This window comes from Trifolium pratense, linkage group LG5 (assembly GCF_020283565.1).
Source record: "Trifolium pratense cultivar HEN17-A07 linkage group LG5, ARS_RC_1.1, whole genome shotgun sequence".
NCBI lineage: Eukaryota > Viridiplantae > Streptophyta > Magnoliopsida > Fabales > Fabaceae > Trifolium > Trifolium pratense.
Window position 1 is genome coordinate 10,191,220 of NC_060063.1, and position 71,763 is coordinate 10,262,982.

Below are 71,763 nucleotides of genomic sequence, written 5' to 3' on the forward strand. Positions count from 1 at the left end.
AGGTTGCAGCAACCATATGGTTGGCAACAAGAATTGGCTCTATGAATTTGATGAAAATTATAGGGACACTGTGAAACTTGGAGATGATTCAAAGATGAATGTTGTAGGCAAGGGAAATATCAAGCTAAGAATCAATGGTAGGGTACATGTTATAACTGAAGTGTACTATATTCCAGGCCTAAAGACCAACCTTCTAAGCATTGGTCAAATTCAACAGAAGAATGTCACAATCATCTTCAAGAATGATACCTGCAAGATCTTTCATGATGACAAGGGTTTGCTGTTCACCTCACAGATGTCAGGTAACAGGATGTACACTTTGACTGCTACAGTTATCTCACCCAAATGCTTAACAGTTTCAAAAGAGGATTGGTCACAGTTATGGCATGATAGATATGCACATTTGAGTGTTAAAGGCTTAAATGTGCTAGCTAAAAAGAATATGGTAGATGGATTACCAGTATTGAAAGAAATTGAGTACAAGTGTGAAGATTGCTTGACTGGCAAGCAACACAGAGAAGTCATTCCTAAGCAAGCTGTGTGGAGGGAAAATGAGAGGTTGGAGCTGGTACACTCTGACATATGTGGTCCCATAAACCCTACAAGCAATGGAGGCAACAGGTACTTCATTACTTTCACAGATGATTTCTCAAGGAAGACTTGGATTTATTTTTTGAAAGAAAAGTCTAGTGCATTAGATACTTTCAAAACGTTTAAGGTGCTAGTTGAAAAAGAATCAGGTTGTGCTATCCAATGTCTGAGAACTGATAGAGGTGGTGAATATGTCTCCACTGCTTTCAATGATTTTTGTAGCAATCAAGGCATCAAAAGACAATTAACTGCTGCTTACACTCCACAGCAAAATGGAGTTTCTGAAAGAAAAAATAGAACATTGATGAATATGGTTAGAAGCATGCTAGCTGGTAAGAAAGTGCCTAAAGTGTTTTGGCCTGAAGCTGTGAAATGGGCTACTTATGTCATGAATAGAAGCCCTACCCTATCTGTTAAAAACATGACTCCTCAGGAAGCTTGGAGTGGGAAGAAGCCTAATGTGCAGCACTTTAGGGTTTTTGGGTGCTTGGCATTTGTTCATGTACCAGACAGTCAGAGGATTAAGCTGGATAACCAGAGTGTTAAATGCATACATCTTGGAATAAGTGATGAATCCAAGGCCTACAAATTGTATGATCCAGAGAAAAAGAAAATTCTAGTCAGCAGAGATGTAATTTTTGAAGAAAAGAAAGGGTGGGATTGGAACAAATTAGAAGACAAGAGACATAGTGAGTTTGTTGATGAGCCTGAAGAAGAGAATAGTGAATCAGTCAATGATTTAGACAACAATGTAGAAGATGGTGGAAGTGATTCAGATGCAAGTCTCCCTTCAAACCCTATTCAAACTCCAAATGACTCTGAAGATGATGATCTTGATGTGCAAGCCTCAACTTCATTAGGTCCAAGAAATAGAAGACCACCAGTTAGTCACAATGACTATGTATCTGGTAGTGAGTTAGATAATGATGATCTGCACAACTTGGCTACTTATACACAAGCTGAAGATCCAAAGACATATGCAGAAGCTGAGAAACAAGGTGTATGGAGAAATGCAATGGATCAGGAGATGGAGTCCATTAAAAGTAATAACACTTGGGAATTGACAACCCTACCTGCAGGATCCAATGCAATTGGAGTCAAATGGATTTTCAAGACTAAGTACAATGAAAAGGGTGAAATTGAGAAGCATAAAGCTAGACTGGTTGCTAAGGGATATACTCAGAAGCATGGAATAGATTACAATGAGGTTTTTGCTCCTGTAGCTAGATGGGATACTATAAGAACAATCCTTGCTCTTGCTGCAAAAGAGAGCTGGAATGTGTTTCAATTGGATGTAAAAAGTGCTTTTTTACATGGTGACTTAGCTGAAGACATCTATGTTGAGCAACCTCTTGGATATCAGATGGGAAATAAGAATAGTGTGTATAAATTGAAGAAGGCCCTCTATGGTTTGAAACAGGCTCCAAGAGCATGGTACAGCAAAATTGAAGGGTACTTCAATGATGAGAAGTTTGAAAAATGTCCTCATGAACATACTTTATTTGTGAAGTGTGATAGAACTGGTAAGATTCTGATTGTTAGCTTATATGTGGATGATTTGATATGCACTGGAAATGACTTGCACATGATACAAGCATTCAAAGAATCTATGAAAAAGAGGTTTGCAATGACTGACTTAGGAAAAATGAAGTACTTTCTTGGAGTGGAAGTTATTCAATCTAAGAAAGGAATATTCATAAATCAGCACAAATATGCAGTTGAGATATTGAAGAGGTTTGGCATGGAACATTGTAATGAGGTTTGCAGCCCTATAGTGCCTGGATCCAAGCTTGTCAAAAATGAAAATGAAAGTGCTGCAGATGCTAGAGAATACAAGCAGATGGTGGGTAGCTTGATGTATCTGCTAGCTACCAAGCCTGACTTAGCTTTCTCTGTGTGCTTGGTTGCTAGATTTATGGATAGACCTACTGAGCTTCATGTCACAGCTGTTAAAAGAATAATGAGGTATTTGAAGGGTACTCTTGCTGATGGAATAATGTACAGTCATAACTCAGATGAAGCCAAATTGGTTGGATGGTCTGACTCTGATTATGCTGGAGATTTAGATGATAGGAAGAGTACTTCTGGATATGTGTTCATGATTGGAACTGGTGCAGTCTCTTGGTCTTCAAAGAAGCAGCCCATTGTAACTTTGTCCACCACTGAGGCTGAGTATGTTGCAGCTTCACTATGTGCTTGCCAAGGATTATGGTTAAGAAATGTCATGAGTCATTTGAAGGTTGAACAAAGAGAAGTAACTGTTGTCTACTGTGATAATAGTTCATCCATAAAGTTGTCCAAGAATCCAATTATGCATGGTAGATGCAAACATATTGATGTTAGATTTCACTTCTTGAGGAATCTTGCAAAGGAAGGCACAATTGAGCTCAAGCACTGTCCATCTCAGGAGCAGCTTGCTGATATAATGACAAAACCATTGAAGATTGATGCATTCTACAAATTGAAGGCTGGTTTAGGGATGAAGAATGCAGTGAAATGATAGTGTGAAGTGTGCTTGTGGATTGGTCAGGTTGTCTGTGTAGCCTGCAGCAGTTGGCTGTGTGCTTGACTGGCCTAACCAGCTTGCAGGCCTGCCTGTTGGCCTAGGCGCGCGCGCAGTTTTCTTGTTTTGGCTTGCTAGTGTGTTTGCCTTAGCTTGGCATAGCAATTTCTTCTAGTTTTGTATAGTTTGCTGTTTGTTTTTGTAATTATAGGGTTATACAATTAGGGGAGGATATGTTGGATATTGTATATTGGGCCTAGAATTATGCAAGCCCAATATCAAGTGTTTGTACTTTAAGCCCAATGCTTGTATATGGCACATTGCCTATATAAAGTATGTGTGGTGATCATTAGTAATCAATGAGAAAGATCCCTTAATCATAACAAAATATTTTTGCATGTTACAGAATACTTCTAAGGAAGGATTCAATGTTATAATTAAGTTGTAAAATACTTTCTTTTCTACCATTTTGGCTCAATGGAATCTTTTTCTATTTTGGTTTTTCTATTTGAATTGATATAGGATTTATGTTATTAAATGTAAATTTCTATTTTTAGATACCTTAACATGTGCCCTTGGTGCACATGTTAACATGACCCTAATAATAATAATAATACTCTGTTTTGTTTTTCTCTCTTTTGTAACAAAATAATAATAATAATAATAATAATAATAATAAGGGTTAAATATGCAAAAGGTCTCTGCACTTACGAGTCATTTGAGTTTTAATCCCTGCATTTTAAAAACATTGCATTTTGCCACTGCACTTTCATTTTACTTTAAAAATGGTACCCAGGCTTTTTTTTTTTTGTTGAAATGACACATTTTTTTCTGATCTGTCATTGTTGACTGGACTTTAGAGTTGATGACTCCTTGTATTTTGCAGTGAATCGATCAAAATACCCTTAAATAAGTAATTTTTTAAAAGTAAAATAAAATTGACACATCATAAAAAAATGTGTCACTTCAACAAAAAAAAAGGATTCGGGGACCATTTTTAAAGTAAAATGAAAGTGTAGTGGCAAAATGAAAGAATTTTAAAATACAAGGACTAAAACTCAAATGACTTGTAAGTACATGAACCTTTTGCATATTTAAGCCTAATAATAATAGTAATTTACACTAATAATAATAATTCTATATCATAATATTTTTCCAACAGAGCATACCCAATTAGAGCTGTCAAAATGGGCGGCCCGGCCAATTTCGGGCCGGCCCGGTCGGGCTTCGGGCTTCGTCGGGCCGGGATAAAAAGCCAGGATAAAAAACGGGCTACCAAAATTAGTGCCCGAGCCCGGCCCGGTACGGGTAGTCGGGCTTTCGGGCCGGCCCGGTTTATTTTTTAATTTTTTTTTTTACTTCTAGTGCTCAAACTCAACCATATAAATAACATTAATCATTCTCGCGCGTCCTATTTTTTACTCATCCGCTATATATATATATAATAATTCTCGCGTGCCGTATTTTTACTCATCCCCTATCTACGAGTTTCTCGCGCGCCCTATTATTACTCATCCACTACCTACGATCTTCTCGCGCGTCATATTTTTACTCATCCGCTACCTACAACTTTCTCGCGCGCCCTATTTTTACTCATCCGCTACGTACGAGTTTCTCGCGTGCCCTATTTTTATTCATCCACTACGTACGAGTTTCTCGCGCGCCCTATTTTTACTCATCCACTACCTACGAGTTTCTCGCACCCTATTTTTACGCATCCGCTACTTACGAGTTTCTCGTGCGTCATATTTTTACTCATCCGCTACCTACGACTTTCTCGCGCGCCCTATTTTTACTCATCCGCTACGTACGAGTTTTTCGCGCGCCCTATTTTTATTCATCCACTACGTACGTGTTTCTCGTATGTCCTATTTTTACTCATCCGCTACCTACGAGATTCTTGGGTGCCATATTTTTACTCATCTGCTACTTAAGTAGCGGACGATGTTTTATAATTTATATTACAAACTAATTTAAAATCATCCAAAACAAATTATTTATATTTATATTTTATTTTTTTAATTTTAATTTTTTCGGGCTTGCGGGCCGCCCGCGGCCCATTCGGGCTAGCCCATATTTTAATCGGGCTTTATCGGGTCGGGCTAAAAAGCCCGGAAATAATTCGGGCTAGGATTTTCAAGGCCCGAGCCCGGGAAAAAATCGGGCTTGGCGGGCCGGCCCATTCGAGCTAGCCCATTTTGACAGCTCTATACCCAATCCAAGAGTTCCAGTTTTATACCTCTCGTTTCCTCGCAATTTTAAATAAAATTTCATAATCCAAATGATGGCGCAGATCTATTCATAACTGTCTAGATTTAACAAACATTATTTTGTAACAGCTGCAATCACAACCATTACATAAAAGCAAAAGCGATTAAAGTTCTAAAGTGTGACGGATGATAAATTTTAGGGCAAAATTAAACTACAAGTCCTTTATCTTATTTTTTTGTAACATTTTGGTCATTTATCTTATTTTTGTAACAATTTGATCCTTTATCTTTTTTTTTGTAACACTTTGGTCCTTATCTTATTTATTTATAAAAAATAAAGGATCAAAGTGTTACAAATAAAAAAAGATAAAGGACCAAACTGTTACAAAAAAAGGGACTAAAGTGTCACAAATAAAAAAAAATAAAGGACTAAAGTGTTACAAATAAAAGATAAAGGACCAAAATGTTACAAAAAAAAAAAGATAAAGGACCAAAGTGTTACAAAAAAATAAGATAAAGGACTTGTAGTGTAATTTTGCCTAAATTTTAGTGTGAGGTAAACTTTTTCTCTAATGTGTGAGCTACAACACAAAGACCCGGTCAATTTTGTAGTTCGCTGTTGATATTTTAAGTGTGACTTGAGTCTCAATTCGATAGAAAAATAGATATGTTAAACATTTTATAATTGAGAGATCCATAAATTTAATGTCTTAATAATATGGAAAAATCTATACAATATAAAACTACATGTAGCTAGCTAGGATATATTAAACATATCTATAATTTACATTTCTATCTTTTTCCTACTAGTTAATTAAGAATTCCTTTTCTTGGCTGAAATAGGGACATACAAAAATAAGAAGAACTTATAATATCCAACCAAAGTGGATATACAAGAAATTTGAACAAAACTATAGGAAGTAATGCAAAAACAGAAATAAAATATGGAACCCAAATCAAACCATGACAATATGTTATAAAAAATGAAACACTAAAAGCTATCATCATGCTTGTAATGGAGATGATTTGTGCAATCAATCCACATAGCAACTTTGAAGGAAGTGATTTGAAATAAGCATACTCTGCATAACTTGAGATGATAATAGATAAGAAAATTAGTATCGAAATTGCGGATGATATCATTGCAGTTGCATTCGATACCGCAAATATAAGAAATGCTTGTTTTTGTAAATAATTTGGTGTTCCTGTATTTTTGTTGTAGCCACCAGGTATGTTAAATGTTGATGTAAATACTCCAGTTGAAATGAGTGTTGAAATAAGAATGCAATAATTTGTTGTGCTTTCAATCCAAGATTCTGCTTTTGTTAATAGCTCTTTATGCTCCTCAGTAAATATATCATCAGGAGTTTTGCCATTGCAATTTTTCTTCTTTGTTTCTAATGGTGACATTAACTTTTTCACTTCCTGTAATGTCAAATTATAATGAAAAGTTTAGTAACAATAATTACTGATGACATGCATGTCACTTTTTTATTTTTGACATAAATCGGGTATACTCTGCGAGCAACTACAAAGACTAATCCCTAATATACTTAGATATTGCGACCAAAGAAATCATAACCACAACAAAATTTAAAATTTTAATTTAGATAAAATAAATAATCGAACAAACACATATAAATTTGGTTTGATTCCCAAAAAGTAAGTACATACTTGACAAAATAGTACTAGACAAACTTAATGCATTAGATAAATTTTGTCTCCCATAATGTTTGGTGGAAAAAAAATTATTTTAGTATTTTAGACAACTTTTATGGAAGAAAAAATGTTGTCTTGGCAGTCTTGTGGTTTAGTGAAGCACAAAATTTTTACTTAGTCCATTGATTTCCAATTTATCCGGTAATTTGAGGAACAATTTTAAAATCAAACACTGTATTGTCCTGTCTAATCCCTTAATTTTTTTAGCGGATCAAACATACCCATAGATCTGAAATTCAAAGAAGCAAAATAAAAAATAAATATATACATAAAAATATTTGACGATACGTTGAAATTTTAGATCGAAGGCATGTCCGATGTTTTGACACATTGCAGTGTCCACCATCAAACATGTTACTACTTTCAATTATTTCTATTAATATCTTAAATTATTACTAGTGTCTACATGTCATTATCAGTCAGTATTGTGTTTGATGTTCGTATATTTTTCAGCGCTTCAAAAGATATTATAAGACATATGTATGGTATAAAGTTGTAGGAAATGTACCTCAAACCATAGTATTTCATGTGTCATTTGAAGAGCTGCTCCTGAAATTAATTTAAGCTGACAATGAGGTGCTAATTTAGCAGCATAATGTAATATATTATTTTCTTCATCATCTTCAAGTGCTACAATTGAATCTTTGAAGGAGCCTAATTCATGTATTAGACTAAATATGCTTGAATGACAATGTTGAACAGCAATGTGAAATATGCTTCTTTTTTTGTCATCAACTTCTCTTATTAAATCAGGCTCAGACCTCAAAAGCTCAGCCACAAAGTGAAAATTTCCAATTTCTGTAGCATCAAATGTTATTTTTGATGGTTGATTTATAATTGTCCTATGTGTTTCTGTACATCCATGATTGAGAAGTATGTTCCAAAGACAACCAACAAGTTGGAGAAATAATGGACTTATCTCCATGCCTACACAAAGATATTCTACGTTAATTAGATATGTAAAGATTAAAAGATATTGTACTTGGTATCAAATAATAATTAAATTTTATTTATTTCGTACCTCGCACAATATCAACTTTTAAAAAGGAATACGAAAGAAAATATCTTATTAGATCAAACATATTTAACCCCTTAGAAGAATTCAAATTGGTCAATGGTTAGAGTAGAAATGCGGCTGATTTCGACTATTTGAAGGTTCTGTTTGAATATTAAAAATGGATCCTCATAAAAAATAAAAAATAATTATCATTATATATAACGTCAAAAAAGGACGTCCTAATCTAAGATTAAATTTGATGCAAAGATTTTTTTTTTAATGGCAAATCGTTATGTTAATATATTATAATATTATATTAGTTTTTCTCCTTGTCATGACTTGAATACCTCTAACTCCTTAATCTTTAATACAACTAGTTTAACTAGTTGAGTTACCCATCCGACCCCAATATTTGATGCAAAGATTAAAATGAGATAGAACTATATTTATGAGTATCGATAACTAATCTATTGATACTCATATGATATTTTATGAACATTAATAAATCTTTTTTTTTTAAGCAATGAACATTAATAATATATAACTATATTAATATAAGGAAAAACAATATACAACAATTATTTTAGGGTATCAAGATTAATCTATTACTACACATCTGATATTTTATGCGTATAAATAATATATAACTAATATTATATATGATGACGGATCGTCACACTTTCTAATCAATGCCTATTTTAGCAACATTAAATACATTTTAGTAGGTTTTAAGCAATAAATGTAAGAGAAATCTATTCATAAACATGATTACTTGTGTTGCAAGAAAACAGGTAAATTACAGGAAATTGCTGATTTTCACTACGCTGGGGGCGTAGCCCATCACGCGCTGCGTGATGGAGATCACAGAGAGCCAAGTTTTTCACCATGATCACGCGCGGCGTGATACCTACCACGCGCGGCGTGAAGCTTTGATCAGAATTGGATTGCTCTCTGAGTTGATCACGCGCGGCGTAGCACTGACCACGCGCGGCGTGAAGGAAGGAAGGATAACTGCGCCGGGGGCGTGGAGCTATCATGCGTGGCGGGAAGATTGCAGAGTTGAAGATCAGAGACCTCAGATTTGATCACGCGCCGCATAAGACCGTTACACGCGCGGCGTCGTTGAAGAAATTGCAACCACGCGCGGTGTGATAGATCTGGCGGGCGGCGTTGTTGCGATTATTATATAAGGAATCTGCATTTTCTGTTTCACGGGTTGGAAAATCTGCTACATTTCATCTACTTTCTGGTTTTGGAGCTTTCACAGTTGGATCCAGACCTTCATAGGATAGCTTCAAGCTCCTCAATAGCATGGATTCTCAAGCCATGAAGTTGAAGCTAGGACACGATCGAAGCAACATGAGGAGCTAAACTCCTTATGGAGGTAGGATCTAGGATAGCTTAGGATATAGATGGATCTAATGTAATCTGCTCTATTGTAAGAATTTACTCCGTTTCATAGTGTTTACTTATTGCAATTCTTCACTTAATGCTTTATAATCCTTCATTAGTGTTATAATGATTTTCAGTTAAGTCACGTATGAGAATATTGGTTTAATTTCTGAACTGAATTGCATTGAGCACTCGAGTGTTTCCGGTTGAGAGATTGAAACATAGAGTGTAGCAAACGATCGACGCGCTTTCATATCATTCGTTGTAGGAAGCTTCCACCCGAGAGATCGGGGGAGTATCGACAACGAATAGAGTGGATTTTGACAAGAGATTGCGATTCACTAATTTGTTGATCCAGTTGTGAACACTTGATTAAATTCGTATGATACGGTAGGTTGCATGTGATTTAGCTATAGACTAGGTGATTCCGATGATTCTACCTCGCTTTTCCACTTATTACAAAGCACGTTTTTCTACCAATTAATCACTCAAACAAACCCCCAAATTATGTTTTCTTATTGCATGATGTTTATGAACACTATTAGACTAGTTTAATCACACAATCCCTGTGGATCGATATTTTTATTACTACGTGGTATTTCGTTCACTTGCGAAAAATCCATCAAGTTTTTGGGGCCGTTGCCGGGGATTGTGATTGACCCAACAGTTTCTAATGTTTTAGTTTGTTTTGTTTTGAAGTATGTAGGTAGGTACGCAGCAGAAGCAAGGACTAAAGCAAAACAGGGCAAAACAGAGCTCAACTACGCTGAGGGTGCAGTACAATCACGCGCGGCGTGATCCTTCAGTACAGAGGAAGGAGTTTTTAAAAATGTATTACGCGCGGCGTGTGGGTGTATCACGCGCTGCGTGAAGCCTGGAGAAAGAAGGGCTCTCTGACTAGTGATTACGCGCCGCATGATGGCCATCACGCGCGGCGTGGCCTTTATGAAGGAAGTTCTTGACCGTTACAAATTGTACTACGCGCGGCGTAGCAGGGGTCACGCGCGGCGTGATTGCACAGGAAAGCGTGTCAAATTTGAATTTCTTCATCTTCCCAATCACTCCATTAATCCCATCATCATTACACACGGGTTCTCACGCGAAAAACTCCATTGTTAACCCATTTTCATCCTTCAAACCTCTTCAATTTCATCTCTAATTACCTTCAATCATCCCATTCCTTCACACTCACAAAACCCATCTCAACCACTCCAATTCCACTTCCAATTTCTCATTTCACCACTTTCCCAAAATCAACCCATTTCAACCTCCAATCTCCCATCATTCAGTCAAGATGTTGACAAGATTAATCGGGAAGTCGAAGAAGAAGAGTGACGTTAATCCTCCACAAGAACCATCGAAGAAGCCAAGGACAATGATGAGTGCAAGCAAGGGCCATTCTTCTCGGTCCGCTCAAGCATCTCCTCCACGCCGGAGCAATGTTACTCAGCCACAGGTCCACCCTCACTTCATTAGTGAAGTTCACGAGAAAAGGTACACAAAAATCCAAACCTTTACTATTAATCAAGAAAAAGGTTTTGGAGAGGATTTGTTAAAAGGTGTTGCTGAGATAGGGAATGAGATTAAGTCTAGAAAATGGGGGAAGTTTAATAAGTTGATGATTAAAGATGAAGCTAATCCTGGTAATCAGATGTGGGTTAGGGAATTTCTCACAAATGCTTACTTGCCTGACTAGTCTTCGCATTCTGAATATTATTCAACGGTTAGGGGAATTAGAGTGTATTATTCTGCAGCTCACATTAATACTTTGTTGGATTGTCGTGTGAGAGGTGCTTGTGAGTTGGTATCCGAGAAGGAAAGAATTGCTAATGGTGGTCTCGTGGTGAGGGAAGAGTTAAGGCGATTGTTTGTAGACCTGGTGCTAGATGGCTGTCACACTCGCCCACGTCTCTTCCTACTAGGTTGAGTTTGACGAGTTTTAACCCTATTCACCGTGCTTGGGGTGAGTTTTGGCTGAAGAATGTTAGAGTGGTTGGTAATAACTCTGAAATCCAGTTTGATAATGTTGCTGCTGTTCGACTACTAGCTAAGGGTCGTTATGTAGATCTTGGTCTTTGGTTACAAAAGGATTTACATGAAATGGTAAATAATAATAATCCGACTTTTACTTTGGGGCATTGCAACTTAATTGCTGCTTTGTGTAGGGCAAGCAATGTCCCAATGTTTGTGCAAGAAGGTGACTTACATCCTACTCGTCCACTATCGTTATCATACTTTGAGAAGAGATTTGAGAGAGGTCCCATAGTTCCCCGTGGTGAGGGGAATGCTGCGAGAGAAGATGCTTTGAGAGAAGAGGAAGAGATTAATCGGTTTGAAGATGGTGTTCACCCGGACCAACATGAGGTGCTGGTTGATGAACCACAAGGGATTCCGGAGTCAGCACCTCCTCGTTACTCTCATGATATTAATCAACTTGCTTCTATGCTACACCAGATGGAAATTTCTCAGTACTCCGGGCTTCCTAATCTTTACTTTGATACCGCCTCTTCCATGTACACCGAGGCGATGACTTATCGATCTACCTTCCCTCCTCATACTTTTGGGACCTTGTATCCCGTTGATGCTGATTGGGAGGCGCATCAGGCGAGGGAGCTAACATCATTTCAGGCCAGACAAGCTTACAATTCTGGTTTGAGAACTTCTGAGTTAGCGGAGATCGAGAGGTGCCGCCGGGTTGAGCAGGAGGAGGCTGCTGATATGGAGAGGGAGATGTTGGATGTGGACGGGCTGAATTTGAAATTGAATAGCCCTTTCACAAATTATTTCACTGGCCAACCGGATGACACCGCCTGACGTCCTTGGTTATGATTTTCTGCTGCTGCTGCTACTTTATTCCTACTCTATCTCTACTTTTACTTTTGCTCTTTTACTTTCGTTGGTTTGTAATAATGATTTGATGTTGGTTGGATATTTGGCTGGATATGTACTATTTTAACTTTGAATTTGAACTTTACCTTGTTCGATTGTGGAATGATTTTTACCTTTAGAATTTGTTTCAATATTTTGGCATGTTCCTTCTAGTTACTTGAGTATCAATTGCTTGATTGTCTCTGTGTGTAATTTGTGAAACTTGCAGTGCAATAGCTTGTTGCACTCATGTGATCAAGAGGCAAAGGAAGGGAACGCACACTTTTTGACCGGTTCTTTGATTCGACCCAACCATGAGGTATTGAGCCAAACACTCTTTTTCCTTCTATGTGTGATATCCACTCATGTATTGTCTCTCGATTTTGCTTGTCGTCTTTTTATTTGATTGGTACTTTTGTAGCACACACGAGGCATGTTCCTTGGTACCTTTGAGCTTGTCTATCCACCCTTACATATAATTATCCTTTGCTTAACCAATTTGAGCTGAAAAAGAAAATGTTGTTTTGCAAAACCTTAAGAAATTTTTGATGAAAAAAAAAAGGAATGACTTTCTTGGAGGTTAGGCACCTAATTAGTGGTTGATGCGCATTGCTCACCACTAAGTTTGGGGTTGCTCTTTGGAATTAGCAACAAATAAAGTTTGGGGTGAGGGTACTAGAGAACTTATAAAAAGTTTTGATTGAAAAATTTCAAAAAATTGCAAGGCTTTAGTCATGAGAAAGATAGAAGAAAAGTATGAAAAAAAAAATGATGAAAACATGAAAATGAAAAAAGAGATGAATGATGGAAAAAAAAAATATTGAAAAGAAGTACAAAAAGTAGTGATAGCCTTGAGTGCAAAAGAATTACAAAACTTTATTTGATGAATTGAAAAAAGTTCTCTAGTCCACTATAGTTCAAAAGAAAAGGGATTTGGTTTATGAAAAGTTTTGACCTTAGGGGGATCTAACTCCAAGTTTTTCTACTATTTATCCCAAAATGTCACCATCCACCCTAGTCAAGCCACGTTATAACCCTAAAAGACCTCTAAAGTGTGTGCCCAAAGTGAACCAAATGAATTCTTAGACTACTTGCAAAATTATTGTTGACTTGCATTGATGTGTTGATTTGAGTGAATTACCAAAATTGAAGAGTGTATGTGAGTAGTGTGATGGAATCATAGAGCCTTGGTTGAAAAGTGTGAATTACTTGAAAATGCCTTGCGGGAACGATTGTGCAATTGAGCATTGTTTGCAGATGGATCATTGATCATCAGGTGATTCTCACGTATGTATGATTCGAGTGAATCTAAGGAAAATGCCAAAGTCTTGACACAAAAGCTTGAGGTAAAAGTTGTTTCCTTGAGGACAAGGAAATGTTTAAGTTTGGGGTTGTGATGACGGATCGTCACACTCTCTAATCCATGCCTATTTTAGCAACATTAAATGCATTTTAGTAGGTTTTAAGCAATAAATGTAAGAGAAATCTATTCATAAGCATGATTACTTGTGTTGGAAGAAAACAGGTAAATTGCATGAAATTGCTGATTTTCACTAGGCGTAGCCCATCACGCGCTGCGTGATGGAGATCACAGAGAGCCAAGTTTTTGACCATGATTACGCGCGGCGTGATACCTACCACGCGCGGCGTGAAGCTTTGATCAGAATTGGATTGCTCTCTGACTTGATCATGCGCGGCGTAGCACTGACCACGCGCGGCGTGAAGGAAGGATAACTGCGCCGGGGGCATGGAGCTATCACGCGCGGCGTGAAGATTGCAGAGTTGAAGATCAAAGACCTCAGATTTGATCACGCGCCGCGTAAGACCGTTACACGCGCTGCGTAGTTGAGAAATTGCAACCACGCGCGGCGTGATAGATCTGGCGCGCGGCGTGGTTGCGATTATTATATAAGGAATCTGCATTTTCTGTTTCAGGGGTTGGAAAATCTGCTACATTTCATCTACTCTCTGGTTTTGGAGCTTTCACAGTTGGATCCAGACCTTCATAGGATAGCTTCAAGCTCCTCAATAGCATGGATTCTCAAGCCATGAAGTTGAAGCTAGGACGCGATCGAAGCAACATGAGGAGCTAAACTCCTTGTGGAGGTAGGATCTAGGATAGCTTAGGATATAGATGGATCTAATGTAATCTGCTCTATTGTAAGAATTTACTCTGTTTCATAGTTTTTACTTAATGCAATTCTTCACTTAATGCTTTATAATCCTTCATTAGTGTTATAATGATTTTGAGTTAAGTCACGTATGAGAATATTGGTTTAATTTCTGAACTGAATTGCATTGAGCACTCGAGTGTTTCCGATCGAGAGATTGAAACATAGAGTGTAGCGAACGATCGACGCGCTTTCATATCATTCGTTGTAGGTAGCTTCCACTCGAGAGATCGGTGGAGTATCGACAACGAATAAAGTGGATTTTGACAAGAGATTGTGATTCACTAATTTGTTAATCCAGTTGTGAATACTTGAGTAAATTCGTATGATACGGTAGGTTGCATGTGATTTAGCTATAGACTAGGTGATTCCGATGATTCTACCTCGCTTTTCCACTTATTACAAAGCACGTTTTTCTACCAATTAATCACTCAAACAAACCCCCAAATTATGTTTTCTTATTGCATGATGTTTATGAACACTATTAGACTAGTTTAATCACACAATCTCTGTGGATCAATATTTTTATTACTACGTGGTATTTCGTTCACTTGCGAAAAATCCATCAATAGACCTCAAAATTTTGAGGCCCAAGGTCGTCACACACATTGCACATGTGTGTAAGTCGGACCTGAGTAGGAAGTAAACAAAAGAACATGAATATGATTTATGAGATCTTCTTTTATCGCCTTATTTGCTTCTCGCGCGCCCTACACGTTTCCGTTTTTATCCATCCAGTTCCACTATTTAAGTAGCAAATAAAAATTTATCGTCCTCTAGCGGACGTTATAAAAATAATTGGATGGCCAATAAAAATCTCATGGTTTATCCGTTTTCTGGAAAAGAGTGATTGTAAAGACTTACCAAGACAAAAAGGCTTTCTAGCCAAGACATGTAAGCCTGTTTCACTGTTGTTATTTCGAATCAATGCCAATGTTGACTTTTTCCATACCATTTGCAAAGCTAAATCTGCAAAATTTTCAGGAGTGTAATTGTAGGTATTAATATATATCAAACATATTACTACGTACCTCTGTTCATTTTACTAGAAACAGTTGACTCTTTAGATTTAGTCTGATAATATAGACTAAATACATCAAATATTCAATGAACATAAATTTAAAAAGTGAGTTGTTTCTTATAAAAAAGATCATAAAGTATATTACATGCAACAAGAATTGCTTAGGAAGGAATTAATTAAGGGCAATTTACTTACCATACAAATCATTCTTGATGCAAATGAAGAACAAACCATTCATCTCCTCTTCTTCCAATATATCTATATTATGATTGAATAGATACCTTGCAATGTCGCTTCTTCCATAAAAAGCAGCCATAGTTAGAGGACTCATTCCTTCAACACCTCTAATTTGTATTAGGCACCCATTTGTCTCAATCAATATAACAACAATTTGAAGATTTCCAGAAACAGCAGCCACACACAATGATGTATTCCCTTTATTGTTTTGTAGTAACAAGTCATTTGGCTTAAGTAATTTAACTAACTCCTCTACAAAATGAACATGATTTGTTCCTGCTGCAACATGAAGTAGTGTGCCATAATCCCTTGTTATAGCAGCATTTAATAGTTCATTATTTTTATGTATCATACCCTTTGATGCATTCCAATCACCTTCTAGTGCTCTCTTATAAAGGGGTACACATTGGTTCAAATATTTTCCTGAAGAAATTAAAGTTGAATTAATAAAGTGCCATATTCTAAGTCAAGTGGATGTTTGCATAGTTCTATTTTTGAAGGTTAAAATTGATTCCTAATGTACAAAATTTATTTTTTTGACTAAAACTAGTAAAGATCCACCTTTAAATTATATTTTAAATATTAGAGAGAAAGAGTAATGATCAAACTTTTATCTTGTAACAAGTGAAGGGAAGGCAGTCGATGTTGATTAGAAGTGCATCCTTGTTGGTGAAGCTGTGGCTGTGCCAATAATATTGATGATGTTGCTAATTTCAACTCAATATGAACCTCATGTGCTTTCAATTGTGATGGAGATGTTGCTGAGCAAACATTTAACATATCCATTTCTGTAAATAAAATTAACAAACACAGATAATCAATCTTTTCATTTTTTTTCACAGGAGGATATAAACAAATTAAACACTAAAATGGCAAACAAATATTTTTAGAGCTTTTTTATCAAATAAATTAGTGTTAGAATTTCACTCTTCAATAAAATAAATATATAAAATTTCTGAAGTTCGAATATCAACTCTTATATATAAAATAATATTCATGAGTATCGTTGATATGTCTAAATCCAACAACCTTTGATGATGGAGATAATAATACTTTATAACTTTTGTTAAAAATAAAAATAATATTTAGTTACTGATTGCTATTTTTAATTTTTTTTTTTGAACAAATTGATATTTTTAATCTTGAAATTAAATATCACGTTTTATAAATCCCAAGGCGGCTGTATATACTATACTATCATTGTTTCAACTTGCAATAAGAAGGACTACATATATGCCACGTGTAAGGACCTAGTTGGCCAGCATTTGCTTTCATGCACATCACATATATATATTTAGTCATTATTTGTTTTATATAATTGACTTTACAAAAACTATCCACTACAAGTCTTTGCCTTACACACCTCTAAATTTAATTCATAATCCGGCCAGTTTTTCCACAGACATATCTTTAACTAAGATTTATAGTATACTAGAAGACAGAATATATTATCTGGACCTAATAGAAATAATAATATGCAGTAATTAAATATAATAAGAAGAAGCTAAATTAAATTTATATGTAACATTATAGTAGTTTTACATCACTTGATATATAATTTACAAAACTGATTATAGGTTGAATTTGAAAATTTATATGACATAATCTTTGTAAATTCTATTAGATATAATATGATATCATTGAGACAGTTTTTTTTTTTTTAATTACAAATATAATATTATATAAATGAAAAAAAATAAGAAAAGGTCGAGAATAATAATGGGCACATGAAGTACACAAAATCAGTAGTCCACGACCTACACTAAAGCAAAAGCCAAAAAGAGAAAACCATAAAAAATACACTAGAAAATAATAACACCCCAACATCTCAACCACCAGGAGACACACCTTCCCTCAAAGAAAAAGAAAGAAAACAACACAAAATAAACTCTTATGATTCCAACACAAAATAGGGCGCATCTTCCAACCATTAATGCAAATTAAGATTCATGTATTAGTTAACCATGTATGTGCATGTGTGAGTGTGTGTGTGCGCACGATCAATTTGAGAAAGAAAAAATGAGTGATTTAATTTTAAGTAATATACATACAACTTGTGTGATAAAATAGAGGATGAGATGAGGAGTAAAAGTATAGAAAGAAATGGAAAAGAACCCATCAAAAGAAACATTAACATTTTGAAAACTCCAGGCAACAAGAACAAATTTTAAAATGGTTATTCAGAGAATATTTCTTTCACTCTCTATCCATATGAGTAAGCTTGGAAGAGAAATTATATATGTTGCTCCCAATAATTAAAACGAAGGACTAGTTAGTGATATATGATATATATAACAATATTAATTAAACCACATGTTTATTTTGTGAAACTCTATATATATATATATATATATGCAAGAAAATTTGAAGCAAGGATTAAATTTAAATGATTCTCAAATTTTATTCGTTAGGAAAAAGAATGATTGTAAGAAGAAAAAAAAAAAGGAAAAAATTGAAAATTAAAGCTGAGTAAAACTTAAATAAATTAAATAGAGAGAAATTTATGGAGTTTACCTCAAGAAGCAATCTTAGAAAAGAGGAAAATGGCGATGAAGGATGAACCACAAATTTATGTTGTTAATATCTTCTAATCTCAAATGTAAAGGAATCTCTTGAAATATTCAGGTCTTGTGTGACTATGTCAAAGTGACTTGAGTCTTTACATGGGTGTAGTTCGTAAGAATAAAAACATGGTTCCTATTCTTAGTCAATTGAATAACAATTTTATAATATAATTCAGTGTGAAATATGGATAAAAGTACACTATATACTTTTTTTTTTAACGGAAAATATACTATATAAAAGTGAAAGGAATTATTGGACTTTTCGAGGTAAATTCTAATATGGACTACTTCATTAAGTGGTCTATGGTAGACCAATCATGAATAACATTATAATAAATACGAATTTTATAAAATCCACTATTGGATTGAAAGTTTATATCATATAGATCATCCATAGAAAAATTTAGAAAAATTGAAAATTATTTGATATGTTATCGAGACACATCAAGATTAACGGTTTATTAAATAACGTAAATCTTGATGGGTCTCAATAATATATCAAATGATTTTTAAAAAATTTTAAAAAATTTATAAATGATCTATACGATATAAACTTTCAATCCAACAATAACGTTTGACACCAAATGTTACACCTCTCAATAACGTTTTAACCGATATAAATTTTATAAAATCCACCGTTGGATTGAAAGTTTACATCATATAGATCATTTGTGTAAAATTTCAAATAAATCCAAAATCATTTGATATGTTATTGACATACATCAAAATTAACGGTTTTTGTATTTTTTTAAATGCCGTTAATCTTTATGTGTCTCAATAGCATATCAAATGATTTTGGATTTGTCTGAAATTTTACACAAATGATCTATATGATGTAAACTTTCAATCCAACGGTGGATTTTATAAAATTTATATCGGTTAAAACGTTATTGAGAGGTGTAACATTTGGTGTCAAACTAGTTGGTGTCAACGGATCCTGACTCTATATATATATATATATATATATATATATGGGGTTTTCTAACATAGACCCTAGTTAGGTCTAAGTTAGCAAGGTGCACCTTTTCAATTGGACCAAAATACCCATTCTTTTAATTTTTGAAAGAATAGAGCAACAGGGGCATTTCTGTAATTTTCTGCAATTTTGCCAACCATATACACGCGCCCCACCTTCTTAAACCATTAATAGACGCGGATCTAGTGTCGCGCGCGTACCGAAGGACCATGGTTACAGACCGTTGATTTCCATCAGACAGCTAAGATCTGATCTCATCAAGACTGTCTGATCAATCAGACAGCCCAGATCATCCAGATCCATCAGATTCAAGCGCCTGCGTCACACTGGATTACAACCTGGAGAGAGAAAAATTTGCTTTTTAAAAGTAGGACACGTGTCACACAATGGTTGGCTGGGCGTGATTTTTGTTCATTTAATACTTTGAACTCAATTATTTCGTTGTAAATTAATTTTTTATTTTTTTATTTTTATACCAAAATTCATAATTTTTTTTTGTCTACAAATAGAGACTTGGTTCGTTTGATTTGGACACCGAAAAAAAAACGCAATTTTTCACTACCTTAATCTCATTTTTTGTCTACTAAATACGTTACTTGTGTGTTGTAATTTAACACGCACCACTCAACCAACTCACTGAAACAATTATACCAGGAAAATAGTAGATAATATTCTGGAACTTTTGGTATATTTTATGAAATTTTTGGAGACCTGAAACTATTTTTAGTTAATTAAATGAGATAAAACGGTAATTAAAAACTAATGTTTGCTTCTGAAACCATTTTACTGGTAGAATGGTTGCACATAGTTGTATTCTGAAACCATTTTACTGGTAGAATGGTTTCAGTGAGTAATTTATTAATTGTGTTTGCTTCTGAAACCATTTATCTGGTACAATGGTTTCAGAGAGTTGTAATCTGAAACCATTTTGCTGGTAGAATGGTTTCAGTAAGTTGATTATTAGTTATTTGCTTCTGAAACCATTTAGCTTGTAGAATGGTTTCAGTGAGTTGATGTAAGGTAGTGAAAAATGAGATTAAGGTAGTGAAAAATTGGGTTTTTTTTTCTGTGTCCAAATCAAACGAACCAAGTCTCTATTTGTAGAGAAAAAAAAATTATGAATTTTGGTATAAAAATTAAAAAATAAAAAATTAATTTACGACGAAATAATCGAGTTTAAAGTATTAAATGGAAAAAAATTAACGTAGCCAATCATATGCTGACACGTGGCCTTACCTTTTCAAAAAGTTTTCTCTCTCCGCCCATCCTTCCACCCACGCGCGCCTGTCGGCGCGTGTGATGCACGCGCGTGATTTTTGTCCAATAATAGCGTGACACGTGTACTGGGGGGGGAAAAAGAAGTGGGGGACGCGTGTAAAATTGCAGAAAATTACAGAAATGCCCCTGTTGCTCTATTCTTTCAAAAATTAAAAAAATAGGTATTTTTGTCCAACTCAAAAGGTGCACCTTGCTAACTTAGACCCAACAGCCCCCTATATATATATATATATATATATATATATATATATATATATATATATATATATATATATATATATATATATATATAGAGAGAGAGAGAGAGAGAGAGAGAGAGAGAGAGAGAGAGAGAGGTTGATGTTTGAATCCGGGGTTTCTTTTTATTCAGCTTATTTGATAAATTTCTAGCCACTAAAATAAAATTTATTTTAAGGGATGAAAATCGAGAATTTTATAAATTCAAGTAATATAATTAAAATCTTTTTAATAAAGGTTGCAAAATAACTATTAATGTTATTTTATCTACTCAACAACAATTTTGAATTCAATTTAACCAATAATGAATCAATCCTAGTGGTAAAAGTCTTGGTCCCTTAAGTATGTAGTCTGAAGTTTGATTACTAGCATGCGTATGAAAAAAATTCGATAGGGAGGAAAAAACCTATCTTGTGTGCTCCACAGATTCCCAGACGAAAATTAGTCATCGCTAATGACCGTGTAAACTTCATACCAATATTATATATGTTCACACTATGGTTGTTAGGAAATAATACCTCTAATTATATATGTTCACACTATGGTTGTTAGGAAATAATACCACAGAGTTGAGGCATACTAACTATTCTCCTATATATATAGATGTATTATTATAAACTAGAATTGAAATATGATGACATATATAGTCAAAATATGACTTTTTATTATAAGATTTAAATTTCTCACATGATGTGAGTTGTTGCGGTTAACGTCTCACGCTAAAACACTTTCGCACTCTTTCTTGCTTAAAAAAATACACATTGCACTCATTCTCCTTCATGCTTAACGATAAAGAAATTAATAATTTTAACTTTTATTTTTATTTTTTAAAATGATCATATTTATAGTAAAGCAACAATAGTTTGAGTTTTTGTTCCACTAATCACTTTTTAATAAACTAAGTAAATTGATCGTTGTGTCAATTAATTATAACACAATTTAAATCAACTAATTCTTTCTGTTTATAAAATTAATTTCTTTGAAACCAACTTCTTAACGCGCGCCGAAGGCGCGTGCAACCAGGGGCGGCTCCTATGGGTGTGCAAGGTGTGCCACCGCATAGGGCCCCTCTAAATTTGGAGAAGTTTAAGGCCTCCTATGTATTATGGATCTTCAATATATGATATCATGATACCAACTACCATACCAATGGATAGTAGTTATATTGGTAACAATAAGCGTAAACAAATAATACTCACGGAAATATTATTATTATTATTATTATTATTATTATTATTATTATTATTACTTAGTAAGAAACACAAAATTAATAAATGATGAATAAAATGAAGACTTAATTGATCAATTTGCTTTAGAAAATGTTAAAATGTTGACATCTTTTAAGTAGCTAGAAGATTGATAGTAATATTAACTTGAAAATTATATTTAGATCTTATTGATTATAAAATGTCTTTTTTTTTTTTTCTTTTTTCGGTGGTCGCTTTTTATGTTGGTTATACGAATGACTTTTTTAATGTTATTTAAAACTTATATAGAGAGAATTTTTTTTTCATTTTTTTACTAGGGCCTATTTTTAATAATTGAGCAGGGTCTCTAAAAAGTTGGAGCCGCCCCTGAGGAAATAATAGCTCTAATTATATATGTTCACACTATGGTTGTTAGGAAATAATACCACAGAGTTGAGGCATACTAACTATTCTCCTATAGTTGTATTGAATGGCGACAACTTAATGGATGGTATTGACAATAATAATTACAACATCAATCCTTCTACTGCCAACTCAAATAATCGTTGTTTTTTTAGTAGGCTATTAGAGCATCCACAATGGAGCACTCCATTTTTGAGTACTTAAATGGTCCCACATAGACACATCATCAATTTATTTATTTTTTAATAATAGTACCTAATAGGTACTCAACCCCTCCAATGGAGCATTTCTTAAAAAGTTTTAAAATGGTCCCATCAATAACTCCACATCATTAAAATTTGAAATTTAATTTAAAATAATATTGCCAAATTAATTTTTTTTAAATATATTAAATAAAGTGGGTACCATAAAAAGAAGAGAGAGAGAGTTCTTATATTAGAAGTGGTACCTATTAGGTACTAAAATGTGTTGTGCTCCAATGATAGTACCTAATAAGTACCATGAGTACCTAATAGGTACTACACCATTGGAGATGGTCTTAGAAATTATTTGAACTAAATGTTTTTAACTATATACATTTAAATTTAATTTACCTCCACCTTCATCGTAATGATTTAATTTTATATCTTGACTTATGAAGTTATGACTAATGACTGGTTTAAATAAAGGAACATGTTAATGACGGGTCTAAATTAGTAGGAAAATAGAGATTTTAGTAGTGAAATCAACGTCAAATTTATGAGTACACTGATTTAATGACCGATCCAATTCAGATTAATATTGAGAATTTTTAGTAGTGAAACCTCAAATTTATGAGTACACTGGGACTACTCCAATTATAATTACCATGATAATATTGAGAATTTTTAGTAGTGAAACCTCAAATTTATGTTCACACTATGGTTGTTAGGAAATAATAGCACTGATCAGTTGAAGCATAGTACTTGTCCTATTGAACGAATTAATTCAATGCGGTTGTGACAAGAAGTGGATATTTTTTTTTGAATGGCGACAAAAATCAGATTGATTTGCATTATCTAATAGGAGCTAGCGTAGTATTATAAAAGGGCAACAAGAGTTGGTCATTTGATCAAACCACAACCAATCTAAAAAGCCAATTATATAATCTCCTTCTCTAAATCATTCAAATTATCAAAATGTCTATCTTTCGTGAATACATTGGTGTGAAGCCACCCTCAAAAAGTTTAGTTGATTATCCAACTGAAATCATCAACTCCAATATCAAAGAATTTCACTTCATTTTGGGATTTGCCAATGAGCAGTATGTCAACGACAGCAACTACAATAAGAAAGGAACCGGAAGTTTCAAGGAAAGTTGGAATGTTGATTTCTTCGGTCCAGACAAAGTGAGAATATTGAAGGAAACATATGCAAATGTTAAGGTGGTAATAAGCATTGGAGGTCGTGACTCTAAAACTCCATTCGATCCTCTTACGGGCCTTGAAAAATGGAGTAAGGAGGCTGTAAACTCACTCAAAAGGATCATCGGAAAATACAAGAGTTCAAGCGGCGACAACACAATTGATGGCATTGACATTAATTATCAGCACATCCACGGTTCTGATTCTGACCCAGATCGTTTTGCCAACTACCTCGGAAGGGTCATAACAGAGCTCAAAAATGATACTGATCTACGTATCAATGTGGTGTCCATTGCCCCATCACATAACAATGATACCCACTACCGCAATTTGTATTCGGAAAATAAAGATAACATTAATTGGGTTGACTACCAATTCTACAACAACCCTCACGTTATATCCACATATGAGGAATTTCTAAACCTCTACAATAAGGCAGCAGATGATTATTGTCGTGAAAAAGTCCTTCCAGGACTTAGCACTGACCCTGCAGATGATAAGATGCCGTGGGAGATCTTCATTGGTGGCTGCATATTGCTCAAGCAGCAATCAAAACTCCCTGGTATTTTTATTTGGAATGCTAACGACTCTGCAATTCCTGTCCCTGGTGAGAACAAAGGTTTCCTCCTGGAGATCTTCTTGCAACGCCTCCTTGTACAAACTAATTAGTTGCTAGCTATATCTATATATAGCCGGTAACTAATATTTGATTTTATGGGTCAAGTATTGCAGACAATAATATGGAGCTATATCATACGTTTGAATTAGCTCTATATGCTTTAGTCTTTTAATAAGTTAAATAAGACCCTGGTTTGGTTTTCTGTGTTCTATTTCATGTGTGTTTTGCTATTATGTTGTGAGTGTCGAGATTTATTTCTCTTGTATCAATATATGTACGTTTCTTATAAAAGTTAATAATAAGATGTGTTTGCTTTTAATATATTGACAACCCTAATTATATTATTTATCTTGAACTAACACTTTGCTAATGAGGTGTATGATGACAAAAGTAAAAAAGGCAAAAGAGTTTTCAAGGAAACTTGGAATGTTGAATATCTTTCAAAAGAAATGAGAACATTCACTCAAACAAAAAGCGGAAATCTGGATCTTGGCATATGACCTCAAAAATATGGGGCCTCAAATTAATTTATCATTATATATAATCTTTTATTAACAAATTCGCAATAACATAATCCATGATTTTTTTATATTTTTTTTTTGACATAAATTTGCTTAATAAACACAGACAAGCGCGAAATGCGCACTGTCTGGCCGCTAGTAATAATAATAATAGTAATAATAATAATAAACTTATTGAATTAGGATGATATTATTTGTTAGAGATTTGTTTGTTAGTTTGATGAGGATAAAGAGGATGTTACTGTTGTTTGGGAAATTATGTGAGAAAATATAGGGATATGAATTACCTTCTTGAAAATTTAGTTGAGAAATATAACATAGATTTAGTTGCATCTTTTTTTTTTATTAGTCGGACTGGCCTATGTAAGCCTTTTCTTATCGGGTCGGACTAGGAAATTTACCGAGCTTGACTGGACCGACCCTTTATATGACCTGGCCCCCGGGTCGGCTCCTTTAACAGCTCTAATAGTTACATACCATATTCAAATAACCAAAGCGACCCAATTATTTGTTAAATGTCAAAACACGCATGAGGTGAGTTCAACCTTCATAATTATAAGGGCAATAAAATTAGGAGACTGTAGTAGTAAAAATTGCTCTCTCTTGTGAAATCTGGACCACACCTATTATTTTAATACAAGAAATTTTAATTTTAAAATATAAATGAGCGGCATAGATTGCACAAGACCCTCTCAATTACCGGAGAGGATCTTTTCTCGTAAAAATTAACTCATAAAAAGTCAAAATCATAAAAGTGATGTCTATTTATTACTGATTTGTTTTAAAACTTAATTTTCTAAAAGATTGTTTCTAAAAAATTAGAATATATCTTTCCAAAATATGTTCCAAAACATATCTTAACAACTTTGTTTCTAAAAATATACTCTTTAAAAAGAAAAGATGCTTTTTTATTTTTCTTGATTCTACAATTTACTTAGTTAATTAATTATTGTTAAACCGAATAATTAAAATTAACTAAATTCCAATAAAATAAATAGTCTTTAATGCATGAAAACTTTTTGCAATTTAAATTTGCATCGCATGCGGGTTTTTGGATTGTATCTATGGTGCTTGTTAGATTTCTTGTTGGATCTTTACTTTTTAGTTTTATTAACATTTTCCAGTGTATGTTGGCTTTTTCCCTATATTTTGGCTTCAAATTAAGTTGTTGTGGAGTCCTATTCTTGGGGAAAAAGCATATGAGTTGGTCCACTCTTTTTCTCTCACTTATCCCATAATCAGATATACACACTTTAGATGTAACTAAATTGTGCTTAAGTTCAGCCCCCAAAAAGTGCAAATACGTTCCAAGACCTTGTGATGGGCAAGATTCTATAAATAGAACGTATTCACACTGTTTCATGGTCACCGAACCTGCTTTCTCTCTTCAACGAATTCACACCATCGAGTTTGAGTAAGTAAGGGTTTGGAACGTTGAAACAGAAAGCTTGCAGCATCAACAAGCAAGGAGACTAAGCAATGGCTGGAGGTTAGTAGCTTTTAATTTTGCTTCCGCTTCTGGTTTAAACATGTTATGTGATATTGTTGTTATATGATATGAAACATGTTTAAATCGATTAGAACTCGTATAAGTTTTACATTTGGTATCAGAGCGTTCTTATACCTCTGCCTTGCTAAATCGTTTCCAACGATGTTTAACTATTTCAATTTTTGGATATTAAAGTTTGTTCCTTTTTAAACCAAATTAAAACCGGAAACATATTGGAAACGATTTACATAATGGTTCTGGATAATTTTTCATCGTTTTCGACAACAAAATTGGCCTGAAACCGTCGGGTTTCCGTGCTGGATCGCGGGTCAAAAAGGACCCGGACGAAGGTTGAAGATGACACTTTATAATTATTGTATATTTAATAAATATTAGGTTACTGATTTAATAAACAATAATCGTCCTGGCCTAGTGGTTTTATTACTGATTTATACGTGAGTGTCCCGAGTTCGATCCTTCCTGGTCCATGATTTGCGAAATTATTTTTCCTCATTACGCCTGTTTTTCAATTTTAAAACGTAAAAAGGGAAAACTGGTGCCAGGCAGATTCGAACACAGGACCTTTAATAGAAAAACACTTAACAGAACCAGAACCACTAGGCTATGCAGCTTTTATTTGTTTTGTTTGCACAAAATAATATTCATTGTGTCTCTCAGTACTGTAACCTATTAAAGGACTGCACTCTTCAGTTTTATGTGCATACATTCAGGTCCTTATTAAGTTTGATGTTGAGTGATTAATAAAATTATGATTAATTGAGAGTAGCCACAGCATCTTTATTTGATTAAAATTTTACATTGAGCTTTAGAATCACTTTTAAAACATCAATTGTAGTTAAACATGCTTATATGATAAAATCTACCCACAGGAACTTTGTTGTGTTTGTGTGTTCAATTAGGATAAAATATCAAATTACATGTCTTGATTTACCCGCAGGAATTAAGATTTCATGTTTGGTAGTTTTATCATAAAGTTGTTATATAAATCTAATATGAGTAAAACTTTAGCTCACAAGCAAGTGTTATGTCACTGGATTTATATATAATTAAGATATGATTTGCATTGGTAAATCATATAATTTATTTACTTTGTCTCAATTATGGTTAATGAGCATGTTTGTTGATTTATGCAGTTGTTCAATCTGCAAATTTCTCTGACTTTAAGTGTGAAATTCCCGAGCTAAGCGGTGATAATTACAAAGTCTGGAAGGAGAGAATTCTTCTTCATTTGGGCTGGATGGACATTGACTATGCCATAAGGAAAGATGAACCAGCTGCAATTACTGCAGCCAGCACGCCAGATGAGGTTGATCTTTATGAGAAGTGGGAGAGGTCTAACCGCCTCTCCGTAATGTTCATAAAGACAAAAATTTCTGCCGGCATTCGGGGTTCAGTAGAGCAACACGAGAATGTCAAGAATCTTATCGCTGCCATTGATGAACAATTTGTGTCATCGGATAAGGCTCGCGCCAGCACCTTGATAATTAAGTTCTCTAACATGAAACTCACTGAAGTGAGGGGAGTGCGTGATCATATCATGCGTATGAGGGATATAGCGGCTCAACTTAAGAGTTTGGAGGTAACAATGTCTGATTCTTTCCTTGTTCATTACATCTTATGCACTCTTCCTCATCAATATGGTCCTTTCAAGATATCCTATAACACACATAAGGATAAGTGGTCAATCAATGAATTGTTGACCATGTGTGTTCAGGAAGAGGAAAGGTTGATGATGGAGGAAGGTGAGAAAGTTAATTTAACTGTTCAAGGAAAGAAAAAGAAGGGATCTGCTAAGGATAAAGGCAACATCCCTCCTCAGCCAATCATAAAGAAGGAGTCTAAGTGTTTCTTCTGCAAAAGGAAAGGGCACATGAAGAAAGACTGCATAAAGTTTAAGAGTTGGCTAGACAAGAAAGGTACTCCATTTACATTTGTTTGTTATGAATCTAATATGGTTAATATAAATCATAACACATGGTGGATTGACTCTGGTTCTACAATCCATGTTTCGAATACCTTGCAGGGTATGCAAAACCTCAGGAAACCGGTGGGAAGTGAACAGCATGTCTATTCAGGAGGGCAGGCGCGTTCACATGTGGAGGCCATTGGAACGTGCAATTTAATTTTAAGCAGCAATTTTAATTTAGTTTTAGAAAAGACCTTTTATGTTCCTAGTTTTTCGAAGAATTTGATTTCTGTTTCTAGACTCGCGCCTCTTGGCTATTCATTTAATTTTAAGGATTCTGGTTTTACTTTGGTTAATAAATCTGGAATTGTTGGTTATGGTGAATTGCGCGATGGTCTTTATTTTATTAATTTACAAAATAACGCTGCTTATAATTCAATGCATGTTACTGCTACTGCTGGTTTGAAACGATGTGTTATGAATGAAAAATCCTCAATGTTATGGCACCGAAGGTTGGGACACATCTCAATCGATAGAATTAAGAGATTAGTAAATGACGGGATACTTAGTACCCTAGATTTTGCCGATTTCGAGACTTGTATAAATTGCATTAAGGGTAAGCAATCTAACAAGTTCAAAAAGGGTGCACATAGGAGTTCAAGCCTATTAGAAATCATACATACAGATATTTGTTGTCCAGACATGGACGCAAGTAGTCCGAAATACTTTATCACCTTTATAGATGATTTTTCACGGTATATGCATCTCTACTTACTTAATTCTAAAGATGAAGCTTTAAAAGCATTTAAGGTTTTCAAGGCTGAAGTAGAGAAACAATGTGAAAAACAAATTAAAATCGTGAGATCTGATAGAGGTGGAGAGTACTACGGTAGATACACTGAGAGTGGACAAGCAACCGGTCCATTTGCAAAGTTTCTTCAAGAGCATGGGATTGTTGCCCAATACACTACACCTGGATCCCCTGACCAGAATGGTGTGGCAGAAAGAAGAAACCGAACATTAATGGACATGGTAAGAAGTATGAGGAGTAATGTCGATCTTCCTCAATTTTTGTGGACAGAAGCTTTAAAGACGGCTGCGTATTTATTATATCGAGTTCCAACCAAGGCTGTGTCAAAGACACCATTTGAATTATTCAAGGGTTGGAAACCGAGTTTGAACCACATACGCGTTTGGGGTTGCCCGTCTGAAGTGAGAATTTATAATCCACAAGAAAAGAAACTAGACCCAAGGACTTTTAGCGGGCATTTCATTGGATATGCTGAAAAATCTAAAGGTTATAGATTCTATTGTCCTTCTCTTAAAACTAGGATTGTGGAATCAAGAAATGCAAAATTTCTTGAAGATCACTTGATTAGTGGGAGTGATCATTTCAAAGATATAATATCTGAGAAAAATCACCATAAGGCTGAATCTTCTAGATCAAGTGATAGGCTGTTTGTCATTCACACCCCTCAAGTACAAAAGGGTGTTAGACAGACAACAATTGAAATTCCACAAAATGTTAGAAATGATCACGTAGGTCAAGTTATTGATGAGGAACATCAAGAAAATGTTGAACAACCTGTTATTGAACCAGTTGAACAACAAGATCCTCAAGAAGATAATGAGATAACATTAAGAAGATCTACTAGAGTCAGAAAGCCAGCAATTCCTAATGACTTTGAAGTGTATCTACAAGAATCAGACTACAATGTAGGAACCGAAAATGACCCTGAAACGTTTTCACAAGCCATGAGTTGCAAGGAATCAAACTTATGGCACGATGCTATGAAAGAAGAGATGAATTCAATGGTGTCAAATAAAGTCTGGGATCTTGTCACGTTGCCTAATGGTGTAAAAGCCATTGGATGTAAATGGGTCTTTAAAACCAAACGAGACTCACAAGGCAACATTGAAAGATATAAGGCAAGACTTGTTGCCAAAGGATTCACTCAAAGAGAGGGAATCGACTACACAGAGACCTTTTCTCCTGTGTCTAAAAAGGATTCTTTTCGAGTAATTATGGCATTAGTAGCTCATTTTAATTTTGAGTTACATCAAATGGATGTGAAAACAGCATTCCTAAATGGTTCACTAGAGGAAGAGGTTTACATGAAACAACCTGAAGGATTCTACTCTAGTGAAGGTGAGAACTTAGTCTGCAAGCTTAATAGATCCATCTACGGATTAAAACAAGCCTCTCGCCAATGGTATTTAAAATTCCATGAAGTAATCACTTCATTTGGTTTTGAAGAGAACGTCATGGATCAATGTATATACCAAAAGGTCAGTGGGAGCCATATTTGTTTCCTTGTGTTATATGTGGATGATATTTTGCTTGCGACAAATGATAAGGGTATGCTATATGAGGTGAAACAATTTCTCTCAAGGAACTTTGATATGAAGGATATGGGAGAGGCATCTTATGTCATTGGCATTAAGATCCATAGAGATAGAAATCGAGGCATTTTGGGTTTGTCTCAAGAGGCCTATATCAATAAAGTTCTTGAGAGATTTAATATGAAAAATTGTTCACCGAGTGTGGCTCCCATTGTGAAAGGTGATAGATTTGAATTAAGTCAATGCCCACAAAATGACTTTGAACGGGAACACATGAAGAACATCCCATATGCTTCAGCTGTAGGAAGCCTTATGTATGCTCAGGTTTGCACCAGACCTGACATTGCATATGCTGTTGGAGTTTTGGGAAGATATCAGAGTAATCCAGGTGTTGACCACTGGAAAGCTGCAAAGAAGGTAATGAGATATCTTCAAGGAACAAAGAATTTCATGCTCATGTACAAACGAACAGATAACTTGGAAGTAATTGGCTACTCCGATTCAGACTACGCTGGTTGCATTGATACCCGAAAATCAACATCGGGTTATGTTTTTATGCTAGCTAGTGGAGCTGTATCTTGGAGAAGTGCAAAGCAGACATTGACGGCTACTTCCACTATGGAAGCCGAGTTCGTTTCTTGTTTTGAGGCTACCTCGCATGGTGTATGGTTGAAGAGTTTCATATCTGGGCTTAGAGTTGTTGATTCTATCTCAAGGCCAATAAAGATGTATTGTGACAACTCTACTGCGGTTTTTATGGCTAAGAACAATAAAAGTGGAAGTCGAAGTAAACACATCGACATCAAATACTTAGCTGTAAGAGAACGTGTTAAAGAAAATAAAGTGGTCATTGAACACGTTAGCACAGAGTTAATGATTGCCGATCCTTTGACTAAAGGCATGCCACCAAAGAATTTCAAGGATCATGTAGTACGGATGGGACTTGGTTCCACGATGTAGTTTTAAGTAACTTTTGTTATTTTGATGAAACTCTTATTCAGTTTGAATTTTTCTTCTTTTGTTATGTGCACATTTATTAATTTTGAGAAAAATTCACTTCATTTAGACCAGAAATAAACATGTGGTTATTTCATTAAGTTGGGGATTGATATTGAGAGACTTGATATATTGTAATACATGGAAGATACTACTCATAATAAGAGGACATGTCGCCATGATTCCTATATTTAGTTCCTTGTCATGATCGATTATGGGTTAGATGGACCAAGTGGGAGAATGTTGGCTTTTTCCCTATATTTTGGCTTCAAATTAAGTTGTTGTGGAGTCCTATTCTTGGGGAAAAAGCATATGAGTTGGTCCACTCTTTTTCTCTCACTTATCCCATAATCAGATATACACACTTTAGATGTAACTAAATTGTGCTTAAGTTCAGCCCCCAAAAAGTGCAAATACGTTCCAAGACCTTGTGATGGGCAAGATTCTATAAATAGAACGTATTCACACTGTTTCATGGTCACCGAACCTGCTTTCTCTCTTCATCGAATTCACACCATCGAGTTTGAGTAAGTAAGGGTTTGGAACGTTGAAACAGAAAGCTTGCAGCATCAACAAGCAAGGAGACTAAGCAATGGCTGGAGGTTAGTAGCTTTTAATTTTGCTTCCGCTTCTGGTTTAAACATGTTATGTGATATTGTTGTTATATGATATGAAACATGTTTAAATCGATTAGAACTCGTATAAGTTTTACAGTGTATTTTATTTTTAATGGATAAGATTTATATCAGCACTAATATTTTGTATTTTATTTATTTATTTATTTCAATCGATCTTACAAATAAAAAGTTGAAGAATAATTAGTTGTCAGATGAAAAGCTGAAAAATAATGTTTGTTAGGGATTGTTAGATGAGATACATATTTGATTTTTTTTAATTTAAAAGTCTTTTAAAACCCGTTAAAATCCTAATCAATCTGTTAATATGAGAATAATTTTTTAAAAAATAATTAAAATTTATATTATTCAAAATATAAATGATTATATAAGACGAACTGGCCGGTTGTTCATAAATGATTGTCTTAGGTGATGATGATTCAGCTAGTAGGAGTTATGGAAGATGATGATGAGAAGATTTCTTGGTCTTTATGGAGGAAAAGGTACCTGCAAAAATGTTAACACTCCTATGTTAACACTCCTATGTTAACACTCCTACGCTCAAGTCAGTATTTGAAAGAGGTAAAAAAGATTATAACATAAAAGTAATGGCTATCTATTACTAATTTGTTTCAAAACTTAATTTCCTAAAAGACCTACTATTTTATTTTCAAAAATTAGAATATATCTTTCAAAAGTAAGTTTCCAAAAACATATCCTAATTTGCTCCCAAAAGTATTTCTAAAGCATATCTCTAAAATGTGAGATTAAAATATATCCTTAAGCTATGTGACCAAAAATATATTTTCAAAAAAAGATATATTTCTACTAATTCTTTTCTATTTTCTTCCTTATTTTCTCTATTTTTCTCCACTTATTTAATTTATTAAAAGTTCTCTAATTATAATTAAATTATTTATTTTACTATCTAAATTTCGGGGCGTTACAACTCTCACCCACTTTTAGAATTTTCGTCCTCGAAAATTGTCAGTAAAATCGGATAACCATATAACATATCACCAATATCATGCAAGGAAAACATGTCAGTTAGAATCAACAATTTCAAGAACTTAACAAACACTTTGTAAAATAAATAGTGGCTAATGTACAAATTTGACTACAAACATCGAGATTGACACATGAGAAAATATACAACAGTTAGACAAGACTGACACACAACAACAGATGACGCTGGCTAGGCTTTGATAGATGAGAAAATATACCAACAGTTAGACAAGACTGACACACAACAACAGATGACGTTGGCTAGGCTTTGACAGTGTTCGCACAACGACAAGACACTACGACTCTTGGTCATGTGAACCAACCAGGCTCTGATACCAATTGTAACAACCCGGACTTCCATTGATTTTATTTGTAAAATCGTTGATTATTTTATTTCAAAAGGAGTGTTACTAATCTTCGACGTGATTGATTAATAAGCATTTAAAGATAACACATCGGAAGTAAACTTGTAAAATTGAACCAATGAAAATTTCTCAAAGTCTGAATGACTACTACAATAATAAAATACTGAACAAACAACATGGACCAATTCCTTTTTCAAAATAAAACGTTTAATGAAAAGTAAATTTAGTTATTCTTCCCGACGAAGAGCGATTCAATCACTAAAGCAGTTAGGGACAAGCTTCCCGAACTCAGTAGCTATGACACGTTATTCTCCCTCTGTTTGCAGCCTTCCCAATTTCTTTTTTATTTTAGGTAATTTTTGGCTAATCCTATTTCTCTTTTAATCTCCTCTATTTATAATGAATAATTAGGTTTTCCTTAGTCATAAAAGTAATGGCTATCTATTACTAATTTGTTTCAAAACTTAATTTCCTAAAAGATCTACTATTTTATTTTCAAAAATTAGAATATATCTTTCAAAAATAAGTTTCCAAAAATATTACTAAAGCATAGTATCTCTAAAATGTGAGATTAAAATATATCTTTAGGCTATATGACCCAAAATATATTTCTATTAATTCTTTTCTATTTTCTTCTTCCTTATTTTCTCTATTTTTCTCCACTTATTTAATTTCTTGAAAGTTCTCTAATTATAATTAAATTATTTAGTTTCACTATCTAAATTTCGGGGCGTTACAGAAATAATACACCATTTCTTTGTCACAATTTACAAAGAAAAATAGAACAATTCTTTTTTTTTTATCGAGTTTTTTTGTTCCAGAAAATTGAATAAAATGATTAAAAATAAAAGGCTTAATTATATTTTGGTCCCTTATCTTTATTTTAAGTTTCACGTTGGTCCCTTATCTTTTAAAAATTTCAAGTTGGTCCCTTATCTTTTCTGCATGTTTCATGTTGGTCCCTTCCGTCAAATTTTTCACTATTATCGTTGAATTTGGACACGTGACAAACAAAAACCACACTTGGACATATGACAAGTGTTTTTTTTTTTTTTTTTTTGTGAACTAAGAGCATAATGACGTCAAAGGATCTAGAAGAAATCCCAACTAGGTTGCACTAGTGCAGAAAGGGGATTCCACTACTGGCCAAACGGACTTTCCACTACTGGCCGTGGCCGTAGTGATTGCTGGCGTCGTTGTAAGTCCAGACTTTCCACGTCGGGTCTTTTAATACCCCGTCGTGGTATGTGTATTTCTTCTTTAATTATTATTTAAAATTATGGACTTTCCACGTCGGTTTTTCCAATTAACCGTAGTGGTATGTACGGGATTCCACGTCGGTTATAATGAACACCAGTAGTGGTATGTATGGTTTCAAATTTTTTTAATATAAATCATGGGGATTCCACCCGTAGTGGTATGTATGGGATTCCACGTCGGTTATAATGAATACCAGTAGTGGTATGTATGGTTTCAATTTTTTTTAATATAAATCATGGGGATTCCACTACGGGTATTTACACATATTCGTAGTGGTATGTATGGTTTTCACGTCCGTTATAGTGAATTCTACTAGACAAGGCAGTGGATTCATATTCATGGCAATAATGCATGCTACACAATGTACTGGCAATAGAATGAGAATTAAAGACAAACTAGTTTATGTTTCATCCAACATTGATTAGTCATGAATTCATTATTTTTAATCAAACAGATTCTTCTATTATGACATGTCATAGTAGGTTGAAGCTTGTGATAGTTACATTCATACATTTACACCCAGCAAATGTCCAAAGATTAGGAGCTCAAAATGTAATGCTTTCTATAGAGATTTAGGACAAACCAACAAACAACACTCAAAATTTTGATACTTTTGGTTACTGAGCACTAGAAAGCGTGTATAACATAAATAATAAGTTAAAGTTGTTAACCTTTTGTACTAGGAGACCTCTGGAGTGATGCTTGTTTCTTCAAGACAACATCAACAGCTTTGTCTACCATTGGAATGTATTCGTGATACCCAGCTAAGTTACCACTAACTACTAAGGGGAGGAATGTGCGAAAACCTACAATCAATCAATTAAACACCGAGTTAACAAAAGACAAGGTCAACACTTACTTCCTCACGAACAGGGGCCAACGTCAGGTGTGAGTAACTCTTCACCGTTTTTGGAGAAGTTATATCTTCAGCTTCAGACCCCGATTCAGCTGTGGATGTATCACTGCCTTTTACCTGCAAGAAAGAAGTGACAAAATCTATCAGGACATAAGATGAAAAGGACATTGAAGAGGCACGAGGATCGAAACAGGCTCCGCTCAATTCAGTAAATAATGAAAATCAGACAATAATTTACCATTGGGCATCGTGGCTTGGCATATGCAATAACCTTTCCTTCACTGTTTAGAACTTTTACGACCTGTCTTGGCCGCCTTGCTTCCCCACTGAGAATGATCTGCAAAATATCTGAACACATACAATTAACAGTTAGCATGTAACAAGTTTGATATAGTAGATCACCAGATGACCAATTAGAAGGCAGGTAAGTACATCACATAGCCTAACCTTCATAATTTCAGGGTTATTCCAGGGCCCTTTATCGGATCTGAGGCAACCTCCCTGATCTAAACATGTGCAGGTACCTCCCAAGAAATCTGGCAACTCGCTTAAGAAATTGGTATTTGATAGTGATGCTTTGAAATTACAATACACCGCATTGAAATCAAAGAGAAAGTAATGTACTAAGGAATTACAATGATAGAAATAACGTCTCATAATGACTAAAAAAGACAGAATAAAGAAATAAAATAAAATCAAAGAGAACCAAATCTGATTTCCTTCTATTCATCTACAGACAAATTCTAAAACATACCGAGAAATAGAAATGTGTTAAGAAATTCATTATGTACCTGGCATTGATTACTTCAAGCAATTTGCTATGGTACTTGTTTCCAAGAACCTAAATAATGATTTGAAAAGAGACATCAAGCCAAATGACCAGCCTTAAACCATAAAAAAATCACAAATGGCAGCTAAAACATATAACATTTTTACATAGATGAATTTTGAAAGTTGTTTTGGGATCCAGAAAAGATTTGATAGTGTTCCACAGCATCCTAAACCCAGGGCCAGCATTTATGATAAACATTTGGCAAAGAGTCTGTATGAACAAAAATCATTAATCATTGAGGCTTTAGTACATGTTCATCTTCAAAATTTCCTATAACTAAACCAATAAAAGCAGAACAATGAACATGACCGAGATTGCTCACCTCAGGGTAATTTTCACTGTCAATCTTTTGTAATCGCAATATGAGTTCACGGGCAGATTTTGTAAAGTTCTTAAGGCCCTAAAGACACAACTATAACATAAATATGTTGGATATTGTATATTGGGCCTAGAATTATGCAAGCCCAATATCAAGTGTTTGTACTTTAAGCCCAATGCTTGTATATGGCACATTGCCTATATAAAGTATGTGTGGTGATCATTAGTAATCAATGAGAAAGATCCCTTAATCATAACAAGTGGTATCAGAACCAAAGATCCAAGGACCTAGTGGTGGTTTTGCAAAACCACCATCAAAAAGTTTGTTACAACCGTTTTCAAAGTGTTTCTTCTTCAACAAACTTCTTTCTTCTTCAGTTTTTCAAAGATCTTGCAGACTCAATCTGCATCTTTCTGCAAATTCATCAATTCTTTATCTTTCTTGCGCATCAAGCATGACAGAGAATTCAGATTTTCTGAAACCTTCAATCCCTAGGTTTGATGGATTTTACGATCACTGGGCAATGTTGATGGAAAACCTGCTGAGATCAAAGGAGTATTGGTCATTGATAGAGAATGGAGTTACAATTGCGCCTGCAAATGCAACAGAAGAGCAAATCAAAGCTGCAGCTGCAAGCAAGATTACTGATATGAAGGTAAAGAATTACCTGTTTCAATCTATTGATCGTGCCATTTTAGAAACAATTCTTGCCAAAGATACTGCAAAGGATATTTGGGAGTCAATGAGATTGAAGTATAAGGGATCAACAAAGGTGAAGAGAGCTCAGCTTCAAGTTTCTCGCAGAGAATTTGAGGTAATTGAGATGGGTGAAAGTGAAACTGTGACTGAGTATTTTGCAAGAATCATGGCAATTGCGAACAAGATGACTTCTCAAGGTGAAAGAATGGAGCAAGCAACCATTGTTGATAAAATCTTGAGGTCTATGCCAGAGAAATTCAACTATGTCACTTGTTCAATAGAAGAGTCCAATGATGTGACTACAATGTCTCTAGATGCACTTCAATCCAGCCTGATAGTGCATGAGCAAAAGATGAAAAGCAAGAAAGTGGTGAACCATGATGAACAAGCTCTCACAGTCTCTGGTGCAGGGAGAGGGAGAGGAAGGAATGGTTCATCAAGAGGGCGTGGCAGAGGAAGAATAAGCAAAGAAACTGTTGAATGTTACAAATGTCATCAGTTAGGCCACTACAAGAATGAATGTCCTACTTGGGAGGAAGCAAAATATGCTGAAGCAGACTATGAAGAAGAGTTTCTTCTTATGACAGGCAAAGATTGTGAGGAATTTGAGACTGAAAGATGGTATCTTGATTCAGGTTGCAGCAACCATATGGTTGGCAACAAGAATTGGCTCTATGAATTTGATGAAAATTATAGGGACACTGTGAAACTTGGAGATGATTCAAAGATGAATGTTGTAGGCAAGGGAAATATCAAGCTAAGAATCAATGGTAGGGTACATGTTATAACTGAAGTGTACTATATTCCAGGCCTAAAGACCAACCTTCTAAGCATTGGTCAAATTCAACAGAAGAATGTCACAATCATCTTCAAGAATGATACCTGCAAGATCTTTCATGATGACAAGGGTTTGCTGTTCACCTCACAGATGTCAGGTAACAGGATGTACACTTTGACTGCTACAGTTATCTCACCCAAATGCTTAACAGTTTCAAAAGAGGATTGGTCACAGTTATGGCATGATAGATATGCACATTTGAGTGTTAAAGGCTTAAATGTGCTAGCTAAAAAGAATATGGTAGATGGATTACCAGTATTGAAAGAAATTGAGTACAAGTGTGAAGATTGCTTGACTGGCAAGCAACACAGAGAAGTCATTCCTAAGCAAGCTGTGTGGAGGGAAAATGAGAGGTTGGAGCTGGTACACTCTGACATATGTGGTCCCATAAACCCTACAAGCAATGGAGGCAACAGGTACTTCATTACTTTCACAGATGATTTCTCAAGGAAGACTTGGATTTATTTTTTGAAAGAAAAGTCTAGTGCATTAGATACTTTCAAAACGTTTAAGGTGCTAGTTGAAAAAGAATCAGGTTGTGCTATCCAATGTCTGAGAACTGATAGAGGTGGTGAATATGTCTCCACTGCTTTCAATGATTTTTGTAGCAATCAAGGCATCAAAAGACAATTAACTGCTGCTTACACTCCACAGCAAAATGGAGTTTCTGAAAGAAAAAATAGAACATTGATGAATATGGTTAGAAGCATGCTAGCTGGTAAGAAAGTGCCTAAAGTGTTTTGGCCTGAAGCTGTGAAATGGGCTACTTATGTCATGAATAGAAGCCCTACCCTATCTGTTAAAAACATGACTCCTCAGGAAGCTTGGAGTGGGAAGAAGCCTAATGTGCAGCACTTTAGGGTTTTTGGGTGCTTGGCATTTGTTCATGTACCAGACAGTCAGAGGATTAAGCTGGATAACCAGAGTGTTAAATGCATACATCTTGGAATAAGTGATGAATCCAAGGCCTACAAATTGTATGATCCAGAGAAAAAGAAAATTCTAGTCAGCAGAGATGTAATTTTTGAAGAAAAGAAAGGGTGGGATTGGAACAAATTAGAAGACAAGAGACATAGTGAGTTTGTTGATGAGCCTGAAGAAGAGAATAGTGAATCAGTCAATGATTTAGACAACAATGTAGAAGATGGTGGAAGTGATTCAGATGCAAGTCTCCCTTCAAACCCTATTCAAACTCCAAATGACTCTGAAGATGATGATCTTGATGTGCAAGCCTCAACTTCATTAGGTCCAAGAAATAGAAGACCACCAGTTAGTCACAATGACTATGTATCTGGTAGTGAGTTAGATAATGATGATCTGCACAACTTGGCTACTTATACACAAGCTGAAGATCCAAAGACATATGCAGAAGCTGAGAAACAAGGTGTATGGAGAAATGCAATGGATCAGGAGATGGAGTCCATTAAAAGTAATAACACTTGGGAATTGACAACCCTACCTGCAGGATCCAATGCAATTGGAGTCAAATGGATTTTCAAGACTAAGTACAATGAAAAGGGTGAAATTGAGAAGCATAAAGCTAGACTGGTTGCTAAGGGATATACTCAGAAGCATGGAATAGATTACAATGAGGTTTTTGCTCCTGTAGCTAGATGGGATACTATAAGAACAATCCTTGCTCTTGCTGCAAAAGAGAGCTGGAATGTGTTTCAATTGGATGTAAAAAGTGCTTTTTTACATGGTGACTTAGCTGAAGACATCTATGTTGAGCAACCTCTTGGATATCAGATGGGAAATAAGAATAGTGTGTATAAATTGAAGAAGGCCCTCTATGGTTTGAAACAGGCTCCAAGAGCATGGTACAGCAAAATTGAAGGGTACTTCAATGATGAGAAGTTTGAAAAATGTCCTCATGAACATACTTTATTTGTGAAGTGTGATAGAACTGGTAAGATTCTGATTGTTAGCTTATATGTGGATGATTTGATATGCACTGGAAATGACTTGCACATGATACAAGCATTCAAAGAATCTATGAAAAAGAGGTTTGCAATGACTGACTTAGGAAAAATGAAGTACTTTCTTGGAGTGGAAGTTATTCAATCTAAGAAAGGAATATTCATAAATCAGCACAAATATGCAGTTGAGATATTGAAGAGGTTTGGCATGGAACATTGTAATGAGGTTTGCAGCCCTATAGTGCCTGGATCCAAGCTTGTCAAAAATGAAAATGAAAGTGCTGCAGATGCTAGAGAATACAAGCAGATGGTGGGTAGCTTGATGTATCTGCTAGCTACCAAGCCTGACTTAGCTTTCTCTGTGTGCTTGGTTGCTAGATTTATGGATAGACCTACTGAGCTTCATGTCACAGCTGTTAAAAGAATAATGAGGTATTTGAAGGGTACTCTTGCTGATGGAATAATGTACAGTCATAACTCAGATGAAGCCAAATTGGTTGGATGGTCTGACTCTGATTATGCTGGAGATTTAGATGATAGGAAGAGTACTTCTGGATATGTGTTCATGATTGGAACTGGTGCAGTCTCTTGGTCTTCAAAGAAGCAGCCCATTGTAACTTTGTCCACCACTGAGGCTGAGTATGTTGCAGCTTCACTATGTGCTTGCCAAGGATTATGGTTAAGAAATGTCATGAGTCATTTGAAGGTTGAACAAAGAGAAGTAACTGTTGTCTACTGTGATAATAGTTCATCCATAAAGTTGTCCAAGAATCCAATTATGCATGGTAGATGCAAACATATTGATGTTAGATTTCACTTCTTGAGGAATCTTGCAAAGGAAGGCACAATTGAGCTCAAGCACTGTCCATCTCAGGAGCAGCTTGCTGATATAATGACAAAACCATTGAAGATTGATGCATTCTACAAATTGAAGGCTGGTTTAGGGATGAAGAATGCAGTGAAATGATAGTGTGAAGTGTGCTTGTGGATTGGTCAGGTTGTCTGTGTAGCCTGCAGCAGTTGGCTGTGTGCTTGACTGGCCTAACCAGCTTGCAGGCCTGCCTGTTGGCCTAGGCGCGCGCGCAGTTTTCTTGTTTTGGCTTGCTAGTGTGTTTGCCTTAGCTTGGCATAGCAATTTCTTCTAGTTTTGTATAGTTTGCTGTTTGTTTTTGTAATTATAGGGTTATACAATTAGGGGAGGATATGTTGGATATTGTATATTGGGCCTAGAATTATGCAAGCCCAATATCAAGTGTTTGTACTTTAAGCCCAATGCTTGTATATGGCACATTGCCTATATAAAGTATGTGTGGTGATCATTAGTAATCAATGAGAAAGATCCCTTAATCATAACAAAATATTTTTGCATGTTACAGAATACTTCTAAGGAAGGATTCAATGTTATAATTAAGTTGTAAAATACTTTCTTTTCTACCATTTTGGCTCAATGGAATCTTTTTCTATTTTGGTTTTTCTATTTGAATTGATATAGGATTTATGTTATTAAATGTAAATTTCTATTTTTAGATACCTTAACATGTGCCCTTGGTGCACATGTTAACATGACCCTAATAATAATAATAATACTCTGTTTTGTTTTTCTCTCTTTTGTAACAAAATAATAATAATAATAATAATAATAATAATAATAATAATAAGGGTTAAATATGCAAAAGGTCTCTGCACTTACGAGTCATTTGAGTTTTAATCCCTGCATTTTAAAAACATTGCATTTTGCCACTGCACTTTCATTTTACTTTAAAAATGGTACCCAGGCTTTTTTTTTTTTGTTGAAATGACACATTTTTTTCTGATCTGTCATTGTTGACTGGACTTTAGAGTTGATGACTCCTTGTATTTTGCAGTGAATCGATCAAAATACCCTTAAATAAGTAATTTTTTAAAAGTAAAATAAAATTGACACATCATAAAAAAATGTGTCACTTCAACAAAAAAAAAGGATTCGGGGACCATTTTTAAAGTAAAATGAAAGTGTAGTGGCAAAATGAAAGAATTTTAAAATACAAGGACTAAAACTCAAATGACTTGTAAGTACATGAACCTTTTGCATATTTAAGCCTAATAATAATAGTAATTTACACTAATAATAATAATTCTATATCATAATATTTTTCCAACAGAGCATACCCAATTAGAGCTGTCAAAATGGGCGGCCCGGCCAATTTCGGGCCGGCCCGGTCGGGCTTCGGGCTTCGTCGGGCCGGGATAAAAAGCCAGGATAAAAAACGGGCTACCAAAATTAGTGCCCGAGCCCGGCCCGGTACGGGTAGTCGGGCTTTCGGGCCGGCCCGGTTTATTTTTTAATTTTTTTTTTTACTTCTAGTGCTCAAACTCAACCATATAAATAACATTAATCATTCTCGCGCGTCCTATTTTTTACTCATCCGCTATATATATATATAATAATTCTCGCGTGCCGTATTTTTACTCATCCCCTATCTACGAGTTTCTCGCGCGCCCTATTATTACTCATCCACTACCTACGATCTTCTCGCGCGTCATATTTTTACTCATCCGCTACCTACAACTTTCTCGCGCGCCCTATTTTTACTCATCCGCTACGTACGAGTTTCTCGCGTGCCCTATTTTTATTCATCCACTACGTACGAGTTTCTCGCGCGCCCTATTTTTACTCATCCACTACCTACGAGTTTCTCGCACCCTATTTTTACGCATCCGCTACTTACGAGTTTCTCGTGCGTCATATTTTTACTCATCCGCTACCTACGACTTTCTCGCGCGCCCTATTTTTACTCATCCGCTACGTACGAGTTTTTCGCGCGCCCTATTTTTATTCATCCACTACGTACGTGTTTCTCGTATGTCCTATTTTTACTCATCCGCTACCTACGAGATTCTTGGGTGCCATATTTTTACTCATCTGCTACTTAAGTAGCGGACGATGTTTTATAATTTATATTACAAACTAATTTAAAATCATCCAAAACAAATTATTTATATTTATATTTTATTTTTTTAATTTTAATTTTTTCGGGCTTGCGGGCCGCCCGCGGCCCATTCGGGCTAGCCCATATTTTAATCGGGCTTTATCGGGTCGGGCTAAAAAGCCCGGAAATAATTCGGGCTAGGATTTTCAAGGCCCGAGCCCGGGAAAAAATCGGGCTTGGCGGGCCGGCCCATTCGAGCTAGCCCATTTTGACAGCTCTATACCCAATCCAAGAGTTCCAGTTTTATACCTCTCGTTTCCTCGCAATTTTAAATAAAATTTCATAATCCAAATGATGGCGCAGATCTATTCATAACTGTCTAGATTTAACAAACATTATTTTGTAACAGCTGCAATCACAACCATTACATAAAAGCAAAAGCGATTAAAGTTCTAAAGTGTGACGGATGATAAATTTTAGGGCAAAATTAAACTACAAGTCCTTTATCTTATTTTTTTGTAACATTTTGGTCATTTATCTTATTTTTGTAACAATTTGATCCTTTATCTTTTTTTTTGTAACACTTTGGTCCTTATCTTATTTATTTATAAAAAATAAAGGATCAAAGTGTTACAAATAAAAAAAGATAAAGGACCAAACTGTTACAAAAAAAGGGACTAAAGTGTCACAAATAAAAAAAAATAAAGGACTAAAGTGTTACAAATAAAAGATAAAGGACCAAAATGTTACAAAAAAAAAAAGATAAAGGACCAAAGTGTTACAAAAAAATAAGATAAAGGACTTGTAGTGTAATTTTGCCTAAATTTTAGTGTGAGGTAAACTTTTTCTCTAATGTGTGAGCTACAACACAAAGACCCGGTCAATTTTGTAGTTCGCTGTTGATATTTTAAGTGTGACTTGAGTCTCAATTCGATAGAAAAATAGATATGTTAAACATTTTATAATTGAGAGATCCATAAATTTAATGTCTTAATAATATGGAAAAATCTATACAATATAAAACTACATGTAGCTAGCTAGGATATATTAAACATATCTATAATTTACATTTCTATCTTTTTCCTACTAGTTAATTAAGAATTCCTTTTCTTGGCTGAAATAGGGACATACAAAAATAAGAAGAACTTATAATATCCAACCAAAGTGGATATACAAGAAATTTGAACAAAACTATAGGAAGTAATGCAAAAACAGAAATAAAATATGGAACCCAAATCAAACCATGACAATATGTTATAAAAAATGAAACACTAAAAGCTATCATCATGCTTGTAATGGAGATGATTTGTGCAATCAATCCACATAGCAACTTTGAAGGAAGTGATTTGAAATAAGCATACTCTGCATAACTTGAGATGATAATAGATAAGAAAATTAGTATCGAAATTGCGGATGATATCATTGCAGTTGCATTCGATACCGCAAATATAAGAAATGCTTGTTTTTGTAAATAATTTGGTGTTCCTGTATTTTTGTTGTAGCCACCAGGTATGTTAAATGTTGATGTAAATACTCCAGTTGAAATGAGTGTTGAAATAAGAATGCAATAATTTGTTGTGCTTTCAATCCAAGATTCTGCTTTTGTTAATAGCTCTTTATGCTCCTCAGTAAATATATCATCAGGAGTTTTGCCATTGCAATTTTTCTTCTTTGTTTCTAATGGTGACATTAACTTTTTCACTTCCTGTAATGTCAAATTATAATGAAAAGTTTAGTAACAATAATTACTGATGACATGCATGTCACTTTTTTATTTTTGACATAAATCGGGTATACTCTGCGAGCAACTACAAAGACTAATCCCTAATATACTTAGATATTGCGACCAAAGAAATCATAACCACAACAAAATTTAAAATTTTAATTTAGATAAAATAAATAATCGAACAAACACATATAAATTTGGTTTGATTCCCAAAAAGTAAGTACATACTTGACAAAATAGTACTAGACAAACTTAATGCATTAGATAAATTTTGTCTCCCATAATGTTTGGTGGAAAAAAAATTATTTTAGTATTTTAGACAACTTTTATGGAAGAAAAAATGTTGTCTTGGCAGTCTTGTGGTTTAGTGAAGCACAAAATTTTTACTTAGTCCATTGATTTCCAATTTATCCGGTAATTTGAGGAACAATTTTAAAATCAAACACTGTATTGTCCTGTCTAATCCCTTAATTTTTTTAGCGGATCAAACATACCCATAGATCTGAAATTCAAAGAAGCAAAATAAAAAATAAATATATACATAAAAATATTTGACGATACGTTGAAATTTTAGATCGAAGGCATGTCCGATGTTTTGACACATTGCAGTGTCCACCATCAAACATGTTACTACTTTCAATTATTTCTATTAATATCTTAAATTATTACTAGTGTCTACATGTCATTATCAGTCAGTATTGTGTTTGATGTTCGTATATTTTTCAGCGCTTCAAAAGATATTATAAGACATATGTATGGTATAAAGTTGTAGGAAATGTACCTCAAACCATAGTATTTCATGTGTCATTTGAAGAGCTGCTCCTGAAATTAATTTAAGCTGACAATGAGGTGCTAATTTAGCAGCATAATGTAATATATTATTTTCTTCATCATCTTCAAGTGCTACAATTGAATCTTTGAAGGAGCCTAATTCATGTATTAGACTAAATATGCTTGAATGACAATGTTGAACAGCAATGTGAAATATGCTTCTTTTTTTGTCATCAACTTCTCTTATTAAATCAGGCTCAGACCTCAAAAGCTCAGCCACAAAGTGAAAATTTCCAATTTCTGTAGCATCAAATGTTATTTTTGATGGTTGATTTATAATTGTCCTATGTGTTTCTGTACATCCATGATTGAGAAGTATGTTCCAAAGACAACCAACAAGTTGGAGAAATAATGGACTTATCTCCATGCCTACACAAAGATATTCTACGTTAATTAGATATGTAAAGATTAAAAGATATTGTACTTGGTATCAAATAATAATTAAATTTTATTTATTTCGTACCTCGCACAATATCAACTTTTAAAAAGGAATACGAAAGAAAATATCTTATTAGATCAAACATATTTAACCCCTTAGAAGAATTCAAATTGGTCAATGGTTAGAGTAGAAATGCGGCTGATTTCGACTATTTGAAGGTTCTGTTTGAATATTAAAAATGGATCCTCATAAAAAATAAAAAATAATTATCATTATATATAACGTCAAAAAAGGACGTCCTAATCTAAGATTAAATTTGATGCAAAGATTTTTTTTTTAATGGCAAATCGTTATGTTAATATATTATAATATTATATTAGTTTTTCTCCTTGTCATGACTTGAATACCTCTAACTCCTTAATCTTTAATACAACTAGTTTAACTAGTTGAGTTACCCATCCGACCCCAATATTTGATGCAAAGATTAAAATGAGATAGAACTATATTTATGAGTATCGATAACTAATCTATTGATACTCATATGATATTTTATGAACATTAATAAATCTTTTTTTTTTAAGCAATGAACATTAATAATATATAACTATATTAATATAAGGAAAAACAATATACAACAATTATTTTAGGGTATCAAGATTAATCTATTACTACACATCTGATATTTTATGCGTATAAATAATATATAACTAATATTATATATGATGACGGATCGTCACACTTTCTAATCAATGCCTATTTTAGCAACATTAAATACATTTTAGTAGGTTTTAAGCAATAAATGTAAGAGAAATCTATTCATAAACATGATTACTTGTGTTGCAAGAAAACAGGTAAATTACAGGAAATTGCTGATTTTCACTACGCTGGGGGCGTAGCCCATCACGCGCTGCGTGATGGAGATCACAGAGAGCCAAGTTTTTCACCATGATCACGCGCGGCGTGATACCTACCACGCGCGGCGTGAAGCTTTGATCAGAATTGGATTGCTCTCTGAGTTGATCACGCGCGGCGTAGCACTGACCACGCGCGGCGTGAAGGAAGGAAGGATAACTGCGCCGGGGGCGTGGAGCTATCATGCGTGGCGGGAAGATTGCAGAGTTGAAGATCAGAGACCTCAGATTTGATCACGCGCCGCATAAGACCGTTACACGCGCGGCGTCGTTGAAGAAATTGCAACCACGCGCGGTGTGATAGATCTGGCGGGCGGCGTTGTTGCGATTATTATATAAGGAATCTGCATTTTCTGTTTCACGGGTTGGAAAATCTGCTACATTTCATCTACTTTCTGGTTTTGGAGCTTTCACAGTTGGATCCAGACCTTCATAGGATAGCTTCAAGCTCCTCAATAGCATGGATTCTCAAGCCATGAAGTTGAAGCTAGGACACGATCGAAGCAACATGAGGAGCTAAACTCCTTATGGAGGTAGGATCTAGGATAGCTTAGGATATAGATGGATCTAATGTAATCTGCTCTATTGTAAGAATTTACTCCGTTTCATAGTGTTTACTTATTGCAATTCTTCACTTAATGCTTTATAATCCTTCATTAGTGTTATAATGATTTTCAGTTAAGTCACGTATGAGAATATTGGTTTAATTTCTGAACTGAATTGCATTGAGCACTCGAGTGTTTCCGGTTGAGAGATTGAAACATAGAGTGTAGCAAACGATCGACGCGCTTTCATATCATTCGTTGTAGGAAGCTTCCACCCGAGAGATCGGGGGAGTATCGACAACGAATAGAGTGGATTTTGACAAGAGATTGCGATTCACTAATTTGTTGATCCAGTTGTGAACACTTGATTAAATTCGTATGATACGGTAGGTTGCATGTGATTTAGCTATAGACTAGGTGATTCCGATGATTCTACCTCGCTTTTCCACTTATTACAAAGCACGTTTTTCTACCAATTAATCACTCAAACAAACCCCCAAATTATGTTTTCTTATTGCATGATGTTTATGAACACTATTAGACTAGTTTAATCACACAATCCCTGTGGATCGATATTTTTATTACTACGTGGTATTTCGTTCACTTGCGAAAAATCCATCAAGTTTTTGGGGCCGTTGCCGGGGATTGTGATTGACCCAACAGTTTCTAATGTTTTAGTTTGTTTTGTTTTGAAGTATGTAGGTAGGTACGCAGCAGAAGCAAGGACTAAAGCAAAACAGGGCAAAACAGAGCTCAACTACGCTGAGGGTGCAGTACAATCACGCGCGGCGTGATCCTTCAGTACAGAGGAAGGAGTTTTTAAAAATGTATTACGCGCGGCGTGTGGGTGTATCACGCGCTGCGTGAAGCCTGGAGAAAGAAGGGCTCTCTGACTAGTGATTACGCGCCGCATGATGGCCATCACGCGCGGCGTGGCCTTTATGAAGGAAGTTCTTGACCGTTACAAATTGTACTACGCGCGGCGTAGCAGGGGTCACGCGCGGCGTGATTGCACAGGAAAGCGTGTCAAATTTGAATTTCTTCATCTTCCCAATCACTCCATTAATCCCATCATCATTACACACGGGTTCTCACGCGAAAAACTCCATTGTTAACCCATTTTCATCCTTCAAACCTCTTCAATTTCATCTCTAATTACCTTCAATCATCCCATTCCTTCACACTCACAAAACCCATCTCAACCACTCCAATTCCACTTCCAATTTCTCATTTCACCACTTTCCCAAAATCAACCCATTTCAACCTCCAATCTCCCATCATTCAGTCAAGATGTTGACAAGATTAATCGGGAAGTCGAAGAAGAAGAGTGACGTTAATCCTCCACAAGAACCATCGAAGAAGCCAAGGACAATGATGAGTGCAAGCAAGGGCCATTCTTCTCGGTCCGCTCAAGCATCTCCTCCACGCCGGAGCAATGTTACTCAGCCACAGGTCCACCCTCACTTCATTAGTGAAGTTCACGAGAAAAGGTACACAAAAATCCAAACCTTTACTATTAATCAAGAAAAAGGTTTTGGAGAGGATTTGTTAAAAGGTGTTGCTGAGATAGGGAATGAGATTAAGTCTAGAAAATGGGGGAAGTTTAATAAGTTGATGATTAAAGATGAAGCTAATCCTGGTAATCAGATGTGGGTTAGGGAATTTCTCACAAATGCTTACTTGCCTGACTAGTCTTCGCATTCTGAATATTATTCAACGGTTAGGGGAATTAGAGTGTATTATTCTGCAGCTCACATTAATACTTTGTTGGATTGTCGTGTGAGAGGTGCTTGTGAGTTGGTATCCGAGAAGGAAAGAATTGCTAATGGTGGTCTCGTGGTGAGGGAAGAGTTAAGGCGATTGTTTGTAGACCTGGTGCTAGATGGCTGTCACACTCGCCCACGTCTCTTCCTACTAGGTTGAGTTTGACGAGTTTTAACCCTATTCACCGTGCTTGGGGTGAGTTTTGGCTGAAGAATGTTAGAGTGGTTGGTAATAACTCTGAAATCCAGTTTGATAATGTTGCTGCTGTTCGACTACTAGCTAAGGGTCGTTATGTAGATCTTGGTCTTTGGTTACAAAAGGATTTACATGAAATGGTAAATAATAATAATCCGACTTTTACTTTGGGGCATTGCAACTTAATTGCTGCTTTGTGTAGGGCAAGCAATGTCCCAATGTTTGTGCAAGAAGGTGACTTACATCCTACTCGTCCACTATCGTTATCATACTTTGAGAAGAGATTTGAGAGAGGTCCCATAGTTCCCCGTGGTGAGGGGAATGCTGCGAGAGAAGATGCTTTGAGAGAAGAGGAAGAGATTAATCGGTTTGAAGATGGTGTTCACCCGGACCAACATGAGGTGCTGGTTGATGAACCACAAGGGATTCCGGAGTCAGCACCTCCTCGTTACTCTCATGATATTAATCAACTTGCTTCTATGCTACACCAGATGGAAATTTCTCAGTACTCCGGGCTTCCTAATCTTTACTTTGATACCGCCTCTTCCATGTACACCGAGGCGATGACTTATCGATCTACCTTCCCTCCTCATACTTTTGGGACCTTGTATCCCGTTGATGCTGATTGGGAGGCGCATCAGGCGAGGGAGCTAACATCATTTCAGGCCAGACAAGCTTACAATTCTGGTTTGAGAACTTCTGAGTTAGCGGAGATCGAGAGGTGCCGCCGGGTTGAGCAGGAGGAGGCTGCTGATATGGAGAGGGAGATGTTGGATGTGGACGGGCTGAATTTGAAATTGAATAGCCCTTTCACAAATTATTTCACTGGCCAACCGGATGACACCGCCTGACGTCCTTGGTTATGATTTTCTGCTGCTGCTGCTACTTTATTCCTACTCTATCTCTACTTTTACTTTTGCTCTTTTACTTTCGTTGGTTTGTAATAATGATTTGATGTTGGTTGGATATTTGGCTGGATATGTACTATTTTAACTTTGAATTTGAACTTTACCTTGTTCGATTGTGGAATGATTTTTACCTTTAGAATTTGTTTCAATATTTTGGCATGTTCCTTCTAGTTACTTGAGTATCAATTGCTTGATTGTCTCTGTGTGTAATTTGTGAAACTTGCAGTGCAATAGCTTGTTGCACTCATGTGATCAAGAGGCAAAGGAAGGGAACGCACACTTTTTGACCGGTTCTTTGATTCGACCCAACCATGAGGTATTGAGCCAAACACTCTTTTTCCTTCTATGTGTGATATCCACTCATGTATTGTCTCTCGATTTTGCTTGTCGTCTTTTTATTTGATTGGTACTTTTGTAGCACACACGAGGCATGTTCCTTGGTACCTTTGAGCTTGTCTATCCACCCTTACATATAATTATCCTTTGCTTAACCAATTTGAGCTGAAAAAGAAAATGTTGTTTTGCAAAACCTTAAGAAATTTTTGATGAAAAAAAAAAGGAATGACTTTCTTGGAGGTTAGGCACCTAATTAGTGGTTGATGCGCATTGCTCACCACTAAGTTTGGGGTTGCTCTTTGGAATTAGCAACAAATAAAGTTTGGGGTGAGGGTACTAGAGAACTTATAAAAAGTTTTGATTGAAAAATTTCAAAAAATTGCAAGGCTTTAGTCATGAGAAAGATAGAAGAAAAGTATGAAAAAAAAAATGATGAAAACATGAAAATGAAAAAAGAGATGAATGATGGAAAAAAAAAATATTGAAAAGAAGTACAAAAAGTAGTGATAGCCTTGAGTGCAAAAGAATTACAAAACTTTATTTGATGAATTGAAAAAAGTTCTCTAGTCCACTATAGTTCAAAAGAAAAGGGATTTGGTTTATGAAAAGTTTTGACCTTAGGGGGATCTAACTCCAAGTTTTTCTACTATTTATCCCAAAATGTCACCATCCACCCTAGTCAAGCCACGTTATAACCCTAAAAGACCTCTAAAGTGTGTGCCCAAAGTGAACCAAATGAATTCTTAGACTACTTGCAAAATTATTGTTGACTTGCATTGATGTGTTGATTTGAGTGAATTACCAAAATTGAAGAGTGTATGTGAGTAGTGTGATGGAATCATAGAGCCTTGGTTGAAAAGTGTGAATTACTTGAAAATGCCTTGCGGGAACGATTGTGCAATTGAGCATTGTTTGCAGATGGATCATTGATCATCAGGTGATTCTCACGTATGTATGATTCGAGTGAATCTAAGGAAAATGCCAAAGTCTTGACACAAAAGCTTGAGGTAAAAGTTGTTTCCTTGAGGACAAGGAAATGTTTAAGTTTGGGGTTGTGATGACGGATCGTCACACTCTCTAATCCATGCCTATTTTAGCAACATTAAATGCATTTTAGTAGGTTTTAAGCAATAAATGTAAGAGAAATCTATTCATAAGCATGATTACTTGTGTTGGAAGAAAACAGGTAAATTGCATGAAATTGCTGATTTTCACTAGGCGTAGCCCATCACGCGCTGCGTGATGGAGATCACAGAGAGCCAAGTTTTTGACCATGATTACGCGCGGCGTGATACCTACCACGCGCGGCGTGAAGCTTTGATCAGAATTGGATTGCTCTCTGACTTGATCATGCGCGGCGTAGCACTGACCACGCGCGGCGTGAAGGAAGGATAACTGCGCCGGGGGCATGGAGCTATCACGCGCGGCGTGAAGATTGCAGAGTTGAAGATCAAAGACCTCAGATTTGATCACGCGCCGCGTAAGACCGTTACACGCGCTGCGTAGTTGAGAAATTGCAACCACGCGCGGCGTGATAGATCTGGCGCGCGGCGTGGTTGCGATTATTATATAAGGAATCTGCATTTTCTGTTTCAGGGGTTGGAAAATCTGCTACATTTCATCTACTCTCTGGTTTTGGAGCTTTCACAGTTGGATCCAGACCTTCATAGGATAGCTTCAAGCTCCTCAATAGCATGGATTCTCAAGCCATGAAGTTGAAGCTAGGACGCGATCGAAGCAACATGAGGAGCTAAACTCCTTGTGGAGGTAGGATCTAGGATAGCTTAGGATATAGATGGATCTAATGTAATCTGCTCTATTGTAAGAATTTACTCTGTTTCATAGTTTTTACTTAATGCAATTCTTCACTTAATGCTTTATAATCCTTCATTAGTGTTATAATGATTTTGAGTTAAGTCACGTATGAGAATATTGGTTTAATTTCTGAACTGAATTGCATTGAGCACTCGAGTGTTTCCGATCGAGAGATTGAAACATAGAGTGTAGCGAACGATCGACGCGCTTTCATATCATTCGTTGTAGGTAGCTTCCACTCGAGAGATCGGTGGAGTATCGACAACGAATAAAGTGGATTTTGACAAGAGATTGTGATTCACTAATTTGTTAATCCAGTTGTGAATACTTGAGTAAATTCGTATGATACGGTAGGTTGCATGTGATTTAGCTATAGACTAGGTGATTCCGATGATTCTACCTCGCTTTTCCACTTATTACAAAGCACGTTTTTCTACCAATTAATCACTCAAACAAACCCCCAAATTATGTTTTCTTATTGCATGATGTTTATGAACACTATTAGACTAGTTTAATCACACAATCTCTGTGGATCAATATTTTTATTACTACGTGGTATTTCGTTCACTTGCGAAAAATCCATCAATAGACCTCAAAATTTTGAGGCCCAAGGTCGTCACACACATTGCACATGTGTGTAAGTCGGACCTGAGTAGGAAGTAAACAAAAGAACATGAATATGATTTATGAGATCTTCTTTTATCGCCTTATTTGCTTCTCGCGCGCCCTACACGTTTCCGTTTTTATCCATCCAGTTCCACTATTTAAGTAGCAAATAAAAATTTATCGTCCTCTAGCGGACGTTATAAAAATAATTGGATGGCCAATAAAAATCTCATGGTTTATCCGTTTTCTGGAAAAGAGTGATTGTAAAGACTTACCAAGACAAAAAGGCTTTCTAGCCAAGACATGTAAGCCTGTTTCACTGTTGTTATTTCGAATCAATGCCAATGTTGACTTTTTCCATACCATTTGCAAAGCTAAATCTGCAAAATTTTCAGGAGTGTAATTGTAGGTATTAATATATATCAAACATATTACTACGTACCTCTGTTCATTTTACTAGAAACAGTTGACTCTTTAGATTTAGTCTGATAATATAGACTAAATACATCAAATATTCAATGAACATAAATTTAAAAAGTGAGTTGTTTCTTATAAAAAAGATCATAAAGTATATTACATGCAACAAGAATTGCTTAGGAAGGAATTAATTAAGGGCAATTTACTTACCATACAAATCATTCTTGATGCAAATGAAGAACAAACCATTCATCTCCTCTTCTTCCAATATATCTATATTATGATTGAATAGATACCTTGCAATGTCGCTTCTTCCATAAAAAGCAGCCATAGTTAGAGGACTCATTCCTTCAACACCTCTAATTTGTATTAGGCACCCATTTGTCTCAATCAATATAACAACAATTTGAAGATTTCCAGAAACAGCAGCCACACACAATGATGTATTCCCTTTATTGTTTTGTAGTAACAAGTCATTTGGCTTAAGTAATTTAACTAACTCCTCTACAAAATGAACATGATTTGTTCCTGCTGCAACATGAAGTAGTGTGCCATAATCCCTTGTTATAGCAGCATTTAATAGTTCATTATTTTTATGTATCATACCCTTTGATGCATTCCAATCACCTTCTAGTGCTCTCTTATAAAGGGGTACACATTGGTTCAAATATTTTCCTGAAGAAATTAAAGTTGAATTAATAAAGTGCCATATTCTAAGTCAAGTGGATGTTTGCATAGTTCTATTTTTGAAGGTTAAAATTGATTCCTAATGTACAAAATTTATTTTTTTGACTAAAACTAGTAAAGATCCACCTTTAAATTATATTTTAAATATTAGAGAGAAAGAGTAATGATCAAACTTTTATCTTGTAACAAGTGAAGGGAAGGCAGTCGATGTTGATTAGAAGTGCATCCTTGTTGGTGAAGCTGTGGCTGTGCCAATAATATTGATGATGTTGCTAATTTCAACTCAATATGAACCTCATGTGCTTTCAATTGTGATGGAGATGTTGCTGAGCAAACATTTAACATATCCATTTCTGTAAATAAAATTAACAAACACAGATAATCAATCTTTTCATTTTTTTTCACAGGAGGATATAAACAAATTAAACACTAAAATGGCAAACAAATATTTTTAGAGCTTTTTTATCAAATAAATTAGTGTTAGAATTTCACTCTTCAATAAAATAAATATATAAAATTTCTGAAGTTCGAATATCAACTCTTATATATAAAATAATATTCATGAGTATCGTTGATATGTCTAAATCCAACAACCTTTGATGATGGAGATAATAATACTTTATAACTTTTGTTAAAAATAAAAATAATATTTAGTTACTGATTGCTATTTTTAATTTTTTTTTTTGAACAAATTGATATTTTTAATCTTGAAATTAAATATCACGTTTTATAAATCCCAAGGCGGCTGTATATACTATACTATCATTGTTTCAACTTGCAATAAGAAGGACTACATATATGCCACGTGTAAGGACCTAGTTGGCCAGCATTTGCTTTCATGCACATCACATATATATATTTAGTCATTATTTGTTTTATATAATTGACTTTACAAAAACTATCCACTACAAGTCTTTGCCTTACACACCTCTAAATTTAATTCATAATCCGGCCAGTTTTTCCACAGACATATCTTTAACTAAGATTTATAGTATACTAGAAGACAGAATATATTATCTGGACCTAATAGAAATAATAATATGCAGTAATTAAATATAATAAGAAGAAGCTAAATTAAATTTATATGTAACATTATAGTAGTTTTACATCACTTGATATATAATTTACAAAACTGATTATAGGTTGAATTTGAAAATTTATATGACATAATCTTTGTAAATTCTATTAGATATAATATGATATCATTGAGACAGTTTTTTTTTTTTTAATTACAAATATAATATTATATAAATGAAAAAAAATAAGAAAAGGTCGAGAATAATAATGGGCACATGAAGTACACAAAATCAGTAGTCCACGACCTACACTAAAGCAAAAGCCAAAAAGAGAAAACCATAAAAAATACACTAGAAAATAATAACACCCCAACATCTCAACCACCAGGAGACACACCTTCCCTCAAAGAAAAAGAAAGAAAACAACACAAAATAAACTCTTATGATTCCAACACAAAATAGGGCGCATCTTCCAACCATTAATGCAAATTAAGATTCATGTATTAGTTAACCATGTATGTGCATGTGTGAGTGTGTGTGTGCGCACGATCAATTTGAGAAAGAAAAAATGAGTGATTTAATTTTAAGTAATATACATACAACTTGTGTGATAAAATAGAGGATGAGATGAGGAGTAAAAGTATAGAAAGAAATGGAAAAGAACCCATCAAAAGAAACATTAACATTTTGAAAACTCCAGGCAACAAGAACAAATTTTAAAATGGTTATTCAGAGAATATTTCTTTCACTCTCTATCCATATGAGTAAGCTTGGAAGAGAAATTATATATGTTGCTCCCAATAATTAAAACGAAGGACTAGTTAGTGATATATGATATATATAACAATATTAATTAAACCACATGTTTATTTTGTGAAACTCTATATATATATATATATATATGCAAGAAAATTTGAAGCAAGGATTAAATTTAAATGATTCTCAAATTTTATTCGTTAGGAAAAAGAATGATTGTAAGAAGAAAAAAAAAAAGGAAAAAATTGAAAATTAAAGCTGAGTAAAACTTAAATAAATTAAATAGAGAGAAATTTATGGAGTTTACCTCAAGAAGCAATCTTAGAAAAGAGGAAAATGGCGATGAAGGATGAACCACAAATTTATGTTGTTAATATCTTCTAATCTCAAATGTAAAGGAATCTCTTGAAATATTCAGGTCTTGTGTGACTATGTCAAAGTGACTTGAGTCTTTACATGGGTGTAGTTCGTAAGAATAAAAACATGGTTCCTATTCTTAGTCAATTGAATAACAATTTTATAATATAATTCAGTGTGAAATATGGATAAAAGTACACTATATACTTTTTTTTTTAACGGAAAATATACTATATAAAAGTGAAAGGAATTATTGGACTTTTCGAGGTAAATTCTAATATGGACTACTTCATTAAGTGGTCTATGGTAGACCAATCATGAATAACATTATAATAAATACGAATTTTATAAAATCCACTATTGGATTGAAAGTTTATATCATATAGATCATCCATAGAAAAATTTAGAAAAATTGAAAATTATTTGATATGTTATCGAGACACATCAAGATTAACGGTTTATTAAATAACGTAAATCTTGATGGGTCTCAATAATATATCAAATGATTTTTAAAAAATTTTAAAAAATTTATAAATGATCTATACGATATAAACTTTCAATCCAACAATAACGTTTGACACCAAATGTTACACCTCTCAATAACGTTTTAACCGATATAAATTTTATAAAATCCACCGTTGGATTGAAAGTTTACATCATATAGATCATTTGTGTAAAATTTCAAATAAATCCAAAATCATTTGATATGTTATTGACATACATCAAAATTAACGGTTTTTGTATTTTTTTAAATGCCGTTAATCTTTATGTGTCTCAATAGCATATCAAATGATTTTGGATTTGTCTGAAATTTTACACAAATGATCTATATGATGTAAACTTTCAATCCAACGGTGGATTTTATAAAATTTATATCGGTTAAAACGTTATTGAGAGGTGTAACATTTGGTGTCAAACTAGTTGGTGTCAACGGATCCTGACTCTATATATATATATATATATATGGGGTTTTCTAACATAGACCCTAGTTAGGTCTAAGTTAGCAAGGTGCACCTTTTCAATTGGACCAAAATACCCATTCTTTTAATTTTTGAAAGAATAGAGCAACAGGGGCATTTCTGTAATTTTCTGCAATTTTGCCAACCATATACACGCGCCCCACCTTCTTAAACCATTAATAGACGCGGATTCAGTGTCGCGCGCGTACCGAAGGACCATGGTTACAGACCGTTGATTTCCATCAGACAGCTAAGATCTGATCTCATGAAGACTGTCTGATCAATCAGACAGCCCAGATCATCCAGATCCATCAGATTCAAGCGCCTGCGTCACACTGGATTACAACCTGGAGAGAGAAAAATTTGCTTTTTAAAAGTAGGACACGTGTCACACAATGGTTGGCTGGGCGTGATTTTTGTTCATTTAATACTTTGAACTCAATTATTTCGTTGTAAATTAATTTTTTATTTTTTTATTTTTATACCAAAATTCATAATTTTTTTTTGTCTACAAATAGAGACTTGGTTCGTTTGATTTGGACACCGAAAAAAAAACGCAATTTTTCACTACCTTAATCTCATTTTTTGTCTACTAAATACGTTACTTGTGTGTTGTAATTTAACACGCACCACTCAACCAACTCACTGAAACAATTATACCAGGAAAATAGTAGATAATATTCTGGAACTTTTGGTATATTTTATGAAATTTTTGGAGACCTGAAACTATTTTTAGTTAATTAAATGAGATAAAACGGTAATTAAAAACTAATGTTTGCTTCTGAAACCATTTTACTGGTAGAATGGTTGCACATAGTTGTATTCTGAAACTATTTTACTGGTAGAATGGTTTCAATGAGTAATTTATTAATTGTGTTTGCTTCTGAAACCATTTATTCGGTACAATGGTTTCAGAGAGTTGTAATCTGAAACCATTTTGCTGGTAGAATGGTTTCAGTAAGTTGATTATTAGTTATTTGCTTCTGAAACCATTTAGCTTGTAGAATGGTTTCACCTAGTTGTATTCTGAAACCATTTTACTGGTAGAATGGTTTCAGTGAGTAATTTATTAATTGTGTTTGTTTCTGAAACCATTTATCTGGTACAATGGTTTCAGAGAGTTGTAATCTAAAACCATTTTGCTGGTAGAATGGTTTCAGTAAGTTGATTATTAGTTATTTGCTTCTGAAACCATTTAGCTTGTAGAATGGTTTCAGTGAGTTGATGTAAGGTAGTGAAAAATGAGATTAAGGTAGTGAAAAATTGGGTTTTTTTTTCTGTGTCCAAATCAAACGAACCAAGTCTCTATTTGTAGAGAAAAAAAAATTATGAATTTTGGTATAAAAATTAAAAAATAAAAAATTAATTTACGACGAAATAATCGAGTTTAAAGTATTAAATGGAAAAAAATTAACGTAGCCAATCATATGCTGACACGTGGCCTTACCTTTTCAAAAAGTTTTCTCTCTCCGCCCATCCTTCCACCCACGCGCGCCTGTCGGCGCGTGTGATGCACGCGCGTGATTTTTGTCCAATAATAGCGTGACACGTGTACTGGGGGGGGAAAAAGAAGTGGGGGACGCGTGTAAAATTGCAGAAAATTACAGAAATGCCCCTGTTGCTCTATTCTTTCAAAAATTAAAAAAATAGGTATTTTTGTCCAACTCAAAAGGTGCACCTTGCTAACTTAGACCCAACAGCCCCCTATATATATAATATATATATATATATATATATATATATATATATATATATATATATATATATATAGAGAGAGAGAGAGAGAGAGAGAGAGAGAGAGAGAGAGAGAGAGAGGTTGATGTTTGAATCCGGGGTTTCTTTTTATTCAGCTTATTTGATAAATTTCTAGCCACTAAAATAAAATTTATTTTAAGGGATGAAAATCGAGAATTTTATAAATTCAAGTAATATAATTAAAATCTTTTTAATAAAGGTTGCAAAATAACTATTAATGTTATTTTATCTACTCAACAACAATTTTGAATTCAATTTAACCAATAATGAATCAATCCTAGTGGTAAAAGTCTTGGTCCCTTAAGTATGTAGTCTGAAGTTTGATTACTAGCATGCGTATGAAAAAAATTCGATAGGGAGGAAAAAACCTATCTTGTGTGCTCCACAGATTCCCAGACGAAAATTAGTCATCGCTAATGACCGTGTAAACTTCATACCAATATTATATATGTTCACACTATGGTTGTTAGGAAATAATACCTCTAATTATATATGTTCACACTATGGTTGTTAGGAAATAATACCACAGAGTTGAGGCATACTAACTATTCTCCTATATATATAGATGTATTATTATAAACTAGAATTGAAATATGATGACATATATAGTCAAAATATGACTTTTTATTATAAGATTTAAATTTCTCACATGATGTGAGTTGTTGCGGTTAACGTCTCACGCTAAAATACTTTCGCACTCTTTCTTGCTTAAAAAAATACACATTGCACTCATTCTCCTTCATGCTTAACGATAAAGAAATTAATAATTTTAACTTTTATTTTTATTTTTTAAAATGATCATATTTATAGTAAAGCAACAATAGTTTGAGTTTTTGTTCCACTAATCACTTTTTAATAAACTAAGTAAATTGATCGTTGTGTCAATTAATTATAACACAATTTAAATCAACTAATTCTTTCTGTTTATAAAATTAATTTCTTTGAAACCAACTTCTTAACGCGCGCCGAAGGCGCGTGCAACCAGGGGCGGCTCCTATGGGTGTGCAAGGTGTGCCACCGCATAGGGCCCCTCTAAATTTGGAGAAGTTTGAGGCCTCCTATGTATTATGGATCTTCAATATATGATATCATGATACCAACTACCATACCAATGGATAGTAGTTATATTGGTAACAATAAGCGTAAACAAATAATACTCACGGAAATATTATTATTATTATTATTATTATTATTATTATTATTATTATTATTATTATTATTATTATTATTATTATTATTATTATTATTACTTAGTAAGAAACACAAAATTAATAAATGATGAATAAAATGAAGACTTAATTGATCAATTTGCTTTAGAAAATGTTAAAATGTTGACATCTTTTAAGTAGCTAGAAGATTGATAGTAATATTAACTTGAAAATTATATTTAGATCTTATTGATTATAAAATGTCTTTTTTTTTTTTTCTTTTTTCGGTGGTCGCTTTTTATGTTGGTTATACGAATGACTTTTTTAATGTTATTTAAAACTTATATAGAGAGAATTTTTTTTTCATTTTTTTACTAGGGCCTATTTTTAATAATTGAGCAGGGTCTCTAAAAAGTTGGAGCCGCCCCTGAGGAAATAATAGCTCTAATTATATATGTTCACACTATGGTTGTTAGGAAATAATACCACAGAGTTGAGGCATACTAACTATTCTCCTATAGTTGTATTGAATGGCGACAACTTAATGGATGGTATTGACAATAATAATTACAACATCAATCCTTCTACTGCCAACTCAAATAATCGTTGTTTTTTTAGTAGGCTATTAGAGCATCCACAATGGAGCACTCCATTTTTGAGTACTTAAATGGTCCCACATAGACACATCATCAATTTATTTATTTTTTAATAATAGTACCTAATAGGTACTCAACCCCTCCAATGGAGCATTTCTTAAAAAGTTTTAAAATGGTCCCATCAATAACTCCACATCATTAAAATTTGAAATTTAATTTAAAATAATATTGCCAAATTAATTTTTTTTAAATATATTAAATAAAGTGGGTACCATAAAAAGAAGAGAGAGAGAGTTCTTATATTAGAAGTGGTACCTATTAGGTACTAAAATGTGTTGTGCTCCAATGATAGTACCTAATAAGTACCATGAGTACCTAATAGGTACTACACCATTGGAGATGGTCTTAGAAATTATTTGAACTAAATGTTTTTAACTATATACATTTAAATTTAATTTACCTCCACCTTCATCGTAATGATTTAATTTTATATCTTGACTTATGAAGTTATGACTAATGACTGGTTTAAATAAAGGAACATGTTAATGACGGGTCTAAATTAGTAGGAAAATAGAGATTTTAGTAGTGAAATCAACGTCAAATTTATGAGTACACTGATTTAATGACCGATCCAATTCAGATTAATATTGAGAATTTTTAGTAGTGAAACCTCAAATTTATGAGTACACTGGGACTACTCCAATTATAATTACCATGATAATATTGAGAATTTTTAGTAGTGAAACCTCAAATTTATGTTCACACTATGGTTGTTAGGAAATAATAGCACTGATCAGTTGAAGCATAGTACTTGTCCTATTGAACGAATTAATTCAATGCGGTTGTGACAAGAAGTGGATATTTTTTTTTGAATGGCGACAAAAATCAGATTGATTTGCATTATCTAATAGGAGCTAGCGTAGTATTATAAAAGGGCAACAAGAGTTGGTCATTTGATCAAACCACAACCAATCTAAAAAGCCAATTATATAATCTCCTTCTCTAAATCATTCAAATTATCAAAATGTCTATCTTTCGTGAATACATTGGTGTGAAGCCACCCTCAAAAAGTTTAGTTGATTATCCAACTGAAATCATCAACTCCAATATCAAAGAATTTCACTTCATTTTGGGATTTGCCAATGAGCAGTATGTCAACGACAGCAACTACAATAAGAAAGGAACCGGAAGTTTCAAGGAAAGTTGGAATGTTGATTTCTTCGGTCCAGACAAAGTGAGAATATTGAAGGAAACATATGCAAATGTTAAGGTGGTAATAAGCATTGGAGGTCGTGACTCTAAAACTCCATTCGATCCTCTTACGGGCCTTGAAAAATGGAGTAAGGAGGCTGTAAACTCACTCAAAAGGATCATCGGAAAATACAAGAGTTCAAGCGGCGACAACACAATTGATGGCATTGACATTAATTATCAGCACATCCACGGTTCTGATTCTGACCCAGATCGTTTTGCCAACTACCTCGGAAGGGTCATAACAGAGCTCAAAAATGATACTGATCTACGTATCAATGTGGTGTCCATTGCCCCATCACATAACAATGATACCCACTACCGCAATTTGTATTCGGAAAATAAAGATAACATTAATTGGGTTGACTACCAATTCTACAACAACCCTCACGTTATATCCACATATGAGGAATTTCTAAACCTCTACAATAAGGCAGCAGATGATTATTGTCGTGAAAAAGTCCTTCCAGGACTTAGCACTGACCCTGCAGATGATAAGATGCCGTGGGAGATCTTCATTGGTGGCTGCATATTGCTCAAGCAGCAATCAAAACTCCCTGGTATTTTTATTTGGAATGCTAACGACTCTGCAATTCCTGTCCCTGGTGAGAACAAAGGTTTCCTCCTGGAGATCTTCTTGCAACGCCTCCTTGTACAAACTAATTAGTTGCTAGCTATATCTATATATAGCCGGTAACTAATATTTGATTTTATGGGTCAAGTATTGCAGACAATAATATGGAGCTATATCATACGTTTGAATTAGCTCTATATGCTTTAGTCTTTTAATAAGTTAAATAAGACCCTGGTTTGGTTTTCTGTGTTCTATTTCATGTGTGTTTTGCTATTATGTTGTGAGTGTCGAGATTTATTTCTCTTGTATCAATATATGTACGTTTCTTATAAAAGTTAATAATAAGATGTGTTTGCTTTTAATATATTGACAACCCTAATTATATTATTTATCTTGAACTAACACTTTGCTAATGAGGTGTATGATGACAAAAGTAAAAAAGGCAAAAGAGTTTTCAAGGAAACTTGGAATGTTGAATATCTTTCAAAAGAAATGAGAACATTCACTTAAACAAAAAGCGGAAATCTGGATCTTGGCATATGACCTCAAAAATATGGGGCCTCAAATTAATTTATCATTATATATAATCTTTTATTAACAAATTCGCAATAACATAATCCATGATTTTTTTATATTTTTTTTTTGACATAAATTTGCTTAATAAACACAGACAAGCGCGAAATGCGCACTGTCTGGCCGCTAGTAATAATAATAATAGTAATAATAATAATAATAAACTTATTGAATTAGGATGATATTATTTGTTAGAGATTTGTTTGTTAGTTTGATGAGGATAAAGAGGATGTTACTGTTGTTTGGGAAATTATGTGAGAAAATATAGGGATATGAATTACCTTCTTGAAAATTTAGTTGAGAAATATAACATAGATTTAGTTGCATCTTTTTTTTTTATTAGTCGGACTGGCCTATGTAAGCCTTTTCTTATCGGGTCGGACTAGGAAATTTACCGAGCTTGACTGGACCGACCCTTTATATGACCTGGCCCCCGGGTCGGCTCCTTTAACAGCTCTAATAGTTACATACCATATTCAAATAACCAAAGCGACCCAATTATTTGTTAAATGTCAAAACACGCATGAGGTGAGTTCAACCTTCATAATTATAAGGGCAATAAAATTAGGAGACTGTAGTAGTAAAAATTGCTCTCTCTTGTGAAATCTAGACCACACCTATTATTTTAATACAAGAAATTTTAATTTTAAAATATAAATGAGCGGCATAGATTGCACAAGACCCTCTCAATTACCGGAGAGGATCTTTTCTCGTAAAAATTAACTCATAAAAAGTCAAAATCATAAAAGTGATGTCTATTTATTACTGATTTGTTTTAAAACTTAATTTTCTAAAAGATTGTTTCTAAAAAATTAGAATATATCTTTCCAAAATATGTTCCAAAACATATCTTAACAACTTTGTTTCTAAAAATATACTCTTTAAAAAGAAAAGATGCTTTTTTATTTTTCTTGATTCTACAATTTACTTAGTTAATTAATTATTGTTAAACCGAATAATTAAAATTAACTAAATTCCAATAAAATAAATAGTCTTTAATGCATGAAAACTTTTTGCAATTTAAATTTGCATCGCATGCGGGTTTTTGGATTGTATCTATGGTGCTTGTTAGATTTCTTGTTGGATCTTTACTTTTTAGTTTTATTAACATTTTCCAGTGTATGTTGGCTTTTTCCCTATATTTTGGCTTCAAATTAAGTTGTTGTGGAGTCCTATTCTTGGGGAAAAAGCATATGAGTTGGTCCACTCTTTTTCTCTCACTTATCCCATAATCAGATATACACACTTTAGATGTAACTAAATTGTGCTTAAGTTCAGCCCCCAAAAAGTGCAAATACGTTCCAAGACCTTGTGATGGGCAAGATTCTATAAATAGAACGTATTCACACTGTTTCATGGTCACCGAACCTGCTTTCTCTCTTCAACGAATTCACACCATCGAGTTTGAGTAAGTAAGGGTTTGGAACGTTGAAACAGAAAGCTTGCAGCATCAACAAGCAAGGAGACTAAGCAATGGCTGGAGGTTAGTAGCTTTTAATTTTGCTTCCGCTTCTGGTTTAAACATGTTATGTGATATTGTTGTTATATGATATGAAACATGTTTAAATCGATTAGAACTCGTATAAGTTTTACAGTGTATTTTATTTTTAATGGATAAGATTTATATCAGCACTAATATTTTGTATTTTATTTATTTATTTATTTCAATCGATCTTACAAATAAAAAGTTGAAGAATAATTAGTTGTCAGATGAAAAGCTGAAAAATAATGTTTGTTAGGGATTGTTAGATGAGATACATATTTGATTTTTTTTAATTTAAAAGTCTTTTAAAACCCGTTAAAATCCTAATCAATCTGTTAATATGAGAATAATTTTTTAAAAAATAATTAAAATTTATATTATTCAAAATATAAATGATTATATAAGACGAACTGGCCGGTTGTTCATAAATGATTGTCTTAGGTGATGATGATTCAGCTAGTAGGAGTTATGGAAGATGATGATGAGAAGATTTCTTGGTCTTTATGGAGGAAAAGGTACCTGCAAAAATGTTAACACTCCTATGTTAACACTCCTATGTTAACACTCCTACGCTCAAGTCAGTATTTGAAAGAGGTAAAAAAGATTATAACATAAAAGTAATGGCTATCTATTACTAATTTGTTTCAAAACTTAATTTCCTAAAAGACCTACTATTTTATTTTCAAAAATTAGAATATATCTTTCAAAAGTAAGTTTCCAAAAACATATCCTAATTTGCTCCCAAAAGTATTTCTAAAGCATATCTCTAAAATGTGAGATTAAAATATATCCTTAAGCTATGTGACCAAAAATATATTTTCAAAAAAAGATATATTTCTACTAATTCTTTTCTATTTTCTTCCTTATTTTCTCTATTTTTCTCCACTTATTTAATTTATTAAAAGTTCTCTAATTATAATTAAATTATTTATTTTACTATCTAAATTTCGGGGCGTTACAACTCTCACCCACTTTTAGAATTTTCGTCCTCGAAAATTGTCAGTAAAATCGGATAACCATATAACATATCACCAATATCATGCAAGGAAAACATGTCAGTTAGAATCAACAATTTCAAGAACTTAACAAACACTTTGTAAAATAAATAGTGGCTAATGTACAAATTTGACTACAAACATCGAGATTGACACATGAGAAAATATACAACAGTTAGACAAGACTGACACACAACAACAGATGACGCTGGCTAGGCTTTGATAGATGAGAAAATATACCAACAGTTAGACAAGACTGACACACAACAACAGATGACGTTGGCTAGGCTTTGACAGTGTTCGCACAACGACAAGACACTACGACTCTTGGTCATGTGAACCAACCAGGCTCTGATACCAATTGTAACAACCCGGACTTCCATTGATTTTATTTGTAAAATCGTTGATTATTTTATTTCAAAAGGAGTGTTACTAATCTTCGACGTGATTGATTAATAAGCATTTAAAGATAACACATCGGAAGTAAACTTGTAAAATTGAACCAATGAAAATTTCTCAAAGTCTGAATGACTACTACAATAATAAAATACTGAACAAACAACATGGACCAATTCCTTTTTCAAAATAAAACGTTTAATGAAAAGTAAATTTAGTTATTCTTCCCGACGAAGAGCGATTCAATCACTAAAGCAGTTAGGGACAAGCTTCCCGAACTCAGTAGCTATGACACGTTATTCTCCCTCTGTTTGCAGCCTTCCCAATTTCTTTTTTATTTTAGGTAATTTTTGGCTAATCCTATTTCTCTTTTAATCTCCTCTATTTATAATGAATAATTAGGTTTTCCTTAGTCATAAAAGTAATGGCTATCTATTACTAATTTGTTTCAAAACTTAATTTCCTAAAAGATCTACTATTTTATTTTCAAAAATTAGAATATATCTTTCAAAAATAAGTTTCCAAAAATATTACTAAAGCATAGTATCTCTAAAATGTGAGATTAAAATATATCTTTAGGCTATATGACCCAAAATATATTTCTATTAATTCTTTTCTATTTTTTTCTTCCTTATTTTCTCTATTTTTCTCCACTTATTTAATTTCTTGAAAGTTCTCTAATTATAATTAAATTATTTAGTTTCACTATCTAAATTTCGGGGCGTTACAGAAATAATACACCATTTCTTTGTCACAATTTACAAAGAAAAATAGAACAATTCTTTTTTTTTTATCGAGTTTTTTTGTTCCAGAAAATTGAATAAAATGATTAAAAATAAAAGGCTTAATTATATTTTGGTCCCTTATCTTTATTTTAAGTTTCACGTTGGTCCCTTATCTTTTAAAAATTTCAAGTTGGTCCCTTATCTTTTCTGCAGGTTTCATGTTGGTCCCTTCCGTCAAATTTTTCACTATTATCGTTGAATTTGGACACGTGACAAACAAAAACCACACTTGGACATATGACAAGTGTTTTTTTTTTTTTTTTTGTGAACTAAGAGCATAATGACGTCAAAGGATCTAGAAGAAATCCCAACTAGGTTGCACTAGTGCAGAAAGGGGATTCCACTACTGGCCAAACGGACTTTCCACTACTGGCCGTGGCCGTAGTGATTGCTGGCGTCGTTGTAAGTCCAGACTTTCCACGTCGGGTCTTTTAATACCCCGTCGTGGTATGTGTATTTCTTCTTTAATTATTATTTAAAATTATGGACTTTCCACGTCGGTTTTTCCAATTAACCGTAGTGGTATGTACGGGATTCCACGTCGGTTATAATGAACACCAGTAGTGGTATGTATGGTTTCAAATTTTTTTAATATAAATCATGGGGATTCCACCCGTAGTGGTATGTATGGGATTCCACGTCGGTTATAATGAATACCAGTAGTGGTATGTATGGTTTCAATTTTTTTTAATATAAATCATGGGGATTCCACTACGGGTATTTACACATATTCGTAGTGGTATGTATGGTTTTCACGTCCGTTATAGTGAATTCTACTAGACAAGGCAGTGGATTCATATTCATGGCAATAATGCATGCTACACAATGTACTGGCAATAGAATGAGAATTAAAGACAAACTAGTTTATGTTTCATCCAACATTGATTAGTCATGAATTCATTATTTTTAATCAAACAGATTCTTCTATTATGACATGTCATAGTAGGTTGAAGCTTGTGATAGTTACATTCATACATTTACACCCAGCAAATGTCCAAAGATTAGGAGCTCAAAATGTAATGCTTTCTATAGAGATTTAGGACAAACCAACAAACAACACTCAAAATTTTGATACTTTTGGTTACTGAGCACTAGAAAGCGTGTATAACATAAATAATAAGTTAAAGTTGTTAACCTTTTGTACTAGGAGACCTCTGGAGTGATGCTTGTTTCTTCAAGACAACATCAACAGCTTTGTCTACCATTGGAATGTATTCGTGATACCCAGCTAAGTTACCACTAACTACTAAGGGGAGGAATGTGCGAAAACCTACAATCAATCAATTAAACACCGAGTTAACAAAAGACAAGGTCAACACTTACTTCCTCACGAACAGGGGCCAACGTCAGGTGTGAGTAACTCTTCACCGTTTTTGGAGAAGTTATATCTTCAGCTTCAGACCCCGATTCAGCTGTGGATGTATCACTGCCTTTTACCTGCAAGAAAGAAGTGACAAAATCTATCAGGACATAAGATGAAAAGGACATTGAAGAGGCACGAGGATCGAAACAGGCTCCGCTCAATTCAGTAAATAATGAAAATCAGACAATAATTTACCATTGGGCATCGTGGCTTGGCATATGCAATAACCTTTCCTTCACTGTTTAGAACTTTTACGACCTGTCTTGGCCGCCTTGCTTCCCCACTGAGAATGATCTGCAAAATATCTGAACACATACAATTAACAGTTAGCATGTAACAAGTTTGATATAGTAGATCACCAGATGACCAATTAGAAGGCAGGTAAGTACATCACATAGCCTAACCTTCATAATTTCAGGGTTATTCCAGGGCCCTTTATCGGATCTGAGGCAACCTCCCTGATCTAAACATGTGCAGGTACCTCCCAAGAAATCTGGCAACTCGCTTAAGAAATTGGTATTTGATAGTGATGCTTTGAAATTACAATACACCGCATTGAAATCAAAGAGAAAGTAATGTACTAAGGAATTACAATGATAGAAATAACGTCTCATAATGACTAAAAAAGACAGAATAAAGAAATAAAATAAAATCAAAGAGAACCAAATCTGATTTCCTTCTATTCATCTACAGACAAATTCTAAAACATACCGAGAAATAGAAATGTGTTAAGAAATTCATTATGTACCTGGCATTGATTACTTCAAGCAATTTGCTATGGTACTTGTTTCCAAGAACCTAAATAATGATTTGAAAAGAGACATCAAGCCAAATGACCAGCCTTAAACCATAAAAAAATCACAAATGACAGCTAAAACATATAACATTTTTACATAGATGAATTTTGAAAGTTGTTTTGGGATCCAGAAAAGATTTGATAGTGTTCCACAGCATCCTAAACCCAGGGCCAGCATTTATGATAAACATTTGGCAAAGAGTCTGTATGAACAAAAATCATTAATCATTGAGGCTTTAGTACATGTTCATCTTCAAAATTTCCTATAACTAAACCAATAAAAGCAGAACAATGAACATGACCGAGATTGCTCACCTCAGGGTAATTTTCACTGTCAATCTTTTGTAATCGCAATATGAGTTCACGGGCAGATTTTGTAAAGTTCTTAAGGCCCTAAAGACACAACTATAACATAAATATGTTGGATATTGTATATTGGGCCTAGAATTATGCAAGCCCAATATCAAGTGTTTGTACTTTAAGCCCAATGCTTGTATATGGCACATTGCCTATATAAAGTATGTGTGGTGATCATTAGTAATCAATGAGAAAGATCCCTTAATCATAACAAGTGGTATCAGAACCAAAGATCCAAGGACCTAGTGGTGGTTTTGCAAAACCACCATCAAAAAGTTTGTTACAACCGTTTTCAAAGTGTTTCTTCTTCAACAAACTTCTTTCTTCTTCAGTTTTTCAAAGATCTTGCAGACTCAATCTGCATCTTTCTGCAAATTCATCAATTCTTTATCTTTCTTGCGCATCAAGCATGACAGAGAATTCAGATTTTCTGAAACCTTCAATCCCTAGGTTTGATGGATTTTACGATCACTGGGCAATGTTGATGGAAAACCTGCTGAGATCAAAGGAGTATTGGTCATTGATAGAGAATGGAGTTACAATTGCGCCTGCAAATGCAACAGAAGAGCAAATCAAAGCTGCAGCTGCAAGCAAGATTACTGATATGAAGGTAAAGAATTACCTGTTTCAATCTATTGATCGTGCCATTTTAGAAACAATTCTTGCCAAAGATACTGCAAAGGATATTTGGGAGTCAATGAGATTGAAGTATAAGGGATCAACAAAGGTGAAGAGAGCTCAGCTTCAAGTTTCTCGCAGAGAATTTGAGGTAATTGAGATGGGTGAAAGTGAAACTGTGACTGAGTATTTTGCAAGAATCATGGCAATTGCGAACAAGATGACTTCTCAAGGTGAAAGAATGGAGCAAGCAACCATTGTTGATAAAATCTTGAGGTCTATGCCAGAGAAATTCAACTATGTCACTTGTTCAATAGAAGAGTCCAATGATGTGACTACAATGTCTCTAGATGCACTTCAATCCAGCCTGATAGTGCATGAGCAAAAGATGAAAAGCAAGAAAGTGGTGAACCATGATGAACAAGCTCTCACAGTCTCTGGTGCAGGGAGAGGGAGAGGAAGGAATGGTTCATCAAGAGGGCGTGGCAGAGGAAGAATAAGCAAAGAAACTGTTGAATGTTACAAATGTCATCAGTTAGGCCACTACAAGAATGAATGTCCTACTTGGGAGGAAGCAAAATATACTGAAGCAGACTATGAAGAAGAGTTTCTTCTTATGACAGGCAAAGATTGTGAGGAATTTGAGACTGAAAGATGGTATCTTGATTCAGGTTGCAGCAACCATATGGTTGGCAACAAGAATTGGCTCTATGAATTTGATGAAAATTATAGGGACACTGTGAAACTTGGAGATGATTCAAAGATGAATGTTGTAGGCAAGGGAAATATCAAGCTAAGAATCAATGGTAGGGTACATGTTATAACTGAAGTGTACTATATTCCAGGCCTAAAGACCAACCTTCTAAGCATTGGTCAAATTCAACAGAAGAATGTCACAATCATCTTCAAGAATGATACCTGCAAGATCTTTCATGATGACAAGGGTTTGCTGTTCACCTCACAGATGTCAGGTAACAGGATGTACACTTTGACTGCTACAGTTATCTCACCCAAATGCTTAACAGTTTCAAAAGAGGATTGGTCACAGTTATGGCATGATAGATATGCACATTTGAGTGTTAAAGGCTTAAATGTGCTAGCTAAAAAGAATATGGTAGATGGATTACCAGTATTGAAAGAAATTGAGTACAAGTGTGAAGATTGCTTGACTGGCAAGCAACACAGAGAAGTCATTCCTAAGCAAGCTGTGTGGAGGGCAAATGAGAGGTTGGAGCTGGTACACTCTGACATATGTGGTCCCATAAACCCTACAAGCAATGGAGGCAACAGGTACTTCATTACTTTCACAGATGATTTCTCAAGGAAGACTTGGATTTATTTTTTGAAAGAAAAGTCTAGTGCATTAGATACTTTCAAAACGTTTAAGGTGCTAGTTGAAAAAGAATCAGGTTGTGCTATCCAATGTCTGAGAACTGATAGAGGTGGTGAATATGTCTCCACTGCTTTCAATGATTTTTGTAGCAATCAAGGCATCAAAAGACAATTAACTGCTGCTTACACTCCACAGCAAAATGGAGTTTCTGAAAGAAAAAATAGAACATTGATGAATATGGTTAGAAGCATGCTAGCTGGTAAGA

The 71,763-nt window shown here is 34.5% G+C and overlaps 7 protein-coding genes across 15 annotated transcripts; 3 read left to right on the forward strand and 4 right to left on the reverse strand.

Annotated features, from left to right (window-relative positions):
- Positions 1-5,927: 5,927 nt before the first annotated feature.
- LOC123884754 (ankyrin-2-like) lies at positions 5,928-18,447 on the reverse strand. Of its 5 annotated transcripts, none has more exons than XM_045933947.1 (7): positions 18,224-18,424; positions 16,462-16,497; positions 16,318-16,410; positions 15,668-16,132; positions 15,316-15,420; positions 7,532-7,950; positions 5,987-6,729 (listed from the first exon to the last, which is right to left on the reverse strand). In XM_045933947.1, exons 2-7 carry the CDS (start codon positions 16,493-16,495, stop codon positions 6,115-6,117), a joined length of 1,731 nt encoding a protein of 576 aa, XP_045789903.1. In that variant the 5' UTR covers positions 16,496-16,497; positions 18,224-18,424; the 3' UTR covers positions 5,987-6,114. The 5 variants fall into 5 exon arrangements, with proteins under 5 accessions (XP_045789901.1, XP_045789903.1, XP_045789902.1 ...); XM_045933946.1 differs by having other exon boundaries at positions 16,318-16,346; positions 16,392-16,497; XM_045933948.1 differs by having other exon boundaries at positions 16,462-16,503.
- A 5,000-nt stretch (positions 18,448-23,447) lies between these two features.
- LOC123887063 (chitinase 2-like) lies at positions 23,448-24,696 on the forward strand. Its single transcript, XM_045936336.1, has one exon. The coding sequence runs from the start codon at positions 23,532-23,534 to the stop codon at positions 24,423-24,425; it is 894 nt and encodes a 297-aa protein (XP_045792292.1). The 5' UTR covers positions 23,448-23,531; the 3' UTR covers positions 24,426-24,696.
- A 1,336-nt stretch (positions 24,697-26,032) lies between these two features.
- On the forward strand, positions 26,033-28,350 carry LOC123886024. The gene is made up of 3 exons (XM_045935361.1): positions 26,033-26,385; positions 27,540-28,272; positions 28,314-28,350. The coding sequence occupies exons 1-3, from the start codon at positions 26,376-26,378 to the stop codon at positions 28,348-28,350; spliced, it is 780 nt and encodes a 259-aa protein (XP_045791317.1). The 5' UTR covers positions 26,033-26,375.
- Positions 28,351-35,465: 7,115 nt separating this feature from the next.
- LOC123885581 (phosphatidylinositol/phosphatidylcholine transfer protein SFH6-like) lies at positions 35,466-36,637 on the reverse strand. Its single transcript, XM_045934867.1, has 4 exons — positions 36,543-36,637; positions 36,199-36,298; positions 35,990-36,088; positions 35,466-35,868 (listed from the first exon to the last, which is right to left on the reverse strand). Exons 2-4 carry the CDS (start codon positions 36,202-36,204, stop codon positions 35,728-35,730), a joined length of 246 nt encoding a protein of 81 aa, XP_045790823.1. The 5' UTR covers positions 36,205-36,298; positions 36,543-36,637; the 3' UTR covers positions 35,466-35,727.
- Positions 36,638-44,170: 7,533 nt separating this feature from the next.
- LOC123884744 (ankyrin-2-like) lies at positions 44,171-56,690 on the reverse strand. 5 transcript variants are annotated; one of them, XM_045933928.1, is made up of 7 exons: positions 56,467-56,667; positions 54,705-54,740; positions 54,561-54,653; positions 53,911-54,375; positions 53,559-53,663; positions 45,775-46,193; positions 44,230-44,972 (listed from the first exon to the last, which is right to left on the reverse strand). In XM_045933928.1, the coding sequence occupies exons 2-7, from the start codon at positions 54,736-54,738 to the stop codon at positions 44,358-44,360; spliced, it is 1,731 nt and encodes a 576-aa protein (XP_045789884.1). In that variant the 5' UTR covers positions 54,739-54,740; positions 56,467-56,667; the 3' UTR covers positions 44,230-44,357. The 5 variants fall into 5 exon arrangements, with proteins under 5 accessions (XP_045789882.1, XP_045789884.1, XP_045789883.1 ...); XM_045933927.1 differs by having other exon boundaries at positions 54,561-54,589; positions 54,635-54,740; XM_045933929.1 differs by having other exon boundaries at positions 54,705-54,746.
- Positions 56,691-61,914: 5,224 nt separating this feature from the next.
- Positions 61,915-63,163, forward strand: LOC123887059 (chitinase 2-like). The gene has a single exon (XM_045936331.1). The coding sequence runs from the start codon at positions 61,999-62,001 to the stop codon at positions 62,890-62,892; it is 894 nt and encodes a 297-aa protein (XP_045792287.1). The 5' UTR covers positions 61,915-61,998; the 3' UTR covers positions 62,893-63,163.
- Positions 63,164-68,065: 4,902 nt separating this feature from the next.
- LOC123885587 (phosphatidylinositol/phosphatidylcholine transfer protein SFH6-like) lies at positions 68,066-69,237 on the reverse strand. The gene is made up of 4 exons (XM_045934873.1): positions 69,143-69,237; positions 68,799-68,898; positions 68,590-68,688; positions 68,066-68,468 (listed from the first exon to the last, which is right to left on the reverse strand). Exons 2-4 carry the CDS (start codon positions 68,802-68,804, stop codon positions 68,328-68,330), a joined length of 246 nt encoding a protein of 81 aa, XP_045790829.1. The 5' UTR covers positions 68,805-68,898; positions 69,143-69,237; the 3' UTR covers positions 68,066-68,327.
- Between the last annotated feature and the right edge of the window lie 2,526 nt (positions 69,238-71,763).

What these genes read in the sequence shown, in the direction of transcription:
- LOC123884754 (XM_045933945.1), bottom strand. Translation starts at nt 16,495, where the DNA reads ATGGATATGTTAAATGTTTGCTCAGCAACATCTCCATCACAATTGAAA. An exon ending in TCACTTGTTACAAGATAAAA is followed by an intron (nt 16,133 to 16,317) that starts GTTTGATCATTA and finishes TAATTTCTTCAG; the next exon opens with GAAAATATTTGAACCAATGT. An exon ending in ATGAAATACTATGGTTTGAG is followed by an intron (nt 6,730 to 7,531) that starts GTACATTTCCTA and finishes TTGACATTACAG; the next exon opens with GAAGTGAAAAAGTTAATGTC.
- LOC123887063 (XM_045936336.1), top strand. Translation starts at nt 23,532, where the DNA reads ATGTCTATCTTTCGTGAATACATTGGTGTGAAGCCACCCTCAAAAAGT.
- LOC123886024 (XM_045935361.1), top strand. An exon ending in TTCTTCTGCAAAAGGAAAGG is followed by an intron (nt 28,273 to 28,313) that starts GCACATGAAGAA and finishes AGAGTTGGCTAG; the next exon opens with ACAAGAAAGGTACTCCATTT.
- LOC123885581 (XM_045934867.1), bottom strand. An exon ending in CCAAGCCACGATGCCCAATG is followed by an intron (nt 35,869 to 35,989) that starts GTAAATTATTGT and finishes TCTTTCTTGCAG; the next exon opens with GTAAAAGGCAGTGATACATC.
- LOC123884744 (XM_045933926.1), bottom strand. Translation starts at nt 54,738, where the DNA reads ATGGATATGTTAAATGTTTGCTCAGCAACATCTCCATCACAATTGAAA. An exon ending in CATCAAGAATGATTTGTATG is followed by an intron (nt 53,664 to 53,910) that starts GTAAGTAAATTG and finishes AAAATTTTGCAG; the next exon opens with ATTTAGCTTTGCAAATGGTA. An exon ending in ATGAAATACTATGGTTTGAG is followed by an intron (nt 44,973 to 45,774) that starts GTACATTTCCTA and finishes TTGACATTACAG; the next exon opens with GAAGTGAAAAAGTTAATGTC.
- LOC123887059 (XM_045936331.1), top strand. Translation starts at nt 61,999, where the DNA reads ATGTCTATCTTTCGTGAATACATTGGTGTGAAGCCACCCTCAAAAAGT.
- LOC123885587 (XM_045934873.1), bottom strand. An exon ending in CCAAGCCACGATGCCCAATG is followed by an intron (nt 68,469 to 68,589) that starts GTAAATTATTGT and finishes TCTTTCTTGCAG; the next exon opens with GTAAAAGGCAGTGATACATC.